The 60,948-nt window shown below is 46.5% G+C and overlaps 3 protein-coding genes across 10 annotated transcripts in view; 1 reads left to right on the plus strand and 2 right to left on the minus strand.

Moving 5' to 3' along the window:
- Positions 1-17,915, minus strand: part of NR1H3 (nuclear receptor subfamily 1 group H member 3) — a 52,774-nt gene extending 34,859 nt beyond the window's left edge. The window contains exons 1-3 of one of the 4 annotated variants that reach the window (XM_034769484.1): positions 17,644-17,915; positions 17,219-17,343; positions 9,941-9,995 (exon numbers count right to left, since the gene is read on the minus strand). The gene's annotated coding sequence lies outside the window, so the exon portion shown is untranslated. Of the gene's footprint in view, positions 1-1,305; positions 1,495-9,940; positions 9,996-17,218; positions 17,344-17,643 lie in introns of those variants that run through there. The other 3 variants (XM_034769483.1, XM_034769485.1, XM_034769486.1) reach the window with 3 other exon arrangements.
- A 4,565-nt stretch (positions 17,916-22,480) lies between these two features.
- Positions 22,481-35,917, plus strand: ACP2 (acid phosphatase 2, lysosomal). Of its 3 annotated transcripts, XM_034769504.1 has the most exons (11): positions 22,481-22,656; positions 22,885-22,980; positions 23,205-23,291; positions 26,576-26,728; positions 27,100-27,198; positions 27,351-27,440; positions 31,368-31,500; positions 31,589-31,677; positions 33,173-33,279; positions 33,564-33,739; positions 33,824-35,917. In XM_034769504.1, the coding sequence occupies exons 1-11, from the start codon at positions 22,567-22,569 to the stop codon at positions 33,958-33,960; spliced, it is 1,257 nt and encodes a 418-aa protein (XP_034625395.1). In that variant the 5' UTR covers positions 22,481-22,566; the 3' UTR covers positions 33,961-35,917. The 3 variants fall into 3 exon arrangements, with proteins under 3 accessions (XP_034625395.1, XP_034625397.1, XP_034625396.1); XM_034769506.1 differs by lacking the exon at positions 22,885-22,980; XM_034769505.1 differs by lacking the exon at positions 23,205-23,291 and having other exon boundaries at positions 22,482-22,656.
- Positions 35,918-36,304: 387 nt separating this feature from the next.
- Positions 36,305-58,904, minus strand: DDB2 (damage specific DNA binding protein 2). Of its 3 annotated transcripts, none has more exons than XM_034769501.1 (12): positions 58,585-58,897; positions 57,974-58,058; positions 55,199-55,386; positions 50,895-51,025; positions 49,205-49,396; positions 46,142-46,308; positions 44,930-45,029; positions 41,842-42,019; positions 39,680-39,825; positions 39,314-39,478; positions 38,375-38,420; positions 36,306-37,306 (listed from the first exon to the last, which is right to left on the minus strand). In XM_034769501.1, exons 3-12 carry the CDS (start codon positions 55,371-55,373, stop codon positions 37,062-37,064), a joined length of 1,545 nt encoding a protein of 514 aa, XP_034625392.1. In that variant the 5' UTR covers positions 55,374-55,386; positions 57,974-58,058; positions 58,585-58,897; the 3' UTR covers positions 36,306-37,061. The 3 variants fall into 3 exon arrangements, with proteins under 3 accessions (XP_034625393.1, XP_034625392.1, XP_034625394.1); XM_034769503.1 differs by lacking the exon at positions 46,142-46,308 and adding an exon at positions 48,128-48,273 and having other exon boundaries at positions 36,307-37,306; positions 58,585-58,875; XM_034769502.1 differs by lacking the exon at positions 57,974-58,058 and having other exon boundaries at positions 36,305-37,306; positions 58,585-58,904.
- Between the last annotated feature and the right edge of the window lie 2,044 nt (positions 58,905-60,948).

Genomic DNA, 60,948 nt, shown 5'->3' on the forward strand with positions numbered 1-60,948 from the left:
AAAGTCCTGAGCAGACAGAGAATAGTGTCTCCCCATACAGCTTTCAGGAGACTCCATCTGAAATAATGTAGCAGTTTTGACATCTCAGTACCAGAAAGATGTCCACAAACTGGAGGGAGTACAGAGAAAAGTAACAGAAGAAAGAGACTGAAACAACTAAATACAACTTGTCTTATGGAGGACTGGAGTGGGGGCAGGGAGATATAGCAGTGTACAAGTACCTGAGGAATGTAAATACCAAGGAAAGGAGGACTTACTTAGGGTGGGAGATGTGAAGAGTGAGATGAAACTAGGAAGGGGAAATTTAAGCTGAATATCAGGGGGGAAAAACATCTTAATGGTAAGATCTACTAGACTATGGAGTAATTACTCAAGGAAAGTGGAGAAGCCTCATTACTTAGGACACTGAAAAGCAGACTCGCTAAAGCCCTGGAACTTTCCCTCGAGGGACTAATCCTATAGAGAGATGGGAGGTGTGAACTAGATGAACTTATGGGATTCATTCCTGCCTTTAATGTTGATGATGCAAAAATTTGCCCACAGCTTCCCAACAGCCTGGTACAGATGCAACCTCTCCCCCAGCCTCTGTCAAATGCAGCAGCCTGTCCTGGATCACAAAGCAAAGCAGGGGAAGAATGGGACTGTCAAAGGGAGAGTCAGGTTATTCCTCTGAACTTCCACAAACTGGTCTGGCCACTGCATTTTTCCCCGGCTGAAGAGAAGTCCCGAGATATTTACCAATACCCGTCTACTGAGTTGGTGTGTGAGAGAAGCCCCTGGCATGTTTCTTATATGATTATAAAAGGGCAATGAGAACAGTTTAATTTTATCCCAGGCAGGAAGAAATACAGAACCGAAGTAACAGAGATGGGACTGTCTCTTTGTTATGTTTGCACAGGGCCTAGCACCAATAGGCCAGGCCCTCTAGACACTACCACAATACAAATAATAAATATAATAAGCCAGGCCAGATCAGGATCAGATCTGGGGACTTTTCTCCAAGCCACTTCAGTGCACAGCCTCACTTCTGGCAGCTCCTGCGCTTCTACCGCTGTAGGTGTCCCACTGACCATAATATCTCACATTGTCCTAAATCCTTCAGTGAACAGGGGACTGTTCCCTTCCAGGAGAGCCCATGGGCATTGCTGTGCTACGAATGCTCATTCCCAAACCCCAAAGCAGATTGGATTCAGATGTAGCCAACTCCAATCTCACAACAGAGCCCACAAGGTCCCCAAAATAAAAAAAATAAAAAACCTAAGCCACCCAAAAACTGCCCTACAAGCAGACCTCCAGTTCACCTACCTGGTCCTGCAGCAAAGCCTCCCTCCTGCCTGTTTCTCTTGTTAGTTCCTTTTTTCCTTCAGTGCCAATGGCTGAGGTTTTGCCTTTGCCCTGACAGTGATCTCCCACCCAGGGCTCGGGAGGCCTAAAGATCCCGCAGCAGCACAAGGAGTGAGAGAGAGAGTAAGTAAGTGTGAGTACTTTCAGGCCAGTGAGTTCTCAGAATGGGCTGTGCTTTTCTGCTCCCTCCCTCCCTGTGTGCTGCCGGATGCCCTTGGTCCTGTAACTGAGAGAAGGAGAAAGAAGAAGGGGTTACTCCAGTTCATTCACACTGTACGCAGGGCTCCTTTGGCCTCTTTTCCTGTTTGCCTGTAAACGCCAGCTCCCCTGAATGAGTGAGCGAATGATGACGAGAAAGGCTGATTTGTTCCCTGTGGCTCAGAGTTTGGGGGTGAGTTAGGGAATGGTGTCAGGATTTCATACAGTCACATTTACTGGTATGGAGTTTCTCATGGTGGTCATCTGCCCAAACTCTGCTAGCCCCTGGCAGAGAGCTCAATCTGGGTCTGGACAATGGCTGCCTCAGGGCTTGTCTACATGAACATTTAATTCACAGCAACCTGTGGTATCAATCAATCCCTCAATATCTTGCCATGCACTAACTGTCCGTGTGGACCCTGCTGACATGCACTAAAAGTTCCTTGGTGTGCTATGATCTACCCCCACTTTGAAACAGGACTAGATCAAAGTACACTGAGGAACTGTTAGTGTGCATCAGAAGGGTCCATGTGAACAGTTAGAGCACAGCGGGTTAGCGCAAGGTGGATTCATACCCCAGCTTGTCACAAACTAAATGTTTGTGTAGACTAGCCTTAACTCAACTCCAGACTATTCTATTCAAACTGGGATTTTATACTGTACCCATCACATTGGGTTCTGAGCCTCAGGCAAATCTAGAGCCTATACGACCTCAGGGAGAGCAGAAATCAAGGCATGTATGGGATTCAGGAAGGAAGATGTTATGATGATGATCCCTGACCCCCACCACCACCACAACATACACGTGATGGAATAGGAGTCACCCCTATCTCCACAAGAGGAACGTCTCCGAAAGACAAAATCCCAATTCAGTCCAGCTGCTGCTTAGAAGCTATATAGGTCCCTGCAGCACCTGCATGGGAGAACAGAGGCAGAGCCTGCTATTTTGAAACTGAACTGCAGTAACGCTGGGAGCTTGACTTTGACTTCAGTTCAGCATCAGTTTGACTTCACTATCAGCACCAACTTTCGGATGACAGGAAACACAAAGTGGCTTTGACTTTGACAGGGACTTCAAACAGGAAAAATCCCATCTGTGCTCCTCTCAGGAGGAGAAGCAGAGAAAAATACAGCAACAAACACCCCCCTTTCCAACAGAGAAACAAAGACAGGTCTGCTCAGCATCTTGTGTAGGGGAGCAGAGGAGGGGTGTTTAGTCTGGGGTCTTGTTTACAATAGAAAAGCATAGCTATATCAACAAATCCTCCTAATGGAGGCTCAGCTTACACCAGCAAAAGATTTATTTTGCGGTATCGTTTATATCGAGTCTCTGAACAAAAAAGCTATACTAGCAAAATAACTTTTTTGCTGGTATAACTGTCATAGCTATGTTGGTTGGAGGTCTGTGTGATTTTTTTCACACTCTTGACATAGCTGTGCCAGCAAAACTTAAGTCTAGACCACGCCTAGGAAGCCTACAGAAAAATTCTCCTGGGAAACAGCCTGATAAAAGCAAAACCCTGGTCTGAGGAACTAAAGCTGAGAAGCTTGCAGCTCACCAAACAAGTTGCTGATCTGCACTTAAACCTTCTAGGTGCAGTGATAGCTCACCCTGGCCAATTTGAAGGCTGAAAATGAGAACTAGTCCCTGTCTCGTTTCAGAGTGACAGCCGTTTTAGTCTGTATCCGCAAAAAGAACACGAGAACTTGTGGCACCTTAGAGGCTAACAAATTTATTTGAGCATAAGCTTTTGTGGGCTACAGCCCACTTCATCGACGCATAGAATGGAACACACAGAAAGAAGATATTTATACATACAGAGAACATGAAAAGATGGAAGTAGCCATACCAACTGTAGGAGGCCAATCAATTGAGATGAGCTATCATCAGCAGGAGAAAAAAAACTTTTGAAGTGATAATCGAGATGACCCATAGAAGGTGTGAGGATACTTAACATAGGGAAATAGATTATTGTAAATTCTACCAAATGTCAGCAGAGAGAGAAAATTTGCATGCCCCACTTCTTTACTAGATTCCTCCTCTAGCTTCAGTCATTCATACCCATTCTGCACAGAGCTAATTATGTATGTCTGGAAAAAAATTGACAACCAGCTTTTCTTTGAGGCACCAGTTCTAAGATCTAAATTTTCCTTGGTCCATTTTCAGAGAATGTTATTCAAAGGAGAGGGGCAGGAAAGGCCAGGGGAAATGCCCATATTTCAGAATGGTGCAATGGGACATATATACAGGGAGTTATTGGCTGGGGACCAAAACTGATCTTAACATGAAGCTTGCAGAGAAGCAAAGCAAGATTGAGAGAAGATTCTCTATCCACTGTGAAGTGATGCAGACATGCCACATCTTGGAGCAAGGAAGAGACCACACCTGGGATCCTGCACTTGTCCTTTGTGACCCTCAATCCTAGAGGCTTCACACTTCTGCTCTGAGGACTAATATTTCCTTTCCATATGGATCTGGGGAAATGCCACCTCAATCCCAGAAAGATGTTCACAAATTGGCGAGAGGTCAGAGAAGAGCAAAGGTTGAATATCAGGAATAATTGCTTGACAGTGTGGTGCAAGGGAAATGGCAGAAGCCTCATCCTGGCAGTAATTCAAAAAACAACTTGTAGCAGGGTGGTTACCCACTCCTGCCCCGCGGGGTTTAAAACAGCCCTGGAGGAGGGATGTGGAAGGGCAAGATGCCTGGGCTGATTGGGAGGAAGCCAGCTCAGCTGAGGCCACGCCCCAATCAGGGCCCAGCTGGCCCTATAAAGGCTTGAGCCAGGCGCTCAAGCAGACAGTCTCTCTCTGTGTTCACAGAGAGAAGGGCCTGGCTACAGGGAGCTTAACTAAAGGGTGTTCCACACTAAGCCCCCAGTTCGAACTAAGATACGCAACTTCAGCTACGTTATTCACGTAGCTGAAGTCGAAGTACCTTAGTTCGAACTTAAAGGTACTTACCGCAGGTCCACATGTGGCAGGCACGCTCCCCCGTCGACTCCGCCTACTCCTCTCGCAGAGCAGGATTACTGGTATCGACGGCAAGCACTTCCGGGATCAATTTATCGTGTCTAGACAAGACGTGATAAATTGATCCCAGAAGATCGATTGCTTGCCGCCGAACCAGCCGGTAAGTATAGACGTACCCTAAGTGCCTAGAGTGGAGCAGGGCTGGGGAAAGGCCCTGGGAGCTCCGGCCTAGGAAAGCCCCAGGCTGCAGGCCTGGTAAGGCTTATTAGGTACTGGGTTGCAGGGGGCAGCCCAGGGGTAGGCAGAGGCAGCAGGTCCGAACCCCTTTGCGTGTGATGAGTGGCTGATACTGCAGTCTGCCCCAGTGAATGGGGGCTAGATGGAGACTGGGCAGTAGCCAAAACTGAGGCAAAGTGGGGATAGTGGGTGGGGGTTCCCCTGGGAGGGGGAGACCCAGAACTGTGGGGGTACTGCCAGGGGGCAGCACCCCAGGTAAAAGGGCACCAGGCTCCAGGGAGGGACACCGGCCTGCAGAGGGTGCTCTGGAGCTGGAAGGAGCTAATTCCTGGAATTCACCAGCAGGAGGCACTGCAGGGGTGAGTCCGCTCCTCTACACAACTCAATAAAGGCCAGAAAATGACATTGCAGGGTCCAATCCTGCTCTGCTCCCTGTGGGAACAGTGGGAAATGAAGCAGATAGCATCCAAACTTATTGGTACTTTTCATCTGCAAAACTCTTTAGAAAAAAGCAAATTAACCATCCCCCCCAAAAAATCCTGGAGGGTAGGAGAGACCACCATCGTGATCATTGCCTCCCAAAGGCCTTCTGCAGCCCAGCACTATACAAGAAGAGAATAGAGAGGAAGAATTACAATGAAAAAATCAAAGATAACACCACATCCTCTGGATTCCCCAGATTGCCCCAGCACAACTCCTTGGTATAAACCTCTAATTGTCACTAATTCCTCTGGGCAGGGAGATGGCCCAACCTACCATTGGCATTTAAGAAATGATAGAAAATAAACAGAAAAGTTATCCCAGGGAAGCAGAGACACAGGGAAGATAAGTGAATTGCCCAAGGCCATCTGGTGAGTGAGCGCTGAGCCAGGACTAGAACTCAGGAGTTCCTGCCTCCAACTCCCAAACCTAGATTTCTCTCTATCAAACAGGCCTGTTGCCTCTCTAATTTCTACAAAACTGGGCAACTTCTGGTCCCCTGGGAGTAAGAAATAGGAGGAAAACAGAAGAGAGGGATGGGGAGTAAGAGAGGGTGACAGTAATGCTTATTGTACAATAACGTACCTGGGTTTTTTTTGTTACGTTATTCTCCCTCTCTCTCTTCTACTGTCTGTTTCATCAACTTGCTGCATCTTGCCATAGCCTAGATCAGTGGTTTTCAAACCGTGGATCGTGATCCAGAAGTGGGTTGCGGAATGGAAGGGACTGGGTCACGGCAGCTCTGATCAGCACCACTGACCGGGCTGTTAAAAGTCCTGTTGATGGTGCTACCCAGCTAAGGCAGGCTGCGACACCGCGCTGTGCCCCGGAAGCAGCCAGCAGCAGGTCTAGCTCCTAGGTGGGGGAGGCCAAGGGGCTCTGCACGCTGCCCCCAGCCCAAGCACTGGCTCTGCACCCCCACTGGCCAGTGGCTGCAGGCAAGAGCCACGCAGAGCCACTTGTGAGCCTCCACCTAGGAGCTGGACCTGCTGCTGGCTGCTTTCGAGGCACAGTGCAGTCCGCAGTGCCAGGAGAGACGGGAAGCTTACCTCTGTACCCAGGCTGCGCCGCTGACTGGGAGCCGCTGGAGGTAAACCCACGCCCCAATCCCCTGCCCCAGCCCTGAGCCCCCCACCCCCAGCCTGGAGCCCCCTTCTGCACCTCTGTACCCAGGCTGCGCCGCTGACTGGGAGCCGCTGGAGGTAAACCCACGCCTCAATCCCCTGCCCCAGCCCTGAGCCCCCCTCCCCCAACCTAGAGCCCCCTCCTGCACCCCAAACCCCTCATCTCCGGCCCCACCCCAGGGCCTGCACACCCAGCCCGGACCCCCTCCCGCATTCCAACCCCCTGCCATAGCCCTGAGCCCACCCCAGAGCCCTGGCCCAGCCCAGAGCTCCTTCCCACACCCTGAACCTCTCATTCCCAGCCCCACCCTGCAGCCCTCACCCCCGCACCCTAACCCTCTGCCCCAGCCCTGCGCTCCTCCCACACCCCAAACCCCTCATTCCCAGCTCCGTTGGGTCACGGGCATCAACAATTTTCTTTAACTGGGTCGTCAGAAAAAAAGGTTGAAAACTACTAACTTAGACTGCATGCTCTTTGGAGCACAGACTCTTTATAGTGTGTCTGTATTGCCCCTAACACAATGGGGCCCTGACTGATGCCTGCCGGTTCTGTTGCAATACAAATAAATAAGTTATAATAATAATAAAGGAGGAATGAGATTTGGTACTGGGTTGAGAAATGGGCAGGAAAATCATGAAGATTCCAAAGACCAGCAGGGAAATGTTTTTATTCCCATTAATAGCAATAACACCCTGTCTGCATACAGTGGCCAGGAAGGAAGAATGATACCATACTAACATGGTCTACATAAAAAACATAAATTAGATAGATCCTGGGACTGGGGTCTTAATTCACTAGATAGTCACTTCAAAAGAAATTAGCTCAACTATTGCTATTGCATATCTCAGTCTACTCCCCCTATGTCCAAAAAACAAATATTTTGGCAGGATTTACTGTCTTTACACTTAAGATAATGGCACAGTAGAGTCAAGACTGAGGTGCAGCAGTAAAGCTGGACTTGGGAACCCAGAACTGGATTATCAGGTGGTACCAGGAAGTATTTAGGGGTATCGACAGAGATGTGAAGGTGCAGGGGAAAGGACTGAAATAGTGGATGGGGTTCACAGCATGTCAGGAGCAAGGACTTTAGGAGCTCTGTGTGAAGGAAGCCTGCACAATATTTAGCCATATTTTGCCTGGCTCTAGTCAGCATGACCACCGCATTTCTGCTATATGGGCCGAATTCAATTAAACACTGAAGAAAAGAAGAAACTCTATGTGTTGCAACAACTTGTAAGGAAACTGAAAATCTTCTGTAAAGCTGCAAAATGAAGAATAATGGGTGGGGTGGGTTAAAAAGTCTGTGCAAATGAGAGAGGATCTATGTGACAGCAAGAGAGCGTGTGAGAGGGCGTGCGACAGTCTGTGCAACAGAGTGTGTGTGTAGATCTAATTCCCTCTGAGGCATTAATCCAAACGTGGAGTTGAACTTTCTGCAGAATTTGTCCTGCCAAACATTGTCCCTTCTCACCGCCTCTGACATCACCACAAATGCTCAGCTGGAAAACAGTCCTGGAGTCAGGCACAGTCTGCTCGTTCTGGGCCAGCCAGTGAAATAGCTGTACTCAGGGCACACCCACCAGATGAGACGCAAAGGCCTCCCATTCCAACAGGATGTCTCCAAATACCCAGTAGATTTAGGTGCCTCCAAAGGCCCCATCCCTAACACAGTCCAGTCCAGTCCAGCATGGGCCACAGGGTCAATAACATTACATGTATCAGTCCTTCTGGAATTCCAGCTGAAATGAGCTCAAATCTCACATTTACATATTAGTGGAAGAATATTAGATCAGTTTATTTGATCTATTTATTTAGATCAAATAAACTAAGAACAACGACATCATGGGATCAAATCAACAGGGAAATTTACTTGTATTTAGGTAAAAAAAATATTTTCTTTGAGTAATAATGTTCACAGATACATTACAATGGGTTCTTAAGCCTGCTTGCGGCTGGGGAGCAGAACCAGACCTGTCCATCACACGCAGCGGAGGAATGCCCCACTGCCTGAACTTCCCTTCAGTTGAGACAACTTCCACAGCCAGGATAACGCAGTTCTGTTTTCCTAAAGTACAGATTGTGCTAAACATATTTTGAAGGGAAAAAAAAGTTTCCCCTAATGAAATAAATCTGAATCTTTGAATGCCAATTTTCTGGATGATCTTTTTGTATTCAGAGTGGACTGGATCTGTGGAACTTATTACTTGAAGAAAGGAAATTTGCAGGTAAGTACAAATAAATTTTCCTATTCTTCATCCTGCTAAGGTCCACAGATTCATTGCAATAGGATTTTCACAGCAGTATGCCTCCAGAGTAGGAAGTAAGATCATCCTTTAAATATAGACATCCATAATATGTTATATTATCCTCTAGTCTTCTCTGGGCATTAAGGAGTGGAGAGAACCTGCTGAAAATTAACAAAGGTTAAAGTCTGAATGTCCAATATATAGCGTTTTAGAGAGTGTATGTCTTGATGGCCATGTGGCTACCTAGCAGATCTCATTACAGGAGACAGGGCCGGCTCTTGGTTTTTTGCCACCCCAAGCAAAAAAAAAAAAAAAAACTGGAGTGCCACCACTGAAGCAAAGGTGCCACCCCAAAGGGCCGGAATGCCGCCCCTTCAGAAGTGCTGCCCCAAGCACATGCTTGGGACGCTGGTGCCTAGAGCTGGCCCTGACAGGAAACATAACTTCTCTGGCCTGAGATTGCCAAATGTTCCTAAAGACTGGATTTGATGCTTAACAGAAGGAAAAATATTTCTTGAATTTTACTTAGAAATTAATGCTATAACAGTTGTAAAGGCTACTTGCCTGAATTAAAGGCACAATACTGGATCCCACCAAAGAAAGCTACCTACTTCTCAAGTCTAAACATCCCAAGTTTTTTTTAACTTTTCCTCATGGTCAGGTTTTCTAAACCTTCTATGATTTTTTGTTGCTCTCCTCTGATCTCTCTAATTTATCCACATCTTTCTTAAAGTGTGGAGCCCAAAACTGGACAGTGTACAAATGAGGCCTCACAATGCCAAGTAGACGGGGATAATTATCTACCATTTCTTACATGCAACACTTCAGTTCATACTCCCCAGAATGATATTAGTCTTTTTAGTAACTACATCACGTTGCTGATTCATAAAATTTCTGATCCACTATAACCCCCTGATCCTTTTCAGCAGTACTACTGCCTAGCTAGTTATTCCCCATTTGATTTTTCCTTCCTAACTGTAGTGCTTGTGGATTTCAGACCAATTTTCCAATTTGAGAAGATCATTATGAATTCTAATCCTGTTCTACAAAGTGCTAGCAACCCTCCCAGTCTGGCATCATACGCAAATTTTACAAGCATATTCTCCACTCCATTAGCTGAGACACTAATGAAAAAATTGAAGTGTCGGCCCAAGGACAGACCCTTGCAGACCCCACTAGATGTGTCCCCCCAGTTTGATGGCGAACCATTAATAACTACTCTTTGAGTGCAGTCTTTCAACCAATTTTCCAACCACCTTATAGTAATTTCATCTAGACCACATATTGCCTCACATTTCTTATGAGAACATCATGAGGGACAGTATCAAAAGCCTTACCAGAATCAAGATCAACCACATCTACAGCTTCCCCTCATCCACTAGACCAGGAACCCTGTCAAAGAAGGAAATTAGGTTGGTTTGACAAGATGTTCTTCAATTAAATTAAGTTCTAAAAAAATTAAAGAATGGCAACAAGATGCAACCAAAAAGGCAGGCCACCACCTACATCAGGGCATTTTTTGCTGGAATATTTGACCACACCCAAATGATAAGTAGTCAATTTTGACATTATTTGACCAGGCAATTGGCTGGCTTGCCAAGCTTAGTTTCAGCTATCACTTGTAAAATAGTATTCTCCCTCTTGTTGTACTCCAAGGTCTGCTTCATCTTGCCATAGGATTTGTATTCTTTTCTACAGCCTCTGGCAGGAGAAAGGAAAAAATAGACTCATAGACTCTAAGGTCAGAAGGGACCATCATGATCATCTGGTCTGACCCCCTGCATGCTAGATTTATAATCCTATTGTTCTGAATAGTTTCAGCTTTCCATAAAGTTTCCCACTGTATCACTTAGGCCTTGGCTACACTGGCGCTGTACAGCGCTGCAACTTGCTGTGCTCAGGGGTGTGAAAATACACCCCCCCGAGCGCAGCGAGTGCAGCGCTGTAAAGCACCAGTGTAATCAGCACCTGCAGCGCTGCACGCTTGCTTGCAGCGCTGCAAGCTATTCCCCTCGGAGAGGTGGAGTACTTGCAGCGCTGTGAGAGCGCTCTCGCAGCGCTGGCGGCGCGACTACACTTGCACTTCACAGCGCTGCCGCAGCAGCGCTGTGAATCCCCAAGTGTAGCCAAGGTCTAAGAGAGCTGGAAACTGATCTGCCCATGCCTATGATGAAGGCCCCACATGTGCATGAAACAAATTTGTGTCTCACTATCTTTTTCAGAGAGACGACTATGGAATTTTTAGATTGATGGGGATCATATTTGCAATACTAACCATCCATGTTAGCACTGACTATGAAAGCATGAGGAGAATGTCAAATACATTTCACACCTTTATTTTTATTGTGCTTGAGCTGCTGTTGACAGATACCTTTCATGCCTATGGGAGGGGGCTGAGGTGATGCCTGCCTGGAGTCAGCTGCCTGTGAAGGGCCTGTATAGTGAGGACATTCTTTCAGGTAAAAATCTCAATTAGAAATGATGAGTCCCTGACCACCACAGAATATAGCCACATTTATCTTTCGCAGTGATACCAGATTAAACTTGGACTGGAGCACACTGAGGAACCGTCTGGCCTTATAAAATGGAGATGAGAGGACTAGAAAGAAACAGATGGTGAGCCAAGATGTTCCTTACTGCCTGCTTGTTCTTCCATATCTGGGCTATTCCCCCACCTTTCATCACTCCATGGCCAGCTGCTAAAGGGAGGAGATGGGGATAAGGACAAGGCATGGCAACCTGCAGCAGCTGCGGCTAAGAACAATAACCTGGACGTTAAAGTGTTGCAATCCGCAGTGGCAGCCAAAGACAACAGCCAAATGGTTAGGGCATTGTGACCCGCAGCAGCAGCCCGATCCTTTCCTAATCTTTTAGGTGAGGCAGAAAATCCTCATAACTCTATTCTGATATCTTCCCTAGGAACACAAGGAGGGTTAAATAGCTATAGCATGCTTAGGGAAGCCCCAGATCTCCTAAGCAGAGTCTCACAGGACTCTGTACTCTGCCTGAAAAAAGTCTATCCTCTATTTTGTTTGGTTTAACATATACCTTTTATTATTTTTATCCCCTAACTTTCATTCAGAGAACTGGCTTTTCTCTACTAAGGAGAAAGAAATCCCTTTGTGTGTGCGTGAGCGCACCTATGGGAAACAAAACAAGGACCCCTTCTATCTCTCTCTGGGAAGATACTGGCCAGGGGCTGAAGAACGGAGTCCCCAGAAAATCTAACCCTCTCTATTGCATAGGATCTACATGGGCCAGATGGAGGATTTACATGGGCTACATGGGTCTGTCTCTCCCCTGGAAGTCTACCCTAGGAAATCAGCAGGGATCCCTGGAGGCTTATTACAGAAGTGGCAGCAGAGAAAAGGAACTGGACCCAAATGCCTCTTAGCACACTCTCTGGTGTTCATAAATTAATCAAGTCCAAAGCCAGAAGAGAATATTGTGATCATCTAATCTGACCTCTTGTATCCCACAGGCCCCAGAATTTACCAAAGTAATTCCTATAAAAACATCCAATCTTGATTTAAAAACTGTCAATGATGCAGAATTGACCACAACCCTGCGTAAATTGTTCCAAGGGTTAATTACCCTCACAGCTAAAAATGTACACTTTATTTTCAGTCCGAACTCATCTAGTTTCAATTTCTAGCCATTGAATCATGTTATACTTTTATCTGCGAGACTGAAGAGCCTATTATTAAATATTTCTTCCTCAGGTAGATGCTTTATAGACTGAAAATAAGTAACCCATTAACCTTTTCTTGAGCTCATTTAATCTATCATTAAAAGGCATGTTTTCTAATCCTTTAATCATTCTCATGACTCTTCTTTGAGCCCTCTACAATTTATCAACCTCTTCTTGAATTGTGGACACTGAACCAGACACAGTATTCCAGCAGTAGTTACACCAGTGCCAAATACAGAGATAAAATAACTTCTTTACTCCTACTGGAAATTCCCATTTATGCATCCAAGGATCACATTAGCCCTTTTGGCCACAGTGTCACACTGGGAGCTCACATTCAGCTGATTAACCATCATGACCCACAAATCTTTTTCAGAGTTATTGCCTCCCCGGATGGTCCCCCATCCTATAAATATGGCCTGCACTCTTTGTTCCTAGAAGCATATATTTACATTTAGCTGTATTAAAATGCATATTGCTTGCTTGCACCCACTTTACTGAGCAACCCAGATCTCTCTGTATCAGTGACTTGTCCTCTTCATTATTTGCAACTCCCCTATTTTTATGTCATCTGCAAACTTCATCAGTGGTGATTTTAAGTTTTCTTCCAGGTCACTGGTAAAGATATTAAATAGTGTAGGGCCAAGAACTGATCCTTCCATGACCCCAGTAGAAACACACCTGCTCTATGAGGATTCCCCATTTATAATTGTATTTTGAGACTTTTCAGCCAGTTTTAATCCATTTAATGTATGTCATGTTAATTTTACATTGTTCTGTTTTTTTAATTAAAATGTTGTGCAACACCTCAAGAAGTCTATTATATTAACACTATTACCTTTATCAACCAAACTTGTAATCTCATCAAAAAATATCAATTTTGAAAAGATCTATTTTCTATAAACCCATATTGATTGGCATTAATTATATTACCCTCCATTAACTCTTTTTTAATCAAGTCCTGTATTAACCACACCATTATTTTGCCTGAAATTGACATCAAACTGACAGGCCTATGATCACCCAGGTGATCCCATTTACCCGTTTTAAATATTGGCACAACATTAGCTTTCTTTCAGTCTTCTGAAACTTCACCAATGTTCACAGACTTATTGAAAGTCAACATTAATAATCCAGCAAGCTCTTCACCCAGCTCTTTTAAACTTCTTGGATTAAAATTATCTGGGCCTGCTGATTTTAAAATGTCTAATTTTAGTAGCTGCTGTTTAACATCCTCCTGAGATACTAGTGCAGTGGGAAGAGTGTCATCCTATGGTATGACATTATCTGTTTTTTTCCCTCCCAAATACAAAACAGAAATATTTATAGAACATGTCTGCCTTTTCTCCATTATTATCAATCATTCTACCATTTCCATCTAGTAATGTATCAATACCATAGTTAGGGTTCTTTTGTTCCTTATATACTTTAAAAACTCCTTATTGTCCTTGACTCTGCTGGCCATAGATTTATCAATGTGTCCCTTTGCTTCCCTTATCAATTTTCTACTATTTCTAGTTTCTTATTTATATTAATTAGTATCGACCCCTTTCTTCCATTAGTTATGTTTTTGGGGGGGTTTTATAGCTGCCTTCACTTCCCCTCTAAACCATGTCGTCTTTTTAACCAGTACAGCATTTTTCCTTGATTGAGGGTTTTGGGGCATCTAGTAAAGTGACTGCATTTCCTTTCTGTCAGGTTTTTTTTTTTTTTTTGCTTCCACAACTCCAAATCATCATTCATATTTTTCTGATTAAATTATTCCTCTCAGCTGATATGGCTGATAATTTTTTTCAGCTTTGTGTAACTGCCCTTTTTGATGCACCAAGTATATATATTACTGGTTTGGACTTCATTCTGTTTGTACATTATAAATGTGATCAAGTCATGATCGCTTGTACTTAAGCTACCATTAGGCAACCATGTGTTGACAATGTCCATGCTGTGCCCAGTGCCTGAGGGGAGGAGGTGGCTGACCTCAGCAGTCAGGAGTGTGGCTGCTAGTGTGGGTTGCAGGTACAATTTTTGATTTTCTATGTAGTGTGCTGCCCTTCTGGCTTCACTCCCCTCTTGGGGATTACAGAAGGGGAAACCGCTTGCCCCTGGAGTCAGTTTTCACAATTCTATCTGGTTCTTTCCATGCCTGGGGAAGGGGTGCCAAGCCAACTCCACCCAGAGTGGGCTGATGAGGGAAGGTGCAATCTGCCTGTAGAGCCGGCTGAGCTCCCCAATGAGACACTTAATATGGGGATGAAGCAGGAGGCAAAGACGCTTCCTTTTGCCGCTGGCTTTTCTTGGCCTCGCTGTCTCTCTGAAGTCTGCAGGGGCACCAGCTGCTGCAAACACTGCAGGAGGGGAAACAGAGCTGAGGGGGAAATCTTCCCAAATGGCAAATGCAGCTCTGGGACACAGCTGAGAATATTAAACCAAACTGTTAGTCAGAAATCTGAAATCAAGTCTGAAATTTCCCTCAGTAAAGCCCTGCAGCTGAGGCACCTGACTGAGCAGCTGGCCACTGGGAAGGCAAAAAAATGGAGGGAACTTCAGGGACAAGGGCATTCCCCTACTACCAATGACTGACAGGTCTGGTTCAGGCTAAAGAACCCACTGTCACCAACTTGCAGACCAAAACACAACAAAGAGAAGGTCAAATCTGAGATATTATTTCAAATATAGGTTAAAATTATTTTTTGACAACATATGACTCAGCCTGCAACTCCCAGTTGTGCAGACAGTCTGTGCCCCACAGAGCTCACAATCAAGGTTATGACAAGATGTAACTGGTGGATGAAACAGACAAATGGGGAATTCGGAGAGGGGGAGGACAAGGACACAGGAAAGTTAACAAGTTATCATACATTAAACGGAGGTATCCACTCCCCACCTGACTAGGCACGCAGTGAGCAGAGATCTCTGCTCTGCTTAATGTGTAACTAGTCAGCCTTACTGATACCTCACCCTTAGACACCACCGCCCCTGACGCGCTTGTCTCATCCACATGTTATTTCTGGTAATAATCTAGACTGTGAGCTCTTTAGACCAGGGGTCATTTTTTATACCATGACTGTGCAACACCTAGCACTATGTGTTCCTGATTCTTGATGGTTGCCTGCAATACAAATTAATAATGTCTCCAACTTTTCATTAAAACTAGGGGATTTAATCCCTTTTATTTCACTGGGGCCAGGTCTACACTAAAAAGATAAGTCGACCAAGCTATGTCACTCAGGGATGTGAAAAATCCACCCCCTGAGCAACATAGTGAAGCCGACCTAACCCCCGGTGTAGACAATACTAGGTCTACAGAAGAATTCTTCTGTCAACCTAGCTACCACCTCTCAGGGAGGTGGATTAACTATAGTGACAGAAGAATCCCTGTCATCGCTGTATTGAGTGGCTACACTGAAGGGCTACTGCAACTGTGCCGCCGTAGCGGTTTAAGTATAGACATTGTTTTAGAATAGAAACAGAAAGGCTCACATTTAGAATAAAAGACATTGCAGGGGATTGGAGGGGAACCACTGTTAGAGAGGTTAAAATCGAATCTGAAGACTTTCACCTCTCCGTCACCAGTTACAATCCGGCACAGGTTAGTAATGACTAAAAGCTGTTTCTATTGGATGGCCCCTGTTTGAAATTAGTTGTGGTCTCAGTCAGTTCCTACTAGGACTGGTGTCCACGACACAAAAAACGCTACCACAACTGGCCTTATTTGGCACACTCAGTAGAGAGGCCAAGGTTTCAGGGCCGGCTCCAGGCACCAGGCACCCAAGCACATGCTTGGGGCGGCACCTGGTAAGGGGCGGCGGGGGGAGCGCGGCGCGGTATTCCGCGGGGGGGGGGTTCCAGCGGCGCTCTGCAGGGGGCAGGGGCGGGCTCCAGCGCCGCAGCGCTCGGCGGAGGGGGGGCAGTGCGCGGGCGCGGCGCTGGAGGGGGGTTCCGGCGGCAGGGGGCGGGGGCGGGCTCCGGCGGCGCTCAGCGGGGGGGGGGGGGGCGCGGGGCGCGGGGGGGGGGCCTCGGGGGCGGCGCTTTTTTTTGCTGCTTGGGGCAGCAAAAAAGCTAGAGCCGGCCCTGCAAGGATTGGATAACTCATGGCAGCACCCCTACATGTGATCCCTCCAGGACAAAGATGAGAAACACTGACAGTAATGTGAGGAAGATGACCTATCATTGCCCATGCTATACCTCATGTGGGATTAGAAGGACCTCCATTCCTAATGTATGTTAGTCCAGAACCTCTTACCAGCACATATGCATGGGAATAAATTAAAAACCACTTAGAGAAACAAAGGAGGATTCAGGTAAGAGTCCAGCTACCCCCTGCCTCAAATAGAGCATGAATAATGTACAGGAGTACTGCAACCATCATGGCAGATCAGTCTGTCACCTTCTCCTACCACTGGAGCTGCAGCATTACACTGAAGCAGGACCAGGTTGGACCTGTGGGGGCCCAGGTGATGTGATATCCCCCAAAAACATGTACAGAAGAGGCAGAGCTTGATCTAAGCATGTCAGAGAGAAACCTTACAGAGTATCTCCTAAAGAGAGACCACAGCCTGGCTCAATGGGAACCCCCCCCTTCCCAAAGCATTCTCCATTCCTGCATGCTATCACTGAAGACATAAGAAAATGGGTATCTTGCAGCTGGGCAACAAAAATGCACCAAATGGGTGCAAAAAGCATCCCACCCCCTTTTGACACCTTTCTCCTTCCACCTAAGCTGCCTCCCAACCTTACCCACACTGACAGGCCAAGATGGATCACAGTCACATGAAAAGTTCAGCTCATTCTTTATGCAAGAAGACAATATGCCTAGGGAACAGGCCAGAATGGCTTCCTCGGCCACACTGCCCAGCTGCACAGGGGGTCCACAGTCCAAACCTATGCTCAAACAATATATCAGGTGTTTTTCTGAGTCACTCACCTTAAATCTCCTTATGCCACTACAAACCCATCATAATGGCCACCCTAACGAGATTCATGGGAACAACATGCTGCACAGCCAGCATGGGGTAGGCACAGCTTTGTAGAGCCAGAACAAGACGGTGCCTGCAAATCCCAAGTATCAGGGGGTAGCCGTGTTAGTCTGTATCTACAAAAACAACAAGGAGTCTGGTGGCACCTTAAAGACTACGGATTTATTTGGGCATAAGCTTTCCTGGGTAAAAACCTCACTTCTTCAGATGCATAGAGTGAAAGTTACAGATGCAGGCATCTGAAGAAGTGAGGTTTTTACCCAGGAAAGCTTATGCCCAAATAAATCCGTTAGTCTTTAAGGTGCCACCAGACTCCTTGTTGTTTTTGCAAATCCCAAGATTCCCCGGGACAGCGTGAAAAGAAAGAAGTTACCAGTAAGCTCCGTCCTGCAGCTCCTCCGTGGCACAGGAACGCCAGCAACCCCGGGATTGGACGTGACCTGCTCAATACGGGAATAACACAGGGCACAGGGGCGGGAGTGACCTGTTCGGCGCAGCCCAGTTGGTCCCAGGGAAACAGGAATGCCAGGACTCAGGAGAAGGGGCGACCGGGTGAGCACAACCGGCCCTTAATATTTACTTCTTGGAGCTGCTGCTGAAGTTGCAGTGATGTAATGTGAGCAGCAGCCTCGGAGTCACATGCTTGAGCTTTCCCCAACTCCACCCCCATAGCGTTCCTCCCCCCTCTATCCCCCTGACCTCCACATCCTGGCAGCATGGCCCGCTTGACAACACAAACAGAGAGAACCAGCTCCTCCCACCTGGCCCGCCGCCAGAAAGGCTGGGACCTAGTCGAACTCAGCCAGGGAACAGCAGCAACAAAACTACTGCAGCTACTGAGCTTGAGCTCTGGTCACCATATTTAGTTCCCCTGCAAACATTGGGCTCACCATCTCTGGAGGTCAGGAGCTCAGCACTGAGCCCACTGCTCTCCCCATTGGCCTCTTCCTCTGAACAGTTAGGGACAGTTAGGAAGCAGAGGGCATGCTCTGTGTTTCACCTGGAAAATATTACAGATGTATTTATTTTTACATTTGGGGAGTATTTGATCTCCATTAAAGTAAAAGACCAATAGCATCAGACACAGTGTGGACTGGCACAGGGAAAGCTTCCATTCCCCCCCAACTCTCTTGATGGACCCCATTCCTGATCATCAGCACCTCCCGCTGTTCCAGATGCGCTCCCCACACATCTCTCCTGAACACCTTCAATCCTGGCCAGCAGCCCCCCTGCTATTCCAGACCAGGGCTAGGACTCCCTGCATGGAGCTCTACCAATCCCCTTGAGTGCTACACTGCAGCTCTCCCAGTTAGCTATTCCAGGCCTGCCCTGCCGCTCCCTCTCAATACACCAAAATCGGAAACACAAAGAAATGTGATTTACTCACTTCTTGCTTCCCCTTCATTCTTTGTCTCCAAGATTATCCTTTTCCTGACCTACTATCAGTCTATTGTGTCTCTCCCTTTCATTATGTTCTGTCCCATTCCTCTGCTGGGCTTTCCTCAGCTCTCTTCCCCTTCCTCACCTGGGTCCATCATGTTCTCCCCATCCCTGAAATAAATGAGGAGAAAAGTTGATGAGCCAACCTTGAAGCAGGTAATGCAGGAAGCAGAAGGGGCCCCCTATCTATTTACATTCAAATGGATATTAAAAAAAAAAAAAAAAAAAGTTCAGCTGAAAATGGATCTCAGAGTTGGGATCAATTGGTCCTTAGTCTAAAAAGGTCTCTGAGGGCAGCAGAGGAGAAGGAAGGAGGAAATGGAACTGTAAATTTAGAAACAGTCTGCAGGAAGATCTGATTAGTTAGAATAAAAGTGCTGGGCATCTCTAGCCACTGCCACCACCTGAACCCCATAGAAACCACAGCTCCTTTCTGATGGCCTCAACAAAATCACCCTCCTTCTACTCTCCAGGCAAGCAGAGGATATCTCCAAGGCCTTGTCAATACAATACAAGAAAGTTGCACAGGATTAAATGAGTTTTTAAACCATTTTAGTTAAACTGGTACCACCCCTTGTGTGGACACCTATCTCAGTCTAAGAGTGGCTTATTTCAGTGTAGTTTAACCAATTACTAATTGCCTTAAATTAAAACGAAATAACCCAGGTTTAAACCAAAATAACAGCCTTTTGCAACAGTTTGATGAAATTGGTTTAACAAAAATCACTCCTTAAGCTAGACTGATACAACTTGCTCAGACAGACAAGTTTCAGAGTCATGTTAACCAGAAATGGAAAGACCTCCTTAGGACACACCCAGCCCATTCTCTTCCAAGACTAGGGTGGGATTGCTCACTAGTATATTATGGACAGGGCCAGCTCCAGGCACCAGCTTAACAAGCAGATGCTTGGGGCTGCAACGGGAGAGGGGCAGCATCTGCCGCAATTCGGGGGCGGCAAGTCCCTCACTCCCTCTAGGAGCGAAGGACCTGCCGCTGAACTGCCACCGCCGATCATGGCTTTTTTTTTTGGCTTGGGGCAGCAGAAATGCTGGAGCCGGCCCTGATTATGGAGAGGCTGCAGCCTCTCCATAGTTCAGGCTGCAATTAGTCCTGTTTTAGACAATCTATAATTTTAACATGGAAAATTGGTTTGGCCAGAAAATTGTTAGCTTCACCCAGAGCCAAAGCAAATGCAAACAAACTGTATTTGAGTTACAGGTCAGTAAAAAAAACGACACTCCAGATTTTAAATGTAGACTTTTGTCTAATGTTTCCTTGAATCCCAATACTTATCAATAAAAATCACATCACATCACAATATAAATACTATTTTTCCACCAGTAATCTCAAAATATAAATACAACCCAAAACATATCTGACAAAGAAACTAAAAGTATATGTACACAGCAACAACACAGAGGCCTTGTCTGCAAAGAATTGTTAAGCAACTCTCCCACCATTGGCCTAGCACCAGTGAAATGAACAATACTAATATACAGATAATATCTACAGTACAATATTCCATATTAAAAACCTGCAGTAAAAATATTAACATTGATTGACTAAACACTCTTCTTCTTATGTGGTACCTCCATTACTGGAGGTTTTCTACCATGGTAACCCATTCTGTACAGTTCTCTGCTAATCTCTTTGTGGATGAATACTCCTTTTGCTCCACCCAGGATACCACATCATCGATCCACAATCTTCTTTTTCTGCCTTGTGTTCTTTTGCCATCAACTTTCCTTTCCAGTGCCTGTAAAATTATATCACTCACTGAGCTTCTTAAAATGTGCTGTGCAAATCAAATCTATCTTTTCATAAGATCTCTAACTAGCAGTTGCTGAGTTCCAATACTTTTTCATTGGTTATAGGATTTAAACATGGTATTTGTCAGAATTCTTTTATAACACTATAGCTGGAAGAACTGTAGCTTCTTTATTATCCATGTTTGAAGTTAGGTCTCAGCACGTGTTTAGTGAGAAGTCAGTTTAATCGAAGGGGCTGAGGTGCTGACTCTTGTATAACGTGTCTCCAAAAATGTTTCTTAGTAATTGAAACAATTATTAACAACAACGTTTGTAAACAAGTGATTACAAATCCCTTCATCTTTCAGTTACTCAGCTTTCACTCTTTTGGCTATTGCAATGTCATAATTTTACAAGTTCTCTAGACAGTAAAGTATTCCAAGCTACATGAGAACAGACATTTTAATGTCAAAAGCAAACAACTCTTCTTTTTTTTTAATCCAGTCCTGCTTTATAAGTAATAAAAAAGCACACAATCCCAGGTTGTTGTTTTTTTGTTTGTTTGTTTTTTGGTGAGTCACCTTTAGTAAGGTATAGAATTTTCTAGGTTTCTAGGAAATCTGTACAAGCTCAGCAAAAAAAAAAAAAAAAAGTTTACTGCACATGCTCAGTATAGTAAATCTGAATCAGTTTTCTGACACTCCCAAAGACACTGGTTGCTCCACAGTGAGGGTTGTGCCATGACAATTTTAAACTTTTTAAATAACTGTTAAAAAGTCACAAAAACAATGTGGAGTCTGGTGGCACCTTAAAGACTAACAGATTTATTTGGGCATAAGCTTTCATGGGTAAAAAACCCACTTCTTCAGATGCATGGAGTGAAAATTACAAATACAGGCATAAATATATATTGGCACATGAAGAGAAGAGAGTTACCTTACAAGTGGAGAACCAATGTTGAAGGCCAATTTAGTCAAGGTGGATGTAGTCCACTCCCAATAATTGATGAGGCAGTGTCAATACCAAGAGAGGGAAAATTGCTTTTGTAGTGAGCCAGCCACTCCCAGTCCCCATTCAAGCCCAAATTGATGGTAAATAAATCTGTTAGTCTTTAAGGTGCCACCGGACTCCTCATTTTTGTGGATACAGATTAACACGGCTACCCCTCTTATACTTGTTAAAAAAAGTCAATTTTTTTAAATAATAGGACATATATATTTTCACATGCACACTTACTCTCTTGTTCTCAAAAACAACTGAATCATTTTTTGCTCAAATTTTCAAACAGAGACCATCCCTGGGAATTTTCAGCCAAATTGATGAATGCTTCAACACGTTATGCACAAAGAATGGAATAGGAGATTTTAGGCAACCTTCACCATAGACATCACTACAAATTCCATGTTACTGAAGTCAGTCCAATACTCATGTTAAATTCCTGCTTCCACTCTTGGAGTTAGGAGCATGCTGGATGCTAGCTTTCTAGGCTCAACAGACTGTAGTTTATTTGTCTGGAGTTCCGCCAGTACTAGCTGCGTTTTGTCCATTGGGCTGGGGTAGCCATCAGAGCTGTCAGGTTGGTCTAGGATCCAATGCACAGCACATGTATGCTAGAAGCCTGGCACACTTTTTAGACCTATTCTCTAGCTCACTGCGCTTCTAGGGCATCCTAAGCATGAGCAAGACCTTGGCACTGGCATGTGCACCAAGCCAGTTAAACACCCGCCAACCCTATTCATGCCAGTCCCAATGGACACTAGCTCCGGGGCGTATGCACACAGCCTAAGGACCAGACAGCAGCCAAGGGAAGGGCACTGGGGGTCTGGAAATGGGTGACAGCCCCTGCGCTGAGCAGCTGACAAAATCACCCTCCCCCACCCCATGGCGCTTCTCTAGCTCACTTCCGGTGTGCTGTTCCTTTCTCCCTTTACTGTCCCATTTCTATGGTGCTTCCGCCTCTACCAAGATGGCGGACCCCTCTTTCCTGTGTGTGGCGGAATGTGTACCGGGGCGGCTCCTGCGGCCCGCAACACCGGGGTTCCGGGCGGCGGGCCGGACCGGACCAGGCCTAGCAGCCGCGTCAGTGATAGGCTGGGTGAGGAGAGCGATGGCGGCTCCTCTCGCCCTGCTGTTGGGCATCAGCCTCGCGCTGGCACCGCCACTGGCTCAAGCCCGGAGCCTGCGTTTCGTTACCCTGGTGAGGGGCGACAGCCGGGGAGCTCGGGCCTCGGTCCACCGGCGGGGCTCGGCCCAGACAGGGAGCGCAGAGCGAGGCCGCGCCCCGGGCGAGGGGGGGCAATGGGGGCGACAGGTCGGGGCGGGGGGCGCCGCTGGGCAGAGGTGGGGCGGCCGGGCGCGCGCGGTGACGGGGCGGGGGGTAGCGGGTTTGGGGCTCCAGGCAATTCGAAGGTGTTTCCTCTTTCAGTTGTACCGGCACGGGGACCGCTCCCCAGTGAGGGCCTATCCTCGGGACCCCTATCAGGAGAGCACGTGGCCCCAGGGATTTGGGCAGCTCACCCAGGTGGGTACCCCGGGAAGCAGCATTGCATTCGGAGTTGTACCTCAGAGGTGTCTGCTTTCTCTCCCCCTAGGAAGGGGATTGCTGCCCTTTCCTAATAGGGGGTGGGAGGTGTCAGGGAACCCACCCTTTCCCCTTTGGTAGCCATTTTATGTGGCCTTTGACATCGGAGGTCTTTGCTGGGATTGGCCCAGGATAGTGGCAAATCCTGTTTTTGATGCGTGCAGATTGGGATGCTGCAACAATGGGATCTGGGCCAGTCTCTCCGGAAGCGTTACCATGGATTCCTGAACGCCTCATACAATAAGCAGGAGGTCAGTGCAATGTACCCCACTACCATGGGTCATCACCCCCTATCCCTCTCCTGGAGTCACTTTATCTTCCTGTAAGGAGCAGCCTGGTGCTCAGGGTACCTGCACTGTCTTCAGGGCCCCTAATTGTTTCCCTTTGTCATGTTCATGCTGCTGTGCCTTCACATATTAGGATACAATATAACTATATTAAATAGCATCTTCTGTAGAAACTGTTTCTGAAATCACTTGGGTTATTGTGAATACCAAAGGAGTGCAGTCCCATAAGAGTGGAGGGAGGGGAAGAAGGAATGATGGTTACATCTGGGGGTGACAAGATACTATGCAAGAGGAGGCCTGAGGCTACTACCACCTAAACAAAGGGAGGTAGAAAGGGTAATAAAGAGACCTACAGAAGCACCCATGATATCAATTGGAATGTATCTGATCCCCTCCCACTCTTGGGAAGACATCACAGAGAGTGAGCTGCAGTTAGGTGTATCTCTTTCATGCCCTCCTTTTGAGAAATTGAATCAGGAGGCCTCAGGCAAGTTATCTTATCTGATCAACAAACAGTGGAACTCAGGCTCCAAAGGAAATGAACTCAGCCAAATAAATAAATGCAGTTCCTCTATCCAGCAGCCTTATTACTTTTTTGGTTCCCCACCCTAACTGTACTATGCTTTTGCAGTAGAGCAGAGTGTCAGAGAGCAGATATTTCTGCAAGATTTTCTAGAACCTTGGGTTATGGAGATGTTGCATATATCATCCTTAGCAGATTGTGCTTGGATCTTCAAACATATCAACTCCTCTCAGAAATTGTCAGTCAAAGTAAAATTCTTTAGGAAGCAACTAACGAAATCTAGTTTCCTTGGGGGAGCATCCTGTTGCCACCTAGCTGAGTAAGACTATGCCTGCTTTCTGATTCTCTTCTATCATTGTTTCCTGCACTGAGGCAGAGACACCTGCCTACTCTCAGCTCTTTATACTTTGTGGCAGATATCCCAGTCTTAAAGGGCTAGTAGGATTGAAGAAAAAGCTACTATTAGTATGCATAAACTCTCCCCATGAGATACCAGGACAAAGTCAACCCAGGGATAAGCAGAAGCAACACCATTATCAGAAAGTTAGACACCTACTCTGAAATTGGTCTATGAATTACAGTTGGAACTGGATACCACTGCCCCTGTATCAAGGAATGAAAGACTTGAGCCTATGGAAATTAAAGTAACAGTTTTAAATGGTAGCTGATCCCCCTCCATAGGACAGGGATGCAGCTTGGGTTTGCCTTGCCCAGTCCCAGGCAAGGCCAGTGACCAGCTCCAGGCACTGTCTAATAAATTTACACATCCACACCATAATCTCTACCCAAGCTCTTCTTTTATTTCTGTCAGTAAAGCATTAAGGGTCTTGTCCCAAAGTAGCTGGTTCTGTTTTCTTTGCAAGTTTGATGTTGCTACAGAAGTCTTTGCCCTAGTTTTTGAAAACTGGATGGTTCTGATTAGCCATTTGGGAAGTTAATTTGTTCAAAGTATGGAGGCTTTCAGGAGGCATATACTGTACATAGAGGTGAAATTTGGGGTTTCTAAGGGAGGGATGTGGGAAGTCCCCAAAAATACTTATTACTGTTCTTCTGACAGATTTGAGTCAGCTGGAGCAGGAAGAAGAGTTTCAAGATGGAGGGAGTGTTATCTCAGGACTCCTGTGTCCTATTGCTGATACTGACCCACGGCTGTGTCAGGCCTTCTGATATTAATGTGGTAGTGGATTGCCAGCTGACTTCTTCTGGTCAAGTGTCTGCTGCCTCATTTCCCCTTTTTGGGCTCTCCAATAAATGCAGATTCATGTGGTTCAAGTAACACTCCCTTCTTCGGGTCTAGCTTATTAACAACAGTTAATGGTTAAGTGTCAACTCAAATACAAATCTTCCAGCTCTCCTCCCCAAGCTTTGAGGTTCCTTCCCACATTTTTCTCTCTCCTAAAGCTTTTCCCAGCTGAGGCTGCTGTTTCTCCTTTTTCCTGCAGCTGTCTGCCACCTGGCTAATGCAGAGAGCACCCTCCTACTTCCTGATCCTGGTATCCTCTCATCAAGCTCCCTCTTATAGGAAGCACCAGCTCCGGGTTGCCATTGTGTGACTGTTGGTCACTTGATTCAGCCACAGGCTAGAGCCCTATAAAAGGGTGCTGGGACATGAGCATATGTCCAAGGATAAGCAACCTGAGACAGTGCTGTAGATTGTTCTTTCTTTATCCCGTGTTAAGATACTGCTTAGATGTTTCTTTAGAGCACACCTTGGAGTTCTTTCATCCTAGGTAATGGGAAAAGGTCTCTCTCTAGCCATGCCTCAGGTCAGATGGGTGGAAATATTCAGAGTAAAGGCAGTGAGTAAATCTTGTGTTTTCCGAGAATAAGTTTTGAGGATATAGTTTGTATGCAAGATGCTCTATAAAGCAAAACTATATCACCATTCACAAGACTCTTGTTTTATCTGCTTTTTCTCTGATGTCCTGACTGCCAGGATATTTATCCCTGCATTCATAATCATTCATCTCGTCTACTCCACCTATCACTGAAGCCTGCCCCACACACCTCTCTTCCCCCCTCCAGTTGCTTCAGTACACAAATGCCAAGGTATCAAACTCTCACCACTTTGACCCTCCTTGAATCTCTGCAATTGCTCTTGCTCTTCTTCTGTATTGTCAAGTTTTCCTCCTGCCAAGCTCTGGAATGATAATGATCTTCTGCCCCCTTCCCTCCGAGGACCAAAAAGTGCTTCATAGACATTAATAAATGAAACCTCTGCCACATCCACTAGCCAGGTTGCTATTGTCATCATTTCACAGATGAAAAAACAGGCCAGAGAGGGGCAGATTCTTGTCACAGGTTACATAGCAAGTCAATGGCAGAACTGAGGACTGAACCCTGTGCTGTAACTACACTATATTTTTCTCTTTTTACCATCCCCTATATCTATATCTCCTGCCTTGTCTCCTACCTACTTGCTACTTATATTATTCTGCCTGACCTACTCCTTCACTTGTATTCTATCTCCCATCTCCATGATGTATCCCACAGTGCCCATATGCCTTAATAACCTGCCCTGTGTTATGCACTCCCTCTTTAACCACCATTGTTTGTGAAGTGCTTAAGCAGTAATGGCCTCAGCACACTCCATGTACTCTGCCGTGCCTAAAACTTTTTGTCTTTGTGGTGCCTGTATTCTGAGTCCCTTGGTCAGAGCCCAGGTATCCCCACTCCTGTGTACAATAGCGATATTCACAGAACGGGCTCTCTGTGCCCCTTGCAGATCTTCATTCGCAGCACAGATTATGACCGGACGCTGATGAGCGCAGAGGCCAATCTGGCAGGACTGTACCCCCCACAAGGACAACAGGTGTTCAACCCCAATATTTCCTGGCAGCCAATCCCTGTACACACTGTGCCTGACTCTGCAGAGAGGGTGAGTCATTTTCAAGGATAAATATTGGCAGCTCAGGCATGGTGTTCTTCTTATCGCCAAAAGCCTCCCTCTTCAGTGTCCTCCCCCTTCAGTCTTCAGTTTACCCCATATCGCTCCTTAGCCTGGCCTTGCAGGGGATCCCCCTGCTTCTAGACCCGGAATTCTCCTTGTGTCCCTTGTTGATTTAGTTGTTTAGATGTAGCGTCTCACTGGAAGGGAGACCCTTCCTCGGAAGGAACTATTTAGACCCTGTTTAAGGGTGCAGTTCATCGGAGGGGTAGAGGGTGGGGGGTTGTGGTGGGGAGGCAGTACAGTCGCTGCTGCTTGTCAGGAACTTCCCTGACCCAGCCTCTCCTTTTGTTTCTGCCCAGCTGCTGAAGTTTCCATTATCCCCTTGCCCGCGGTATGAGCAGCTACAGAATGAAACCCGGCAGTCAGCAGAGTACATAAATAAAACCAGACAGAATTTGGTAAGTGAGAGTTTATGAGAAAAGGTCTCCCTGAGCAAGAAGGAGATACCTTTATATGATTGTAGGTTTCAGGGAGGGGTGGAAGATCTCCACTCTGCAGAGTTGTGTGGTGGAAGACCAGAAGGTTTGAGTCTCTGCCTTGTCGCCTGCAGGAGTTCCTGGAGATGGTGGCAAATCAGACAGGGATCCGGGATGTGTCCCTGGAATCTGTCTGGAACGTGTACGACACACTTTTTTGTGAGGTAAGTTAGTCTGGGCATTCCCCCACAAAAGCAGGGACCTGGGTCTTGGCTCAGCAGAGTGAGATTAGGGATTCACTAGACTGGAGGCAATTGCATTGGTGAGAAACGGATTTGCCTGTTGTACAGCAACATTCCACTTCTCCTTCCACATAGTTAGCCCTAATCTTCAGATTTCGGAATAACAACTCTTCTCCTGCTCCAGAGGCACAATTTAGGAAATCTATATGCTCCAGCACCATAGATCCTCTAGCTGCATACTTCAGATGTCATGCCAGAACTGAAACTTAGAATACCAAAGGTTATTTATCTCCTGAGAAAGGGGTGGTTGTCCCAAAATCTTTACTATTCTTTGGTTTTAATTAGTTAAATCTGGAGTGAGATTTTTTTCAAGATGGAGGGAGTGTTAATCTAGTTATCTGAGCAAGGAAGAGGGAGTCAAGACTCCTGGGTACTATTCCTGATGCTCCCCTAGCTCTCAGTTAACTTGGGCCAGTCACTTTCCTGCTCAGTGCCTCAGTTTCCCTATCTGTAAATGGGAATAATACATTCCTACAATCTAGAGGACTGTTAGGTTTTATTCCTCATTGTTTGTAAAATGTTTTGAGCTCCTCTGACACAGGAAGGCCCTAAAGAGCAAAGTGGCGTCATTTTAGTAATTCCCAAACAAAAACTACATTAAAATGGAGTTAAGGCTGAAAGCACATATCAGTAATATAGGGTAAACATCAATGTTCCCTCTAATTTTTTTCATCCATGTGCAGATTGAATTTTGGTATGTGCACCAGTATCGAGGTAATGTGCGGATATGTGCCACCAGTACAAACAAAAAACCAAGATAGATATTTTTTAAAAGTTAATAGGTATGGAAGAAAGAATATTAAAACAAGGGATCATTAACAAGGTGCACTGCTAGGGCTGCAGAGAGGCAGCTGCTGGGGAGAGTCACTTCTCTCCCCGGATGCCACAGGCAGCCCAACTAGGGCTGGGAGTCCTGGGATGCCCCAAACTTAGTTCCCCCCCCCCCCCCCCCCCTTACCCACCCCACCTTCCACAACCTCTCTCCAGTGTCCAGGAGGCACCTAATTAGTGGAGCCACGTCTGCGCGTCTCCACTAATTAGGTGCACAGTCCTTCATTCCTTTGTGTGTGGCCGCACAGGCCCACACCTTAGAGGGAACTGTGGTAAACATTATAGTTTGTGTTATAATTATCCCAAAACAAGCATTACAAACCAAGAAATTTAGAGTTGAGGTTAAAACTAAAAGAAATACAAGCAGTTAGAACACTCAATAACCTTAACTCTGCATTGTAGTGACACCTTGCAGTAACAATACAATTACAATTCATGCTTTTTTTTTTTTAAATCCCAAATGGGATTAAATTGATTTTTAAGACAGACTTTTTTTTTTTCTTCATAATGTCACTACAGGACAGTTATTTTCTTGGCCATATTTGCTAAGGGCAGCCTGTGGTCTAAGTCCCATTGAACCAAATTGGAGACGGGAGCCATTTTGAAAGGGGGCAATTCTTTGAGTTTCTCTGAAAAACATTCTCCAGCCTCTGTTGAAAGTGAAACTTCCAGTTATGAAGAATAACAGGAAAAGTGATAATTAATTCTAAAAATTTCTTTTCCAAACCTATTCCTTGCACCAGGTCTATTCCAAATTCAGATCTTTGCCAATTTTTGTGTAGATAGACAATGCCTGAACTGAGATCATTGGGGACAAAAATGGTCTGACATAGGATGTTATATTTCTTAGGACTCATTTTTTAAATTACTTTAAAAATGTAAACTAATAAATTATCTTCAAATGCTCAGAAAATCCATTTAGCACTCAGAGTATGGCCTTGTTTACACACAGACTTGTCCTGGTTTAACCAAACACCTGAGTATTCATCCAGTGCAAGTTTGTGTAGACAAGGCCTGGAAGCTCTACATTTGGGGAGGATACCCTCTATTCTTCACACATACAAAATTGTCTAATCTCTGCTTTGAGTGCAAAACTCAGCTCTGCTAAGTATGGAGCCAGGACTGACACCACCATAATATAAGTAGAATCAGTGCTTGAACACTGCTGATCAGTTAAAACCTTCCTAAGGATTTGTCTACACAGGAAAATTATTCCAGAATAAAGTGGGGTATGAATTTAAAGTGGAATAGCTATTCCAGAATAACTCTATGTGTTGACACCTTTAATCCAGAAAGTGTATTAAGTTTATGTAGAAAAAGGTACTCTTACTCTGGAATGAGAGTGCCAGCACATAGATTTATTCAGAAATAGCTATTCCAGAATAACTATTCTTGAATAACTCCATGTGTAGACAAGCCCTTAGACTTCAAAATCCCTGGGGGTCCAAATACTGTAATTACCAAAAATGTCATTCTAAACCTTCCCTTGCCAGCACAGTAATTGATTTTGTGACTGGGCTGAATTTCACTCTCGTTCATTAACCAGAAGGGTCTACCCCGCCCAGACTCAATTATGTATGTTTGCAGAGATTCCTTCTTGATAGTTTGCTGCATTTCTTTGGCTTATGCCATCTTTTTTTTCCTGTGGGCATGGCATCTGAAAAGCCCTGTAGCCCCTGGTCCTGGGAGGAACAAGCACTCCCTGATTTCCAAAGATTTCTTAGCATCTCATAATCCACTATCTTTCCTTGTAGGAATCTTGATTTAAGCAGCTCCTGCTAGTGAAATAGAAACTCCCCTAGAAGAAAGATCAGGGAATCCCTTTCCCATTCCTGCTCTTGGTCCCGCTCAAAGACCTTGTGTAGCAGGGTCAGAGGCCCTGTTCATTAAATCTGTGAGAAGTCTAAGCAGACAATTACAGGGCTGAGAACTCAAAGAATAGCTCATTGGTTAGCAGGAGGAGAGTGGGCAGGCTCTGAGAAGGGAGAACTTTATTCCCATGGCACACAGGACAGGGCTGTACCCCAGGAAAGGAAGTTTTGCTTACTCAGAGAGAAGTGGTGGTGCTCACAACCTTACAAATAATGCTCTGGGGAATAGACCTTGCTGAGTGAAACTGGCATTTCCACTGCTGAGGCAGTAGATTCACTCCACCAGCTCAAACCAACAAATAACTCCAAGCAAAACCAGAACTTCCTATCTGTGCTCTTTGTTTTGCATTCATTTACCAACTACCCAGACTGCTGAATCATGTAGAATGGCCCAGAGGGTGCTTTTTTTCTTGTCTCCCATGGAGTCTGATGGGACATGGCCTGGGAAATTGGCCCAACTGAGAGATGCCCCAAAAGTTGTGACCTTTCTGAGGAGATTACAGCTGCTTTCACCATAATTCATCCATTCCTCTGAGTACACTGGCTGTCTGCAAAGCAGACTCCTCTTCTGACTCCCCTTGTTCAGAGCATGGTTATTGGGGCTTCCATCTGAACTGCATCTCAATATGACAATTACAGAGTGCTAGTATTCTGCTCTCTTCCTCAGTGCACAAGTGCTTGTGCTTCTGATGACTTCCCCTGTATGGATGTGCTCTGCCTATAGCAATAGCTTTGTCTGAGTCTTCTTCCTGCTCTTTTGTCTTATGTTTTGATTTCTGGCTGTGTGTGGCCTCAGTGGGGCAGAATCATCTTCACACAAAGCAGATGTCCCAGGATTATTGTCTCTGCAACTTGAGCTAACATCACACTCTGGCTGTATTTTCAGAAAAATGTAGTTCCTAGTTTTTATTCTTACTATTCTTCGTACTACTTTTGATGAGATGGCAGAATGTCTTACAAACGTAGTTCTGCAGATGGGGGTGAGAGGGGAGACTGAGCCCAGATGAGGAAGGGAGTCATCCATGGTAACACTGTGAGCCCATGGCAGAATCTGGACTAGATCCCAGGTTTCCTGACTCTGAGCCTTGTGACCTACACCCTGCCTACACAGTCTCCCTTTGAATGAGTTCTCCTTTTGTCTTTTCAGCAAACACACAAGCTGCTACTGCCGCCATGGGTGACCCCAGATGTCATGACTCGGTTGAAGCAACTAAAAGACTTTGGCTTTGAATTCCTGTTTGGGATCCACCAGCAGATGGAGAAAGCTCGTCTGCAGGGTGGTGAGTGGGGAAGGGATGGCATCTCAGGTAAGAGTCTCATTCTGTCCTAATGAGCTTTGGGATCTGACCAGCTATTCTCTTTCCTCAGGGGTCCTGTTGGCTCAGATAAGGAAAAACATGACCTCAGCAGCAAATGCGTCTGCACCCCAGCATCTGAAATTACTCGCCTACTCAGCAGTAAGTCTGCATCGGGGAGCTGCCCTCCCACTCCACCTGCCATGGGATTTGGGCCTTGGTGGGGGCTCTGCCCCCTTCCATCCTCCAGTGCAGTCCCTACATCCAGAATATGTCTCTACCCATATCAGCATATGCTCTACAGCACCTTTCATCATCCCTTCTGCATCCGAGGAAATGAATTCCCAGTCTAAAAATCCAGCATGTGGCTGAGTCAGCAAGAGCAGGAGGACAGACTTGGGGTCACTGCCCCTTCTGATAGATGGGTTGTGTTACCCTGATGTGGTGTTTCGGCCAATGATAGACGCAGTCATCTCCCTCTCTAGCAACCTGCTGAGTTAGACTGTCCAGCCTCACTCCCAGAACTGCCATAGAATGGGTTCCCTTGGGGTGTGTCTACACTGCAATAAAACACCCATGACTGGCCTGGGTCAGCTGACTCAGGCTTGCAGGGCTTGGGCTGTGGAGCTATGAAATTGCAGACATCTAGGATCACAGAGCCCCAGCTCCTGCCCAAGCCTGGATGTCTACACTATAATTTTACAGCCCCAAGAGCCCAAGTCAGCTGATCCAGGCCAGCTATGGGTGTTCTGTTGTCATGTAGATGTACCTTCAGGGACTTGACCTCCTAGACTGGTATAGCTTCCAACTCTCTCTCTCTCTCTCCCCCCCTCCCCGGCATAGCCCCAAGTTATTTTACCAGGGCTCCATCTCTGCTTTCTCTATTCCTCTAGTGCAGCGTTTCTCAAACTGCGATCTGTGGACCCCTGGGGGTCCCTGAGGGGTCTGTGGGCCCCGCTGAAAAATTCCTTCCCCTCCTTCCCAGGAGTGCCTCCAAGGGAGGCTGGGGAACAGGCTTGCCTGTCCTGGCTCCCCCTGCTGCTTCCGGGAGCACCAGACATGTCCCTGCAGCCCCTAGGGTGAAGGCTAGGGGGTCTCCACACGCTGCCCCTGCCCCGAGCGCAGACTCTGCAGCTCCCATTGGCACCTCAACTGCCTGTCCCAGCCCAAAGCCCGCACTCCCTCCCAGAGCCTGCACCCCGCAACCCTTCCCACACCTCAACCGCCTGCTGCAGCCCAGAGCCTGCACCCCGCAACCCCAGTCCAGAGCCCGAACCCCGCACCCCCTCCTGCTCCAGCCTGATGAAAGTGAGTGAGGGTTGGCGAGAGGAAGCGATAGGAGGAGGGGGGATGGAGTGAGCAAGGGCAGGGCCTCTGTAAAGGGGCAGTGCAAGGGCTGAACGGAGGCTTGGGGGTCCCCCAAAATTTTTAAATCAAAATAGGGGTACTCGGGTTGCTAAAGTTTGAGAACCGTTGCTCTAGTGAGTTTCCCATAATCTATTTTCCCTTCTCTGGCATGGTCCTGGGTTTCTTCAATGAGCTGTCTCTTGCCCAGCACAGTCCTTGGTCCCCTGCTGAGCTCTCCTTTTGTCGATATGGTCCCAGGCATTCTGTCTTATTCGTGAAGAGTGATTCACATTCTCTCCCTCTTCCTTAGCATGACACAACGCTTGTGGCACTGCAGATGGCTCTGAATGTCTACAATGGGAGGCAAGCACCATATGCCTCATGTCACATATTTGAGCTTTACCAAGATGATGACAGGTGAGGGCATCTGCTGGGTTAGACATGTAGGCAAGACTCTAGCCTCAGGGCAGAGCCTCTTGTCCTTGCTCCCAAGGGGAGAACAACAGAAGGAAGATCTTAATACAGAACAACGGGAAAGGGCTAGCTCCCAGAGCTGCATGCTAAGTGGGTGATAGGAAGAGATATCTACAGGATGGCTGGAGAGGGCTATGGTCCTGGGCAGGAGGAAAATGGGAGAATGAATATGCAATTACTGACTTCTCAGCACTCCATCTCGATTTGTGTCTCTGCTTTGTCCTCAGTAACTTTTCTGTGGAGATGTTTTTCCACAACGAGAGTGGGAGGGAGCCTTTTCCACTGACACTGCCTGGTTGTGACCAGCGCTGCCCCTTGCTGGATTTCCTGCGGCTCACTGACCCGATCATTCCCCAGGATTGGGTGCGCGAATGCCAGGTAGCAAGCAATGTTCAGGACACAGGTGAGTGCCAGCTAGGCTGGGCATTAGTGAGAGACAGTGATGATTGAATGTTACCAGACTGAATGCTCATTTTCTCCCTTGCAGAACTGATTGTGGCTCTGGCTGTCTGTGGATCCATCCTCTTCCTCCTCATTATCCTCCTCCTGACTGTCGTTTTCCGAATACAGTCCCAGCCACCTGGCTACCGGCATGTTTCCAACGAGGGAGAAGAGCAGCCATGACAATTGCTCTGACCCCTCCCCAGGGAGCAAGAGGGAGCAACGCTGCCCCTGGGAGTGGTTGGGTCGTCCTTCAGTAACTGAGCATTCTTCTGCACAGAAGCTGGACTCTGATGTGACCAGCCTCTGGCTGCTCTTTAGATGAGACATGACATTTGGAGGTGAAATTCCAGGGCATCTGGCGCAGGGTGGTCTAACTGCATGGAGGCAGTGGATTGCCCCCTTGCATCCAATGTGCTGTGTGGAATGCCTACTTTTAATACATGACAAAGCTGGGGCTCCCCTTCCACAGCCAGCTGCTCTTTAGGAATAATCTTTCTCTTTTTAATGGTTGTAATTTTACCAATTATCTTAGCAGCAGCAAAGAGGACTGGGAATCTCTCCTAGTAGCTGCCATCACCTGCTCAGTTGGTAACAGCCTTGTTTACTGAGGTCAGAATGATTTGATTTCAGTGTGATTCCCAATCTGCTTTGAGCACTTTGTCTTGGGCCATTGGGCTGATTACTATATGAAGGCTGGACCTGGACCAGAGGCCCCAACTCTCACCCACTGGGTAGAGGTTGAATCCTCATCTGCTTTCCCAGAAGATGGAGCTGCTGGAGATCACTGGCTTTACAGATGAGATTGTGGGGTCCCTTGTCTTTGCTACTTAAGTGCTGCTGGCACCTGGTCACTCCTTCCTCCCCCCTCTTCCCCCAACTCTGTTCTGAGAGGAAAAATTGGCCTTAAATTAGGGTAGGATTGTAAACCTGCCATTGGACCCAAGCTTCAGTGCAGGGGTAGGTTGGAGAAGTTCTAGGTATCAGTGGACTTTGCCACATGGATTAGCCCCTATGATACCCAATTCCTGATCCTTCAGAGTTACCATGCACCTAGGCTGTTGTGCAATGCTGTACAAAGGAGAAAGTACCCTGCCTGCTCCCTGAGCTTTAGTTGCATTCATAATCCTAATTTGCAAAGCTACAATCGGTGGGTGTGGTTATGAAATTGGGGCTCTCTCTCTAAAATTACAGCCTTTTGTTTTGACCTCCCTCAGCCTGTAGCTACAGCCCATGTACCACACTATGGGTGCAGATGTTGACTGTGGGCCAAACAAATGTGCATGGCAGGCAGAAAATTTTACACTGCAATTAAAGACCATGTAGGAGAACAGTTTACTCCAAAACTGGGACACATGCCAACCTTGCTAGTTTTTTTCCCTATCCCCCCCATTAGTGTAATTTAAAAAATAAATGCTCAGCTTAATAGGTGGGACATGCAAGTGACCCTAGATCACTATGCACCTGTCAGGGTGAATCACCTGGATCTTCTAGATGAGTCACTAAAGGTGACTCTTTCCTGAGGCCAACTGCGTGGAGGTTGCAGGGATCTCCCTGCAGACTACAACAGGTGTTGAGAATATTAATGGCTAGCAGTCATCATCTTCTGCCCTCCGCTACAGTTTCTGGTAAAGAGTGAGGTTGCAGCAGGCACCAGAGGCTCTGGCTCCTCATAGGGTGATGTTGCACATTCACTTCCTAGTTTTAGTTCCTTTTCTGGTCCAGTTCCCTTCCTGGCAGTGGAGGCTACGAGCAGGCTTCCTTTTCTTTCCTTCCACTTCACCGTGGGGAATTTTACAGGCTGCTACCAGTATGAGAACTCTAATGCAGCAGAACCAGCCTGCTGCTCTCAGCAACTGCCTTACCTGTTTCTCACTTGGAGATACAATTTAGTTCTCCTAAAGAGCAAAACACAGTCACAAAGAACAAGCAGCTGCTCATGAGAACAGGACTGAAGGAGAAAGATGCATGGAAGTGCCATCACAGGGGCCTGTGTAGCAGAAGGGGCTATTTTTAAAGGCAGCAGATTTTGCACACATGGAGGAAAGGCTTCTACAGTGATTTAGACTTTGACTGAGTTTCTGTAATTCTGTTCCATTACCTCTTGCCTTTTCTTCATTAAAATCAAAGTGAGACTGGGCTCCTGCTACTCCTTCTGCTATGTGGGATCATAGAGGCCTAGGCCTGTTAGGCTCTGCATTTAATGTGGAAGCTATTGCAACCTTCACCTTTTCACAGGACAAAAATGGAGCAGGAGAGGCAACACGAAGAGAGGGAGAAATCCTGCTATGAACAACCCCACCCAAAGCAGGGGAAGAGCAGAAGTCATTTCCCTATGTTTTATGATTCTCTTCATAGTATTTTTGTCTCCTGCTACTCTGCAAAAAGCAGATACTTCAGTTTGTAAGTGAATTCATCTCTTTTCACAAGAGCCTTTTGTAGGAGCTACATTAGCACATATGCCGCCCCCCCCCCCCCCCCAGCAGCCTGCTAGCTGTCAACTCCTGCTGGGGTGGGCTTAAGAGCTCCTCACAACAGGCCATTCATCAAAGCCCCTGAGGTGGCCACTCTCTCAAGGAAGAAAGCCTGTTTTGTACAAAACTTTATTAACACTTGAATATTATAAACACCATGAAATTAACAAAGCCTCCCAGCAGGGCCTGAGCCCTGGCGAGGGCAGATTCTCCACCTATGCCCCAGGCAGCATTGTAAACAGGCTAACTTTCAAACATAAAAACTTGTAGGTTAACAGCAGCCCTGAGATATCGCTATATGAGAAGGGGGGTGGGGAAGGCAGTCCTCAGGTTCCACTTTGGGAACACCTATCCCCACATTTTGGGGTACAAGACTGAAAACAGGGCTGGCTGGTGCACTGCAGGAGAGAGACTAAAGCTCTGAAGATATAAACTACAGCATCAGCAGAGGCCCAGCTCAGCCCTGGCTGCTCCCCCATTGACCTCATAGCCAGTGACCCAGATAATTAAAGAACAAGAATCACACATAAGCATAATGCTTCTTTTTGTGGTTCCATTAACTGGATGCCAGCACAGGGCATCCTGACATTCAGGCTCCCATAGTGCTTGATAAAATGTGTCACCCACACAGGAGGAGGAGCTGAGCAATGACACTACCCTCTAGAGGGGAAAGCAGAGAGTACAAGCAGCAACTTCCTACCCAGCAAGGAAGGACAAAGCAGAAGGCTGGGTGCCCCTCAGGATAAATGTTGCCCACTGTGCCAGAGCTGGCTTTGTCCAGCATGATCTAGAAAGCCTGGAGGTGTCTGCTCAATCCTCCAGATCCTTCCGCTTCCTGCCCTGTGATTTGGGATCTTTGCCCTTTGTTTTAGTCCCCTCTAGTTCCAGAGCGAGCAGCTTCGTTTTGAGTTTGCTTGCCCTTGGGTTTGACTGCTTCTGGAGCCCATGCCTGGACAAGCTCCTGCTTCCCATTCCCTGCTCTGTCATAGCTTTCAAGAGATGCTCCTGTTTCTTGGTCACCATCTCTTCCCGACTCCAGATCAGAATGTTAAAGCCTATGGGGAAAAAATTCAACACTCAGAAATTCTGCAACAGACATGGTTTCTAATGGGGGAATCACTGTCTATACCAATTAAATACAACATTCAGCTACTGCTCAAAAAAAGGAAGTATTTTTCTAGCCATGTCCAGTCACTAAGGATTGTGTAAATCAGTAGTTAAACTTTTGTACTGGTGACCCCTTTCACATAGCAAGCCTCTGAGTGTGACCCCCCTTAGAAATTAAACACACTTTAATATATTTAACACCATTATAAATGCTAGATGCAAAGTGAGGCTTGGGATGGAGACTGATAGCTTGCAACGTCCCATGTAATAACCTCACGACACCCAGTTTGAGAATCCCTGGTGTAAACTATTTCTTCCTGACATTGCCTCCACGTAGTCCTATTGTAGGAATCATGTACCTATTAGCCATATGATCATGGAAACTTTTTGAGCAATAGCTGGCAATTAAGGGGCATGATCAATTAATTCTCTTGCCCCACAATTTCCATGGAAAGAAAAGTTCTACAATCAGATTAAATCAGAACTCAATATGTCCAGCTTCCCCAGATCCTAGGGGGCCCAAGAACGGTAGGGTCTCTTTGGATATAAAGCATGTACATGTGCAATAACCCAAAAGAAGTCAGACAAAGGCCAGTGAGACCAGCAGTAGCAGGCAAAGGGCAGGGACTTCTTTCATCTTGCTTCTTGCAGCATTGCCATACAGCAGATAGATGGCAGCAACACCCTCTCCTCCTAGGGAGGCTGCTTTCCCTTGAAGCTAATTGCCACACTGCACATTTTAGTGGATGTTTTTAAAATGCTTTACAAACCATGGCTTAATCCTGGGGACACTAGAGTTTGGAGATAAGAGGATAGGGTATTAACTTATTTTACAGAGAAGGAAACTCAGCCTTGGTGAGTATCAATGACAGAACTCGGTTTAGAACTCATGAGTACATCACTTTCAGCATATGTCTGTCTGGAGAAGCCAGTCTACCCTTTTCTGAGACCAGAACCCCATGCTGTCCAGCTGCCTCAATAATAAAATAAGGACAGAGAGTCAGAAGCCTACTTACCCATACCAGAGGCCAGTGTATCTCCCATAGGGTTAAACTTATTGAGCTGCAAATGTAAACATATTGACAAACTATCAGCCTCAATGCTTATGTAACACTGTCAAACATAGAACATTCCCTAAAGTACACCACAAAAAGGCCGACAACTGAACATGGAACTGTTCTGCAAAGATCAGCTGCCCTTGGCTGGCATGACCCTACACCCCAACTGCAAAGAGCTCCAGGTGTCGGGGGCTGGCCAGCATGGCTTTACGACCCATCTCTGCTGCATGTTGGGAGTGAGCAGGCTGGATCCTCCTCTCATGTTGGTGTAAATCAGGGGTAATGCCACTGAAATCAATGGAGTAATCAGTGTAACACTGGTATAAGTATGAGGAGAATCAGGTCCAGTCTTCCTGCTCTGCTTCTCCTCAGTCTGATCCTGTAGGGGAGTCAGCCCTGTGGGAGCTCAGTGTGCTACTGTAACTGGGATGTCACTTTCTGCTCAGAAGCTGCTGGTGGGTTGGATGGGGAGAGCAGCTGACGTGAGAGCTGGCATCATGCTAAGAGAAGTTACTTCCTCCCTGGGGCATGATTGTATTTCACAGCAACTCCTATGTACATGACCAGCAAAGGACCAGCTAACGGATGGAGAAGCAGCAACCCAGGTGACTCCTCACATGCCCAACCCTGGATTCACTCTTAGGAGACTTCCCCCCCCGAAGAAGCTGTTCACACATATTAGTTGTCACAGCCAACCTCTCTGAGGCACTCTTTCACATGGCCAGTATACAGACTGTTCCCTGCACCGCACCTTGCCAGGATGCCTCCTCCAGTATGAGTGTGAGCATGTGTTAGGAGATTTTGGGTCTTATTCCTATTGCGTGATCTCCCTGATACTCAGGTCTTGGCTACAGTTAAGGGCACAGGAGCCCTTTCAACTCCAGCGCCCAAGCTCACCGAGATAATGCCAGATGCATTCGGGTCGTGGAGCTGGCACACCATCTCCCCAGTGTTTCCATCAAATATATCAACAGTTCGCAGCTCATCCACTGTGTATCCTGGGAACTTAGGGTCTGGGTAGCGACCAGCCACAATGAGGTCATAACGAGGGTGCCATGTCGCCTAGACATAAAGCAGATGGACAGTGGTAAACAACTCTAGAGGAACACAGCTAAAGACTGATATGAATCAGAAAGAGCTGTGACTCCAGGAGTGTGAGCTTTCCCACAGCAGTGCCCTATTCTGAAAATAAATTGTACCAAAGCTTTTTCCAACTTGCTACTGGCATCTGCTGTGAGATCAGACTGCGCTTTCCTACCTCACCTTGATAGGTGTGAGGTGCTGGAACTGCCGATGCGGGTGTGGGATCAGATGCTGTGGTTTGGTCCAATCTGAAGAGGAATAGACTCGGATCTCACTATGCTGGTCTGTGGTCAGGAGTTTAGCACCATCCGTTGGGCTGAAATAAGCTGGGAAAAGGGCAGTAAAGCATACAGAAGATCACAGTCCTGTGGCCATAGACAAAGAAGAGGAAAACACCACATGTCCCTAATTTGTAAGCACATTACAACTTCCTAAATAGTTATTTTAAAAGAGCCACGTTCCCCGAGGAACAAGACTCTGTCCTTCTATGGCCCCTTTTTTCCAAGGAACTCAAAGATCTTTACAAATATTAAACTGAAGCTTACAATCTATACAGATGGGGAAAAAAGACAGCGAGTGGGAAAGGAACTCACTCAAAGTCACATAGTAAGCCAGTGAAAGAACTGGAAACAGAACGCGGCAGACCCCATCCCTCCAATGTTGGGAATAGAACCAAAGGAATCTTGATTCCTAATCCCTTTTTTACCAAAGGAACTTCAGCACGAAATGATTAGGAGTACCTGCCCCAACAAATTCCACACACTATCCCCAGCAAACTTCAGTTTTTTCACATTAAGCTCTCAAGGGCAGCTCCCCAGGAATTGCAGAGGATTGAGCCACTGAGAACAGACATTTTATTAAACAGGACAGTACATTTAAATTACGTTAGAGTGGATTGAGAGAAGAGCCATGAGAATATTTAAAGATTAGAAACCATACCTTATAGTGATATACTCAAGAACTTCAATCAGTTTATCTTAAAGAGAAGATTAAACGGTGACTTTATTACAGTCTATAAGTACCTACATGAGGAACAAATATTTGATAATGGGCTCTTCAATCTAGCAGAGAAAGGCATAACTCAATCCAATGGCTGGAAGTTGAAGCTAGACAAATTCAGACTGGAAATAAGGCATACATTTTTTTACAGTGAGGATAATTAACCATTGGAACAATTTACCAAGGGTCATGATAGATTCGCGATCATTGGCAATTTTTAAATCACAACTGGATGTTTTTCTAAAAGCTCTGCTCTGCTCTATTCTGGGAAAGTTCTAATGGCCTGTGTTAGACAAGGTCAGACTAGATCAGAGGTTGGGCAAACTATGGCCCGCGGGACCTTCCTGCCCGGCCCATGAGCTCCCGGCCAGGGAGGCTAGCCCCCAGCCCCTCCACTGCTGTCCTCCCTCCCCCACAGCCATGCTGCCATGCAGGGAGCACTCTGGCCTGCCGCTCCTGCCAGGTTGTGCGGCTTGCGCCCACCAACCTCCCAGACTTTCCAATAAGCCAGTCCTGCCGCTCTGAGCAGCACGGTAAGGGGGTGGGGAGCGGTGGGGTTGGATAAGGGGTAGGAAGTTCTGGGGGGCAGTCGGGACAGGGAGCAGGGGGCGGTTGGATGGGGTGGAGGTTCGGGGACGGGGAATGGGGGGGTTGGATAGGCGAGGGAGTCCCGGGGTACCTGTCAGGAGGCGGGGGTGTGGATAGGAGTTGGGAGGGGGACAGGGAGGAGGGGTTGGATGGGGGCAATCCTGGAAGGGCGCGGTCAGGGGACAAGGAGCAGGGGGGATTGGAAGTGGAAGGGGGCTAATGGGGGTGGGGGCCAGGCTGTAGGGAAGGCTGTGCCTCCCCAAACATGGCCTTCCATACCATTTCGCAATCCCGGTGTGGCCCTCGGGCCAAAAAGTTTACCCACCCCTGGACGAGATGATCACAATGGTCTCTTCTGGCCTTGGAATCTTTAAGTATCCCTCCATCATCAGCAATAGTTCAGGATGAATTAGCCAGAAGCCAATGAGAAGGTGTTAAGGGTGACACCTACACTTTCTTACAGAACTTTCGATAAAGTTTATGTTCAGTGTTTGAATTTAAAAACTGAACAATTTTAAACTGATCAAACTCAGGCTTGCTCCAAAATGATTTCATTTTTTAATAAACACACACTGAAGGATATGAAAGAAACAGGATTGATATACATTTGTGGGAGGGAAAGTGGGGCACAGAAAACCCAAGCGTGATGGACACAGGCACAGGTCACAAAAGACCAAAAGGGACAGACAGAAACAGAATAGATGGGTAGATTGATGGGCACAGAGCAGAGAGAGAGTCCTACCTCACTGACCTACCAGCATTGACAGGTTTGTCATGAGGCAGCACATGAAGGAAACTTGACTTGTCTTTGATGTTTCTCAGGTCCCAGATTTTGACTGTCTGGTCCACAGAAGCTGTAGCCAGGAGCCAATCACAGCGCGAGTTAAACTCCACATGAGTCACTTTCTTCTTATGTAATTTCAGCTTCCAAATCTGCAGTGGAGGGAAACAAGGTGAGATGTGTGCAACAGCTACACAGCAAGCAGGTGCAATCCATGCCACATGAAGAACTTTCCGGCACTGCTCTGGTACAGAGAGCCCGAGGGATTTAGACAGTGGAGCTCTGAGCAATCCTTAACTTGCATACTGTATCGCCCCATTTATCCAAAGGTTTTGGGGCAGGTAGTAGAGCTTGTTAGCACTGCAAGCCTTGGCCCTAGAGCATGCTGCAGGTGCAGTCTGGCTACAGCCAGCACTGCAAACCCCACAGCACGGAGCTCAGACTCATCTATATGAGGCTGCACTTGCAGTTTCTGACATACCCCAAACTTCAGAAAGCCTTAGACAGGGTCCCTCACCAAAGGTTCTTAAACAAAGTAAGCTGTCATGGAATAAGAGGGCAGGGTCCTTTCATGGATCAGTGACTGGTTAAAAGACAGGAAACAAGGGTAGGAATAAATGGTCAGTTTTCAGAATGGAGAGAGATAAATAGTGGTGTCTCCCAGGAGTCTGTACTGGGACCAGTGCTGTTCACCATATTCATAAATTATCTGGAAAAAGAGGTAAACAGTGAGGTGGCAAAATTTGCAGATGATACAAAATTATTCAAGATCGTTAAATCCAAAGCAAACTGTGAAGAGCTACAAAGGGATCTCACAAAACTGGGTGACTGAGCAACAAAATGGCAGATGAAAGTCAATGTTGATAAATGCAAAGTAATGCACATTGAAAACATAATCCCAACTATACATACAAAACAATGGGCTCTAAATTAGCTGTTACAACTCAAGAAAGAGATCTTGGAGTCATTGTGGATAGTTCTCTGAAAACACCCACTCAATATACAGCAGCAGTCAAAAAAGTTAACAGATTGTTGGGAATCATTAAGAAAGGGATAGGTAATAAGACAGAAAATATCATATTGCCTCTATATAAATCCATGGTATGCCCATGTCTTGAATACTGTGTGCAGATCTGGTCACCCCATCTCAAAAAAGATATATTGGAATTGGAAAAGGTACAGAAAAGGGCAACAAAAATGATTAGGGGTTTGAAACAGCTTCCATATGAGGAGAGATTAATAACACTGGGACTTTTCAACTTGGAAAAGAGACGACTAAGGGGGGAAATGATAGAGGTCTATAAAATCATGGCTGGTGTGGAGAAAATAAATAAGGAAGTGTTTTTTACTCCATCTCCTAACACAAGAACTAGGGTTCACCAAATGAAATTAATAGGTAGCAGATTTAAAACAAACAAAAGGAAGTATTTCTTCACACAATGCACAGTCAACCTGTGGAACTCTTTGCCAGCGGATGTTGTGAAAGCCAAGACTATAACAGGGTTCAAAAAATAACTAGATACATTCATGGAGGATAGGTCCATTGATGGCTATTAGCCAGGATGGTCAGGGAAGCAAACCATGCTCTGAAGTGTCCCTAGCCTCTATTTGCCAGAAGCTGGGCAAAGGTGACAGGGGATGGATCACTTGATAAAGATCTGTTCTGTTCATTCCCTCTGAAAAAACGTGGCATTGGCCACTGTTGGAAGACAGGATACTGGGCTAGATGGGCCTTAGTGTGACCCTCTCTCTTTGAGACAGTTGCTAAGGCCCAAGATCTTCTCCTGGTCCCTTTGCCAGTTTCACCACAGAAAGCTTTCCATTGTGAGGACATTACTGGGGTTGGAGATTAATCTACTCCCAAGGAATTTATTAGGCATATAACAAGGCACTCTGCCTTGAGGGTATAAAACACAGGGCAGCTCTTTCAGTCCTTGGGGCCTTTAATACTGAGAGCTGTAATTGCAGGGCACATGACTAGGAGCAAACATGTGACCTACAGGAAGACAGCTATGAGGCTTCCTGCCTCTTGGGCAAGGACAGCAGACAGAAAAAAACAGAGGTCAGAGAAGCCCAAGTGTGAGTTTCTCCATAGTAGCCAGGAAAGGGCTACCTAGAGGGGAAGGATGGATCAGTCCCAATAGCAGAAGATAGGAAAGGTCTCCATTACAGAAAATTTGTATTATGAACATTTTTGCATCTTCTGTGTATTAATAAACATGTCCTGAGGAAAGGGCAAAAATCTAAACTCAAGTATTTGGGCTTTATTTGGAGTGCCCCAGCTAGTGACTTGGCCCACTGATTAACATGGCCCCCCTGCCTACAGCTCCTGGGGTGGGAATTGCCCTGCACTGTTACCCCGAGGGCAACACAAGTGATGACTTAGGATTGATTATAATAAAGCAGCATCAAAAAGGTGGCTCTTGATAGGGCCCACTTTTTAAGAAATTCCAGGCCCACCCTCTCCTAGGCAGCTTTCTTTTCTGTTTCCGGTCCTGGTACTAACACTCTGCCCCCTTGGGCAGGATGGAAATGGTGCAGTTTCTGTTCTTCTCCTGGCCTTTGCTGAGGTTGGGATTTGGAGTTGGGAATGCCAAGGACTTTGATCAAGCTTGTGACTAGCCCTGGGGAAGAAGTGGTTCTGTCACATCACACACCCACGACACTCCCCATTTTTCCAAAGAGGTTTCTGGAATGTGTTCATTGCTAGGGGGAATTGACACCTTCAGGATGTCACAAATTCTGCTCTCCTGAGTAATCAGACACTGTCAATGCAGGCAGATCCCATGATGTGGTCCTTAACTTGGAATCACTCTGAGTCATTACTGGTGTGCTCCCCAACTTGGGAGGAAGAACAGGCAGTTTCTAGTGCACTGCAGAAGGGCAGGAAGCACCACCTGGCAGATACTGGGTGGACTCGCATCCCTTGAGGTTCAGAATGCATGCTCCTCTTTCTAGGGACCCTGCTCCCAAGACAGACACGGGCAAAGAACAAACAAACCATCGGGGTCCCTGGAAAGGGGAGAGTGCGAGGCAGGGAAGATGAGAGGACCCATACAAACCTCTTCACCACCGGTGCTGAGCAGGACCACATTACCCACATTATCGCCTGTCACCACGGTCCGGCAACTCGCAGACACATCAACACTGCAGTACCAGAAACTAAAAGAAAAGATAAATAGATCAGCATCAATTCCTGGAGACAAGTATTGGGAGGGGAACCTCTAAGTACGGCCTTCTCTGTCTCTCTACAGAGGGGGACTACAACAGACTCAGAACTGGGTCTCCCATGTGGTGGAGTGGGACTTCAACCATCAGTCCAGGGGCAGAGTCCACCAAGGTAGCTTTGGGTTGGTGACTGATGTGACATCACTTCTGAGTTATTTGCCAAGTAAGCTTTAGATAGCGGGAACATGCTGGGGCAGTAGGACGTAGCTGAGGCTGAGTGGCCACTTGTCAACTGCATATAGAGACAGCTTGGGAAAGATCAGGACCACACTGGAGACTTCTACACAATGTGCAGAAATGGATTTAAAATTAACTTTCCCCACACGGGTGAAAAAGCTGCAGGGAGTTGCTACAGACTCTGGATTGGAAAATTTCAGGTCTAAAGCTCCCACAATAGCCCACTTCAGGAACTAAATCAAACCCAGGCTTTTGGTGGCATAGTGTCCCAACCCAGACTATACTGAGTGAGGAGAAGGGTGAATACTCTGACATGCAAGGATTTCTTTGCAAAGCTTTGCCCTACAGGGGATTTTCACATTAGAATTCAAAGCCCTGGAGTCAGGGTGGCAAGCCTGAAAACCCAACCCCCACCTCCAAAGGGATAGCAGAGTTATCACAATAGGATTACATATGTTTCTGCATAAATGTTATTTGGTTTAACCTAAGCTGCCCTATAAGCTTAGCCCAGCTCATGTCCACAGGAGAACATTGGCCTGACCATCTAGCACCTTGCTCTTCTCCTCACCTGTACCCTTTTAAAGGAAAAGTACATGCCCAGTGCTGCTGCTGTCCAAAAGATGCCAAAAACTATATTACCCATCATGCACTGGAACAGCAGGAGTCTAATTGTCCTGAGCTTGCCAAACCCTTGGAGCAGGACCACATGCCTGCCCTTGTATCACACAACACTGAGCTCACTGACAGCCCCAGCAAATAGTAAGAGTCTGTCCTAGTCCTAGCAAAGGAAGGTGACATCAAAGAGAAGAAGAGGGACTACAATATAAATAGCATGGAGCAGAGGCACAACCCTGCCTGCCCCTCCTCACCAAACATCATGGTACTCATGGCCACAGCCTGGGGTGCGGGAGATCACCTGCGCCGCTTTGCCTTCCAGATGCTGCAGACTAAGGGTGCCATCCCCTGATGCCACATAAAGCTTCACTGCCTCAAATGGGCTGAACTTCATGCCTCCAAGGGAGTCTCCTGGCCCTTTCTGGAACACACAGACAAAGGGAAGGGGCACCAATGTTATTGGAGAAGGGAGGGACATGGCAGAATGCCGACCACCTGGAAGTGAACCCCTCACTCCATAGCTGAGATACACCAAGTTCATGGAGTCTGTTTCCCAACAAGAGTGGCACTAAAGAGTCACATTTTATCTAGTCTGTTACTAAATTGAGGCTATGTCTACATTCCCGTGGTAAATTGACTTAAATTAGCTGGAGTTGATCTAGCTTAGTCAACTTACTGCGGTGTCTACACTGTGCTGGGTCGACGGGAGATGCTCTCCCGTAGACTTATCTTACTCCTCTGGTTTCCGGTGGAGTATTGGAGTCGACCGGAGAATGCTCTGCTGTCGATTTAGCAGGTCTTCACTAGATCCACTAAATGGACCCCCGGTGCATTGATCGCAGCACAGCGACATAGCCTGAGAATACAAATGTTTTGGGCTTGCAGGTTCTACCATCTGTCTTCCCAAACAAAGCAAAGTCCCCTCCAGCAGCACAGTTTTCTCTAGCTCAGACTATGGGATGTGGCTGTGGTAACCACAACCTGAACCATTGCCAGGCCTGGAAGGGCAAGAACACAAGCAACATTCCATGCAGAAACATACAAAACCCCAAACACAACCTGCACTACATTCTTCCTGTAGGGTCTTCTTCCACAGAGTCCCTGCAGCGGTTTCCAGTGTGTCATGTTTGGTCTTTCCCAAGGTGCCAGCAGGCAGGAAGAGAGCTGTGCAGGGAGAAATCCCCACTGCTGATTGCATGGCAAGGGAGGCAAAGGTATCCTATCCCAGGAACCATCCCCAGCCTGTTTCTACTGAGCCAACAGGTGGAATCCTCACTCACCAACAGAGAGCGAAAAGAGATGGGGCTAACCGGGAGACAAAAACAACTCTGATAGGCAGTGCATTTCACCTGCTTCTCACAAAGTCACCATGTACCAAGGCCTCATCCTCAATACTGACTTTCAAGAAGCCCCTGAAAAAAAACAAGACCCGTCCATAGACCCTGACCTACCTAAAATCAATGGAAACTGGATTGACCTCCCCTTAGACCTAGTCTTGATCAGAAGCAAATATTACAGGAACATGTGAGGCTCTCCCACCCCAAGGACAGAGCATGTCTTTTCCTCCAGGCCCCTGCTGTTCCAGGGAGTCACCTGAATGCTAAACCTGGATCTCCAGCATGGCAGCACTGAACTATCCCAATGGACCTCTCCAGTTTGGTTTCGCCCTCTTTCCCAGGAAGGACTGCAGCTGGAGTAGATGCTTAGGAAACATGCTACTGGCAGGAGGCAGGCAGGGAAAGAAAACAAAGAGGGCAAAGTGGAACTGGCATGCTGATGCTACAGGCTCATTCCTAGGACTATCCTCTGACTTTCTAAGCCAACAGGGCTTGCAGGAGTACTGCAGGAACTCCTCAGATGGCTCTACAGAGACCCTGTGGCCAGTGAAAGCAGCACAGCCAACAGCTCAGAGGTTAAACACAGAGCCATGTAAAGGCAAAAAATTGAGGAATTCTGTTGGTGCCCTCCAAAAATAACAGAAAGGAGTAAGAGTGGAAGAAGAGTCCCTCCTTTAGGGGAAACCAAAAAATCAGTATTCCCTCCCCTCCTCCTACATCCTGAATAGAAAAAACAAGAGAGACAGGCTTTCAAAAGACACAGATTCTGGAATTGAGAGGAGTTGGGTGTAGAGGGGAGCAGAGAGGCCAGCTCTCATGTTTCAGAAACAAGTAAAGCTCCCCCTCCCTGTGCTGCCACTGCCAGCAGGAGGCAAAAGCCCACAAAATTGCTGTGTTTCTTACTCCCAGTCCTCGGTGCTGGTGAAGACCCGGAGTGTATTGCCAGTAAAATCCTGCAGGGTGGTAGTGCCAGCAATTGATGATGTGTACAGCTGACTAGGATTAAAAGGGTTAAACTTCATTCCTGTGATGGCCCCTCCAGCTCCCATCTACAATGAAGGGGATGAACAAAAAAGAAAAATCACTAAGTGATGGGGAAGGAGGAAAGTCCCTTCTGCAAATTTGTACTCATCACTGTGTCCCCAACATCAACAGTGACACAAGCCTTGGGCTCTCAAGAGACAAAGGCAACCTTCATCTCTACAAGTCATGCCTTGGCTGAGCAAGCGACCTGACCGGGGAGAAGATTACAATTCCTGCAGTTCCAGGGCAATGCGATCCCTGGCAGGCAGTCATCATGCTACACAAAAAAGAGCACAAGGCAACCAGGAATGGGACCTAGGAGTCTTCAGAGGATGATCATCCTCTTTCCAATCTGTATTCATTTGTTAAGCCGAAGAGCCACAGGTGCTGATGTGAAGACTATGAGCCCATATAGAATTGGGATTAGAATTGGCGTGTACATGGAATGGGATGGGCATGCAAACCATTCAAAGTCACAGGGAGTCACTCTACGTTACTCTTTCACTTCACCAGAAGGGATTTTCCTTCCTTCCACTCAAAAAGATGCTTCCTCATCTGACACAGAACGAGAAGGTGAAGGGGGGGAGATTCAAGCCTCGAATAAATAAACCCTCTCCGCACGCTTCTTATAGATTTCCTTGCTTCTTCATTGTCCCACTAAAGTGTCTCACCAATCCCCAACCCATCCTCCCCCCCCAAGCATATAATCTGAGGAAACTTCACCATAAATTCTACAAACAAACCTCAGTTCTGACCTGCAACCCCCACACTGCCAGTCCGGGGCCTCACACACAGATCCACCACTGCATCTCAGTCCTGTAAGATCAGGATAGTACCTGCTGCTATTCCAGTCCTGGACCCCTCACAGTTCTGACATTGCACCTCAATAATGAGCTGCAGCACTCGGTGCTGTTCCAGTCCTACCCTCCTGCTCATCCCACACACTAAGTGACTTACCCCTTTTATGAAACAGGTTTTATTCAGTACTTCGTAGTCCCACAGGATGATGTCTCCACCTTTGGACCCCACAGCCACAGTGCTGGGGTGAGTTGGATGCCACTCCAGACATGTCACTCTCCTGTCAAAGGGACTCGCTGTTCGGAAGAGGCGGTATGAAGTAAGAGAACGCACAAAGGGAAGCTGGAGACACTGTTGCAAAGAAAATGAGAGATTGGGATCTCCACAGAGCTGGAAGTAGGTCTCTGAATCTCTCCAAAAATGCTTACAGACTTTGTATGCACACCACTCTAAACACACTTCCCAGGGAGTTAGCAAAGCCAGGCTGATCCCCGGGAATATCAGGGAGAAACTCAGCCCAGCTTTCTTCACTTTCACAGTGGAATTTACAGTCAAGTGGGCAGAACTATAGGGTTGTTGTCTGTCCCATCTTGCACCATAAACACAAGTCAATCTGGTAGTGATGGGGTCATGCAGATTTCTTTCCTGATCTGAATGGGCCTTGTCTCCTATCCTTTTAACAGGGTGAACAGTTACTCCTGTATTAGGGTATTCACATCAAGATGCTGCTTCCCTCTCTGGACTTAGCTGAGCAATGGATGGGAACACAATGCCCCATGGAAGACAGGCCACTCCAAACAAATATACCCAAGCCACAAATACTCAACCCCCCCAGTGACAAAGCAGTAAGAGAAAACACTCTAGATCTGTAAGGGGAGCTGAGCCCTTTGGGCTGGCTAAGAGGGGAGGATAACTGGTATCATCACACTAACATGGCAGCTGGACACGCTTTCCTCACAGGAACAGACTCCAACAACCACATTTCCTCCTGTTATGTATTTACTGAGCACCCAGAAGCATGTTATGTTTCATCCAGAGACATAAAGACACTGTCCTTCTTCCAAAGTGCTTACAAAACATGACACAATAAGACAAAAGGCTAACAGAAATGGGGCTGGGCAGGGAAGGCAAGACAGTGACAAAATCATGTGGTTATTTAGCTAAAGCAAGTGTACAGACTGGATGAATTTTTAAATCAAAAATACAAAACACACAAATGACCTAGAAAATAAACCTATCCTGGTTGATTTACTCTTTGTGGACATTACAGGAGAAGTTAATCCTTAAGGAAGGATTGAATGAGTGGAGAATTATGGCTTCGAAAACCAGTTCAGGGAAGGCATTACATACCCTGGGGAAACATGGAAAAAGGTGTAGAAATGACTGTGAGAGAAGTTAACAAATGGACATTGAGACTGACATTATTAGCAGAGTGGAGCAAGTGGGGTCAACATGATATAGGACTATGTCAGATAAGTAGGTGGAAGTAATATTGTGCCGGGCATCAACTGATAGAACAAGCTTAGTTACCTTTAATGCAGGGGAGCAGAGAATTAGTAGAGGGATTCAAAGCGGGGACTGATGTGTCACTGATGAACAAGGAAAATGATCTCAGCAGTTGCATTTTGTATGGACTAAGGGGAGATATGTGAGAGCGAATCAGACTATCAGCACATTACTGTAAGTTTTTTAGTCATTTTAAAGGCATGGAAACCATGAGTCCTGGATGGGAGTGGACCCCTGGCCCTTTTAAGCTCCCTCATGTGTGTTCAAGCTGTCATTGTCGTTTTTAAGGGAAACTCTGATGGGAGCTCAGCTGTCCAGTAGAATGAGAAGCAGACACCCTCACCTGCCTGAGCTGTGCTCGAATAGAGCCACCCAGCATGTTCTGGTAGATGTAGTGGATGATGCTGCACTGCCTCTCCACCTGATGGAAGGGCACCCCTGTGTTTCCGAACATGGAACCACCTTCAGCCCAGCCTGCCAGACAGCAAAACAGGGAAACTTACTGACACAGACAAGCCAATGCACGTCATGCTCATTCACTACACTGTACTGGGGAGGATGGCTGTATTTGGTGCTGAATCCAGAAGTGATCTCTAGTCACAAGAGAAAGGACCTCAAGCAGTTCCTATAAGTGTAAGGGGCAGTAGCCTCCTGCAAAGCACAATGCATCTCATAACCTGACAAACCATCTGCCTGGTTTCCTCTCACTATGTCTCTCCTTGTTAAAGATTCATCCCAGAGCAAAGGAAAGGAGACGGCTATAGTGATTTTACAGGGTATGACTCGCCCGAGTTTCTAGAGGCTATACACATAACCCTGATATGGCAAGGACACACAGAGCCTGAAAACAATACCTGGGTAGTGGGATAAAGGGAGAGAGGAACTGCTGAGATCAGCATCTCAACCACAGTGGCAGGGGAGAGATCAGACCTGGAATCAGCAGATAAGTGAGAGAAATTTAACAGTTACAACTGAAAATTCCCAAATTGTGAATTCCAAACCACTTCCCCTGCACCTGAATAAGAATATTCTACTCGCTTGTGCTGTAGTTCACACAGCCTGCCTATGGCTCTATGTGTTTTGTTTTTGATAAAAGACCTGTTGGCACCTCATAGAATAGCCTGAAAACCTTTCTGTTCAGGGAGAATTCTGCTGAGCAACACAGGATGTTTTCTGTATTTTGCTAGTGCTTCAGGCTTAATCATCAGGGACATCTATGTGAAAAGAGAGTCTGATCAACCCCACGTGTGTGACCTAATCATCCCCACAGCAACGGACTGTAACATCCCAGCGGATCCAGGCGTCAGATGGGGAAGCAGAAGAGCAGATGAATCTCAAACAAAAATCTTATTTTCATGTAAAGATCCATACTAATACAAAACAGGAGGAGAGAAACAAAAAGAGTAATATATATAACAAAAAATATCCTTACTTTATGAAACACTGAAGCCTGGAAATTAAGAAGTTAACACACACACCCACATTCATGCATGATTATAGCAGGTGCTCATCATACCTGCTGTAGTTATGGGTGTAAGAGCATTTCCATTCTAACTTCACATTTTTACAGATTCTTAATACTCAAAGACTTTCACTGCTTGAATTGAAGGGAGGCTTTTTTCAAGGCGTGGGTCCTGTCGGGAAGTATATCTATAGATACAGATTTATTTTTTTAAAAAATTGATCTTCACACATTTTTGAGTTTGGGAAGAAGGAAATCCCATAAAACAGTACTCCCACTGTGAGAAAATTCCAACTTTGCTTTTTAAGCAGGGCAACAGCAGAAGTGGGTTAAGTCTGAAACGTGGCCTAAGTGGAGGCCTCTTTGGGGACTCAGTCTTTGCTTCGTTAACAAAATTAATGGAGATATCCTATCTCCTAGAACTGGAAGGGACCTTGAAAGGTCATCAAGTCCAGCCCCCTGCCTTCACTAGCAGGACCAAGTACTGATTTTGCCCCAGATCCCTAAGTGGCCCCCTCCAGGATTGAACTCACAACCCTGGATTGAAAAATCACTTCTGGGAATGCTCTGTGGCTAATGAAGCTCCATCCACTTCACAACAACACTGTACTTTCTCCCAGCTGACCCTGAGCTTTCTGGTCAGGAAGAGACATGGGCTACTGCAAAGACAGCTGTAGCGCTATTTGGTTGCATAGCTGCTCTGTAGCTCAGTAGATTTTAAACTCAACCTTATAGAAATACAAAATACTTACTGATGGCTTTAATCAGCTCTGCAGTGTATTGCAAGCCTACATAATGCAATTACGGAACTTCAAACTCAAATTTTTACCATGCATGCACCAAACTCATTTAATTGTTTATATTATTAAAAAAGGTGGATTATTCTGTCAACACAATTGCTCCTCTTTGGGGACTAGTTGCATGTAGAGTCTCAGATTTTAAAGCTTAGATATTTTTTGAATTATCTATGCATTAAAAATTATTTCCCCACGGGGATTTTTTTCAAACTGGGTAAAAATTAAAACTCACCTTTTAGATTGGGATACAGAATGGAAAGGCTCAGCCTCAAAACATTTTTAGGTAAGCTATAAGTGAAAACACGATTGGCCCCATTTTCAAAGGTACTGAATACATACAACTCTCACTGAAGCACATTGGAACTGGAGAGGGTTAGCAACTCTAAAAATCAGACCTGGAGTTATAATAAATGTCATGCGGTAACATTAGCTACAGGAGATTTGTTCATTAACCATTAACTCTATAATAAGCAGAATTCCTCTAAACAGGATGTTTTGCTTCAATTTCCACTGCTCACATTAGAGCCTGCTCCAATCTTTAGGTCATACACCAAACAAACTGGGGCTTATGAAATATAGTAAAGATGCCATCTTCAAGGGCGCCACCATACAGATATTATGAGAACTGCCCATCTTCAACAGTTTCTGGGTCCTTAGAAGGGACATCTTCCAGAAATACTGAAAGGAAACAACTCTGAAGATCCCATAAGCAAATTATAGGATTCAAAATGATACCCGTAGACATGAAGAGACACAGAGTCCTTATTCGAATTGTAAGCCTGCACAACTTCCTTGATACTGGAAAGACTAAGGGTATGTCTACACTAAAAACTTAAGTTGACCTAATATAGTTTAGGTCAACTTACAGCCCCTGCAGTAATTACTGTGGTGGTGCATGTCCACACTACCCTCCTTGGGTCGGTGGTGCACATCCTCACCTGGAGCACTTCCATCAATCTTAGAGGGGCAATGTGGTGACCAAACACCTGGTCTCCCAGCTCCACTGGTAGCTCCCTGCCAGGAGCCCAGCTGCACCACAGGCTCCTGGCGGGCTGCCCCATCCCCACCTCAGCTCCCCATTCCCCACCGGGAGTAAGGGGGAAGCCGCCCGGGGGTTCTCATCCCCAGGGAACAGGGTTCAGCTGCCCCGGCTTCTCAGGCTGCCCCTGCCCCCTTCCTGCTGGGACAAGACAGCCAACATTCCTAGACGCGGGAGGGAGAGGGGGCAGAAGCCAACTGGGGCTTCTTGCCTCCCTGTTCCCCGCTGGTAGTGGAGTCTAACTACCCGCGACTCCCAGCCAGGAGTGGGATCCAGTCTCACCCTGGCTCCCAGCCAGAAGCTCTCCATGAGGGCAGGGGGCAGCTGGGCTGGGAGCCATGAAATTGACAAGAGAGCTAGTGGTGGATGTAAGTAACACAGTATATACACAGACACTGTGTTGCCCTAACTACACTGACATAAGCACTAGGCCTCTCCTGGAAGTGGAGTTATGATGTCAGTGTGATAGGGCACTTACATTGGCGGGTCAAGGGTGTAGTGTGTACACTACATAATTAGGTCGACATAAGCTGCCTTATAAGTTATATTGACCTAACTGTGTAGCATAGGCCAGACCTAATATTCACCCATCTCCTCCATTAAAGGGAAAAAGTGAAACATTTTTTACCCAAAAGTTACATATTGAAGGAAAAAATACACAAAGGAGAGATGACTTGTGAGAACACTTGTCCAGTCTGGTGCAATTAACTGATTATAGCTAGAAGGGAACTAGTCCATAGTCTGTCTAACTATGGACACAACCTTACAGAAGATCAGCAGAAAGATTTACCATCTACCTAGCCCTCTAGCTCCAACTTCTGTGCAACATCTTGCTAGTGGACACAGCATGCTCTCCAGATGGAAATGCTGGTTTCGACTGCATGATGTACAATACTAACCTTCTGATTATGGAACAGCATGAAGAATTATATAATGTCACGTTACCAACATTGGTCTGTCCTACTTCAGAAATGAAGCAGCAGAAGTTTTTCTGAAATTCCACAAAGCTTAGTCACTTCTCAATGGGCAGTGATGTACACTCTGCTGAGCCCAGTTTTAGGAGAGATAAGCAATGACTTTCATAAAAATGCTGCATATGCACACATGCATGCACATAAACAAACACACACACACACTCACTCAGTACAGCTTCCAAACGACAGCTGAGAATAATGCCCCCACATATCTCCACCCCTCACTTAGAAACATAACCCAATCCAAAAAGTCCTGTTTGAACAAGCTGTTGGTTCCTTGACATCTTCCAACCCCAGATCTGAAAGTTTGGTTTACGCCCTTCATTCTATAAAGGCCCGGTTGGCAGAAAGAGTGAGAATCTGAGGGAACATTACCAATTTTCCCTGAGGGCTTGGCTGCTTTTCTCAGAAACAATCTTTTTGCTTGCGGCTCATTCTCCAGTTCTCCATGGTCTCGTTTCCTCTTCCCAGTTGATTTTGCATCTTCCTCTTGCTGATGCTCATACACCCTCACATGCTTCTTGTCCTTTGACTGGTTCTCAGGGGTCATTCTGTCTGCCCCGCTAAAAAAAACGAAGTAAGGAAAGTAGGATTTGTCATTGCTTCTGGCTTTAAGACAGAAAGTTGGAGTGCAACATGCCCTGACAGCCTAAAAGTGGGACATACCTGTACCACCCTTCATCTCTGTAATACTGGCTTTTTACTTGCACTGTTGTGCGGAGGGATATGGGGGTCAATAAATGGCTCTTTACGCCTTCATTAAAATGATTGGCTTCTAAAGCAATGGGGTATCTCCCGTTTCTACAGAATTCTCAAGTTTGAAATCTACTGAGCTGCACAAAATGCCACAGCTGTCTTTGCAGCACCCACATTGCTACATGAGCTCATTGGTCAGGCTCAGTGCTTTTTGAAGAGGACAAGGCTTCATTAGGCTCTGCCACCAAGTATGGGCAAAAATTATTTTTCAGTCAACTCAAATTGACATCCATGACTCAAGCTCCTAGATACTATGGTGATGAGCAAACTGAAAATGCTGGACACTCCCTGCTTTTCCATGACACACACATACAGATTTTGGGACCACAACACAATTTTAGTCCTCTATTTTAATGTTCTTTTCCCCCACCCCCAATCCAAAGTGAGAAGCCTTTTACTCAGTTTTCCTCATTTGATCTAGGAGGTTCTAAAGTAGAAAATTTCAGTGGCAAATCCCAAGGGGCCTCTATGAAAAATATAGTACAAGTTGATCCTTTGACAGTGGTATATTTTATTTTTAGTTTGTGAATAAATGTCACTGATGTCTCACTATAGCTAAATATAGTTAGGCAGGCACTGTGAAAGCTTCCCCAAATAGTACCCCAATGCTGACTTTCCAGCACTCTGCTATTCCCATCTGGAAGCCCACACAGCTCTGCCAGTCCCCTGCAGACCCCGCTATTCTAGTCCTGACCACCCACTCACCCCCTAGCTCTGCTGATGCCCCTCAGTTCTGACCCACAGCACACCCTGTTATTCTACCCCTGAAGTCTACATCCAGGAATTGGACTAGTTAGTACCGATTCCATTCTGTATAATGGCCTGAATGTTTCCAGAACTGTCCCACACACATTGTTGCCATTGGTGTCATATGACCTACTTTAGAAAAGAGCTGAAGTGTGAATCAGACACTGTGAATGCCACAGGCACCATCCAACCCCAGCAGAAAGAGTACATCTGAGGCAGAAACAAGGAAGAGTCCTTGTGGCACCTTAGAGACTAACAAATGTATTTGGGCATAAGCTTTCGTGGGCTAAAACCCACTTCATCGGATACATGGAGTGAAAAATACAGTAAGCAGTATAAATATTACAGCACATGAAAAGATGGGAGTTGCCTTACCAAGCGGGGAGGGCCAGTGCTAAGGAGGCCAATTCAATTGAGGTGGAAATGGCCTATTCTCAACAGTTGACAAGAAGGGGTGAATATCAAGAGAGGGAAAATTACTTTTGTAGTGCTAACGAGGCCAATGCAATCAAGGTGGACTTCACCCATTTCCAACAGTTGACAAGAAGGTGTGAGTATCAGCAGAGGGAAAATTACTTTTTGTAGTGACCCAGCCACTCCCAGTCTTTATTCAGGCCTAATTTGATGATGTCCAGTTTGCAAATTAATTCCAGTTCTGCAGTTTCTTGTTGCAGTCTGCTTTTGAATTTTTTTTGTCAAAGAATTGCCACTTTCAAGTCTGTTATTTATTGAGTGTCCAGGGAGATTGAAGTGCTCTCCTACTGGTTTTTGAATGTTACAATTCTTGGTGTCTGATTTGTGTCCATTTATTCTTTTGCGTAGAGACTATCTACATTGGCCAATGTACATGGCAGAGAGGCATTACTGGCACGTGATGGCATATATCACATTGGTAGATGTGCAGGTGAATGAGCCCCTGATGGTATGGCTGATGTGGTTAGGTCCTATGATGGTGTCCCTTGAACAGATATGCGGACAGAGTTGGCAACGGGGTTTGTTGCAAGGATTGGTTCCTGTGTTAGTGTTTTTGTTGTGTGATGTGTAGTTGCTGGTGAGTATTTGCTTCAGGTTGGGAGGTTGTCTGTAAGCAAGGACTAGCCTGTCTCTGTGAGAGTGAGGGATCGTCCTTCAGAATAGACGATCTAACACGGCTGCCCAGAGGATTCAGGGGGCCTGGGGCAAAGCAATTTTGGGGGCCCCCTTCCATAAAAAAAATTGCGATATTATAGAATACTATATTCTTGTGGGGGGCCCTGTGGGGCCCGGGACAAATTGCCCCACTTGCCTTCCCCCCCCCCCCCCCCCCCCCCCCCCCCCGGCAGCCCTCCCTGTTGAGAATAGGCCACTTCCACTTTAATTGAATTGGCCTCATTAGCACTCCCATCTTTTCATGTGCTGTAATATTTATACTGCTTATTGTATTTTTCACTCCATGCATCTGATGAAATGGGTTTTAGCCCATGAAAGCGTATGCCCAAATAAATTTGTTAGTCTCTAAGGTGCCACAAGGACTCCTCATTGTATTTGCTGATACAGACTAACACAGCTACCACTCTGAAATCTGAGGCAGAGTGTGTGAGGAGACTGGACTGTCACAAGCCCTGGGCTGGCCTGGCAGCATGGTGTGAATGGTCTTCCAAGACTCACCTGGCTAACACAGCAGGGCCTGGTTGTAAGTGTAAAAGGTGTTAGCCAGAGCCCATCTCCCGCTCTGCCCCCCTGGCACTCCTCCCTGGAGAGAGAAACATTTCAAAAGCTGAAGGGAACATGCTAGAGACACTGTTAGGAAGAGGATTCACCAGATGCATCCTGGGAAGTTTCCATGTGCTCTCTGCACATGGGGGGAGATCTACCGGGGGCGGGGACCCAGGTCTCGTGGGTTCTATTCCTGACTCCCCCCAATGGTTCAGGGTGTGACCTGGGACGAGCCCTTCCCCTCTCGGAGCCTCAGTTTCCCCATCAGTCTCATGGCGATAACCACTCGGTCAGGACAGGGCAGCGCGCGGGGCGCGAGCAGGAGGCTGAAGGCACCTCAGGAGTCCGGGGCATGTCCCTGCCCCGCTCCGGGGGCCGCCGCCTGCTGTGAGGCCGGTCTCCCGCCAGGGAGGACTCAGGGCCCTCACGCTGGGACTAGGGCAGGGCGGGCGCGGGGCCGCTGACGCGTCGCTCTCCCCGGGCTGGGGGGGGGGGGGGGGGGGGGGGGGGGGAGAGGGCTCGGCGGCCGGGAGGGGTTTCGGGGGATCCCGCGCTCTCCTCACCTGCTTCCCGCCGCGGCCTCCGCTACCCGACCTGGCCCAGCACCGCGACAGTCGGGCGCGCAGGGCGGGGGCGGGCCCTCCTCGGCTGTTTTATAACCCGGCCGCGGGGGACACGGGGGGGGCAACCAGGGTCCGGATTCCGCGGGATGGGAAGCGGCCGAGCTACTGCCCCCGACCCCGCGTTTCCTCGCTCCCGGGGGAGACGAGACACCCGGAAAGGGGGTGACCCGCAGGCCGGCCCGTGGAGGGGAGCGAGGGCCCACGTGGAAATTCCTTTTGCGGCCCTGGAGCCTCCACAGAGAAGCTGGGGCCTTGGCCACAGGGCTCACCCACCACCCCAGCCTCAAGGACTGGAGAGGCACAGCTCAGGATAGCGCCCTTCAGACACATACCCCTGCATCAGCCCCTGCTCAGCTTGGCTGTATCCTTTCCTGCTACACACTACTGGGCCCCCTTACACACAATCGGCCCAGCAAACCTTACTAGAAACTAGGCCTCAATACTCCTCCATCACCCCCAAATCTTCAGCTTCCCAGACACAAACCCTCGTCTAATGTGGGAAGCAATAGAATAAGTGAACTTGGAACAGTTATTTTGGCTTTTAGACCAGAAAGCATTTGTGTAATTATTGATTAAACAATGCAAACTCCAAATGCTAGGTTTTCTCAAATACCTGCAGTTATAGTCCTCTTTCCCCAGCAGGCTGGGCCAGGCAAAGACACAGCACCCAATATCTGTCTGACTCTTATCAACAGTTTCAGAGTAACAGACAAATGTAAAAGACAATTATCAAGCTCTACAGAGCCTTGCACGATGCTGGAGTCGAGAAGTCACACATAAAACAAAAAAATGGGAATCATAATTCCAGGATATTACTGGCAAACATCCCCCAAATCCCACAACCTCCCTGCTGTGGAAATAATTCCAGTGGAAAGTAACATTTTGTCTGCACCTTAGTGATCACCAACAAAATTAACACAAACAGCCTCACTCTCTTCTGGAGTGGATGTGAGTAGGCCTTTTACCACACACATGTTTTTTGGACCTGCCTATAGACCAGAACAATCTGGTCACACACAACAGCTTACAGAAAGACTTAGGTTATCAAATATTTCACATTGTTAGGCATGGGCCCCATAAACTTAATCTCTTTTACCAATTTTATTTATTTCTAGAGCACCAAAAGGTACATTGGAGCTGCATGGTGAGGTCCATAGTGGATTTTATAGCCATCAGGAATACTAGGTCGAAATGTTAAAATTCACATGGTATAGTTCGTCAGAGAAAACCATGCTTTTACAATGCGGCTAAAGAAAATTCAAGATATGGTACAAATCACAGTTCAGATCTAAATCAGAGATCACTGGACCTTAGTTAATACTTCATTTAACAACATTAAAGAAATTAGGACAAAACAACCCTGAGTTAAAATTACATTCCATTGCACTTGGTGAGATATCAGCCTGCTATTCATATCTTGACAACCTTACAGAAAGGCTATACAGGCAGTCCTCGACTTTACGATGTTCGACTTACGACATTTCTGAATTGATACCCTGATTTGATTTACGACAATTGTTTTCGACTTTACAACGCTCGGTCCTGCAATGGAGTGGATTGCAGTTCCGAGTGACGACGTTTTGATTTACAATGCAATTTTCAGGAACCAAGTGTGTCGTGAGTCAGAGGACTGCCTGTACTCCAGTCATCCACACAGTTAGCTACAAGCACAACTCCTACAACATTTGTTTGTGCATCTCTCAATAAATAAAAATGCTGCAAGGAACACCTATATTTAGTCTTCCATGTAACCACGCTACATTAAAAACACACACAAACCATGCTTGTCTACTGGAATATAACAATGTTGCACCAACTGCTAACATACCAAAATTGTGTATAAACAATGACATATAAGAAACAAGTATCTATATATAAACATACATATCAACACTGGCACCTCATGATAAATTGTCTTCTTATATGTCTCTGCAAAATACCTACCACACATTTGGGCACTGTATGTGTATGCATGTATGTATGTATAAATAAATAATTCAAACTAGCACCTGCCTTTGCAAGCCATCTGCCCACAGAACACACATTGATGTCTTGAAGGTGTCCAGTATTAGACCTCTAGGAAAGGAAACTACAGGTAAATTTCCTCCTGCTCATGGCAGGCAAGAAGAGTGTAGTCAACAGTATAGATTCAGAGAGATCACAAAAGAAGAGAAGGGATCCATGAGATTCAAATATCTCATTAACAGACAGCAGAAAATTATATATTACATTACTTAAATCTTAATCTCTGCTGCTTTCCAAAGAATTTTTAAAGTGTACATTTCTAACCTTTTCCACTGAAAA

This window comes from Trachemys scripta, chromosome 4, assembly GCF_013100865.1.
Source record: "Trachemys scripta elegans isolate TJP31775 chromosome 4, CAS_Tse_1.0, whole genome shotgun sequence".
NCBI lineage: Eukaryota > Metazoa > Chordata > Testudines > Emydidae > Trachemys > Trachemys scripta.

Excerpts from the sequence above, each read along its gene's own strand:
- ACP2 (XM_034769504.1), top strand. The coding sequence starts at position 22,567 with ATGGCGGCTCCTCTCGCCCTGCTGTTGGGCATCAGCCTCGCGCTGGCA. Across the intron at positions 22,657-22,884 it reads GCCTGCGTTTCGTTACCCTG|TTGTACCGGCACGGGGACCG; the intron begins GTGAGGGGCGAC and ends TTCCTCTTTCAG. Across the intron at positions 22,981-23,204 it reads GATTTGGGCAGCTCACCCAG|ATTGGGATGCTGCAACAATG; the intron begins GTGGGTACCCCG and ends TGATGCGTGCAG.
- DDB2 (XM_034769502.1), bottom strand. The coding sequence starts at position 55,373 with ATGACCCCTGAGAACCAGTCAAAGGACAAGAAGCATGTGAGGGTGTAT. Across the intron at positions 39,826-41,841 it reads TGACAAACCTGTCAATGCTG|CTTATTTCAGCCCAACGGAT; the intron begins GTAGGTCAGTGA and ends CCCTTTTCCCAG. Across the intron at positions 37,307-38,374 it reads TACACTGGCCTCTGGTATGG|GCTTTAACATTCTGATCTGG; the intron begins GTAAGTAGGCTT and ends TTTTCCCCATAG.